We start from the raw sequence: 72,089 nt of genomic DNA on the forward strand, positions 1-72,089 counted from the left end.
TAAAGAAAACAAAGAGAACTAAGGACAGGGGCGTGACAGTACCCCCCCCCCCCCCCCCCCCCCCCCCCCCCAAAGGTGCGGACTCCCGGCCGCACACCAAACCATAGGAGAGGGTCTGGGTGGGCGTCTGTTCCACTGTGGCGGCTCTGGTGCGGGACGTGGACGCCACTCTACCATAGTCTTAGTCCGCTTTCTTAGCGTCATTTGAGTGGCGACCCTCGCCGCCGACCTTGGCCTAGTAACCCTAACAAAGGGCCCACCTGGACTGAGGGCTGCCTCATTACTGAGGAAGCTCAGGACCGAGGGGTAGCTCAGGTAATGTCTACACCTCAGGCTGAACTACCCCTCGGTACTGAGCTACTTTTTAAAACTTTTTATTTTGGGAATATTTTCTCAACCCTTATTTTTCTTATCTACGTTGTTGGTTAAGGGCTTGTCAGTAAGCATTTCACGTTACGATCTACACCTGTTGTATTCAGCGCATGTGACAAATAATATTTGATTGTAACTAAATATGAAGTATGTCAGTTTCAATGTTACGGTCTAATGATTCAATTATATTTCTGAAACTCAGGCTGTGTGTGTTTATCTGCGTCATTCCTTGATCATTCCTTGTGGTCCTGTAGCTCAGTTGGTGGAGTATAGTGCTTGTTAAACCAGGGTAGTGGGTTTGATTCCTGGGACCACCCATATGTAAAGTGTTTGCACACATGACTGCAAATCCCTTTGGATAAAAGTGTCTGCTAAATGGCAGATACATATATCCACTCAGAACAGCCTCAATTCGTCGGGGCATGGACTCTACAAGGTGTTGAAAGCATTCCACAGGGATGCTGGCCCATGTTGACTCCAATGCTTCCCACAAATGTGTCAAATTGGCTGGGTGTCCTTTGGGTGCAGTGGGGTCTCATTAGAGGAGGAAGAGGAGGACCATCGTCCTCAGTTATTTTCAGAAAAATAAAAATGGTAAAATATTTAAAAGTGGTCCTTTTTAGATAAAACTATACTAAATATAATCACGTCACCAAATAATTTATTAAAAACATACTATTTTGCATCCTCCATCCTCCTCTGGGTACATTGACTTCAATACAAAACCTTGGAGGCTCATGGTTCTCAAGCTCTTCCATAGACTTACACAGTAATTATGACAACTTCCGGAGGACGTCCTCCAACCTATCAGAGCTCTTGCAGCATGAACTGACATGATGTCCAACCAATGAAAGGATCAGATAATGTATCTAGAACTGAAAGCATAAGCTACAGCTAGCTAGCACTGCAGTGCATAACATGTGGTGAGTAGTTGACTAAAAGAGAGAAAAATACAATAGTTGAACAGTTTTGAACAAATTATTTTATTCCAAAATGAAGGAGAAGCGAGAGAGAGATATTTCGTCATTTATTTTCCACTTTCAGTTTCACTTACTTAGCTAGCAAATGCAGCTATCTAGTTTAGTCTACTCAAACACTTGGCTCAAACAGAGGGATGCTATGTTAGCTAGCTGGCTATGACTATCCAACACAACACTGGAACTTTTCCAAGTCAAGGCAAGCTTTTGGTTTTACTAATTTATTGCCACTGGGACCCGCCAAGGTAAGTGCTAAACTGCTTACTGACTGTACACTGTAATGTTACTGCATGATTGTAGCAGGTTTACTAACGAGTTAGTTCTATTAGCTCTGTTGACTATGATGTTACTTTAGCTAATATGGTGACAACAATGTAAGCTGTGTGTTTCAGTTATGAAATGGTTTGGCTTGGAAAGGTTTTTTGCCTGGTCACATACAGCTGATGTGTTGTGCATTGAAGTACAGAAACAAAGGGAGAAGGTGATAAGAGGAGAGCACATAGATGCAAGAAGGAATACAACGTGTCTGTAATGAAAGTGAACTGTGTTTTTGCATGATCAGGGGTGTATTCATTCCGCCGATTCTGTTGACAAACGTTTAAATGGAACAAAACGGGGATAAACATACCTGAATAAACATACCTGAATTTGTCCAGTGATATCTCTATTTCAGCTAGATGCAGGCGAGAGTGTGCAAGGCAGTATTGAATGTGTCACTGTCTGTTAACCTGTCCCCCCCTTCATCTACACGGATTGAAGTGGATTTAACTAGTGACATCAGTAAGGGATCATAGCTTTAGCCTGGATTCACCTGGTCTGTCTAAGTCATGGAAGGAGCAGCTGTTCTTAATGTTTTGTCTACCCAGTGTAAAGCACTACAGATAATCAAGTGCTATTTGCATGTGATGCATTTGTTCTGTTGTTTACAGGAGGATTTGTATCTTATAGAGCGTGGCTTTAAGGGAATAGTATGGTCACATGTAGATAAAAAAGAATGTGAAAAATGAACAGAGAAAATGTATATCAACACACTACCTATTCATAGAAGTATTTATTAATCATCTACATATTAATATTGAGCTTCTACGTCAGTGTACAGGAACGTATTATTTGGAAGAGAAAATGTATCAGCTTATTGTTAAATAATTATGACGTTCTTTCCAATACAAAAAGTGTTGTAACTATTGTTTCCAAACTGCGTTACCCACTCCAGACAGCAGATGGCGATGAGCGTCTTTCAGGTGATGATTCTTCCGTGACGTATAATGGACTGGCCGGGACCCTTCTTCAGGAACAACAAGGCGCCAACTCTTCCAACCACGTCGGTAGCTTGCTAGCAACATAAAAGTGAAAGATTGACGCTTTAGACCATGTTAATGTACATTATCTAATCTCAGTGTTTTAAACACAGTTCTGTTGACGTATTAACTGGTTAACTGTAACCTAATTTGCAAACTTGTTAAAGATTGATGCTGAGCCTAGCACTAGGCTAGTCGCTAATGCTAACTAGCTAGCTAACATCCCTGACCATGAGCTCATTAAAGTACTCATCCCCTGCTAAAGAAGAGGAGGTCTGCTGTTTGGAGAAAGAAGTTCTGGCGCTGAACATTGAAGAAGAGGATGAGGTTACAGTGAAAGAAGAGAAAGAAGCTTTTAGAATGAAAAAGGAGGAAGATGAGGCTGTTATAGTGAAGGAAGAAGATGCTGTTATAGTGGAAGAACATTTCAGAATGAAAAAGGAGGAAGAGGAGACTGTTATAGTGAAGGAAGAAGATGCTGTTATAGTGGAAGAACATTTCAGAATGAAAAAGGAGGAAGAGGAGACTGTTATAGTGAAGGAAGAAGATGCTGTTATAGTGAAGGAAGAAGATTTCAGAATGAAAAAGGAGGAAGAGGAGGCTGTTATAGTGATAGAAGAGAAAGAACCGTTTAGAGAGGAACAGGATGATATCTCAATAAAGGTGAAGGAGGAAGACGTTTTTGGAGTGAAAGAGGAAGAGACAGAATATCAGATTAACACCAGTGAGTACTGTCTTCAACAGGGACACAAACTATGCCGTTGTTGAGCTAATGTGTGGTTTTAAAGGGGCATTCTACTGAAGTTCTACACTTGAATATGTTCTTAGGTACTGTAGGAATTGTTAAAGGGTCAATCTGCCATTGGTTCATATATTTTAGGGACTTTTCAATTAGATGTATTGAATTCTCCATGTTGTCTATATTAAAGTTCCCCTCATCTAGTATAACAGGCTTTTAAAATTCAATATTGAAGCATATGTTCTACTTAAAATATCAAAGGGAGTTTACTACTCATTTGATGTTCTTGTTCACACAGGAGAGAGACATGACTATGGTGGATCCTCTGGGGAGCCTCAACAACATCCTGATGCTGACGAGGCAGAGAAGAGTCTCTCCAGATCAGAACACCAGATGGTACAGCTTGGTCTGGACGAGCAAACAGCTTTCTCTCGCTTGTGGGCTGGGTTTCTGTAAAGCACTTTATGACAACAGTGACATCAGCATCCATAATGATGTGCGTCTGTGTCCCCTCTTTATGGTTAGCAGGACAACACTTGCCCTTCCTCCCTCCCGGAGTCCCTGTATCGTGCCTCTCCCGGTAGCACCTTACTGCTGGGTATGAAGAGGTTGTCTGTGCTGCTGGTGGACTGCAGGAAAACAACAGGGCTGAGTGGAACTGTGAGAGGAGGAGAAGAGATGAAAGGATCAGATTTGACACATCAAAGTAAGTAGTTTAGTTTGAACAAATACAATCGATCTGCCCACTGGTATCTGTTACCAGGACAACCAGCAGAGTTCTGTTAGTTGACAGGAAGATAGACTGGTGTATATGGATGTTATGAATATCATAACACTGAAAAAGGATTCTGCCAATGAAAGAGAGAAACCAATAGACCATATAAAACCTTGATTAAAGTCAGCTTTAGAGAGAAAGTTTCAAGATGATCCAATGTAAGGTGCTTGTTTTACAAAAGCTTTTCCTTAAAACATTATGGATGTTACATTGCCTGTCCCAGTCAACGCCCCTATCTTTACTAGACTGTTGAAAAGGCAAACTAAACTCAAGACTTTGGTCATTAATTAACTAGTACTGAAGAAAAACTGTGATCAGGCTGCCTACTCAAGCAAAAGCTTCAAACTGTAACCAGTGCCGGCAACCTGGTTCAGGTTATCAATCAACCTACCAGGGTAGTTACAAACAGTAGAGGAATGAAATCATCAACATGTTTTGATCATATCTTTACCAATGCTGCAGAAATGGGTTTTAAAGCAGTATCCAGATCCACCAGATGTAGTGATCACAATATAGGAGCCATGTCTAGGAAAACCACCGTTCCAAAGGCTGGGACTAATATTGTGTATAAGAGGTCATACATTTTTTTGTAGTGATTCCTATGTTGTTGATGTAAATAATATTTGTTGGTCCGTGGTGTGTAATGATGAGCAACCAGACACTGCCCTTGACACATTTGAAACTGCTTATCCCAGTTACTAATAAGCATGCACCCATTAAGAAAATGACTGTAAAAACTGTTAAATCCACGTGAATTGATGAGGAATTTAAAAAATGGTATGATGAAGAGGGAGGCAAAAGAGATGGCATATAGGTCTGGCTGAATAACTGATTGGCAAACCTATTGCAAATTGAGACATCATTTGACTAAACTGAGTAAAAAGAAGATAGTACACAATGAAACAAAGATAAAATACATGAAGAATGATTGTAAAAAATCTTTGGAGAATCTTCAATGAAATTTTGTGCAAATAAAATCAACAATGACAAGTCACTGGTGTCTGACAACGTGGATGGAAAATTGAGGATAATAGCGGCCGATATTGCCATTCTTATTTGCCTTGTCTTTAATTTAAGCCTACTAGAAAGTGTGTGCCCTCAGGCTTGGAGGGAAGCTAAAGTCATTCCACTACCCAAGAATAGTAAAGCTGCCTTTACTGGCTTAAATAGCTGACCAATCAGACTGTTACCAACCCTTACAATTTTGGGGAAAAAAATATTTGACCAGATACACTGCTATTTTACAGTAAACAAATATAGACTTTTAGCTTATAGGGAAGTTCATTCAACAAGCACAGCACTTGCAAATGACTGATTGGCTGAGCGAAATTGATGATAAAAATGGCTTTACAACCCCTGCTATATTTTGGATAAAGAGTTTTTCTTTTAAAATGTAACCTTTATTTAACTAGACAAGTCAGTTAAGAACAAATTAATTTTTTTCAATGACGGCCTAGGACTGCCTTGTTCAGGGGCAGAACGACAGAGTTTTACCTTGTCAACTCGGGGATTCAATCCAGCAATCTCTCGGTTACTGGCCTACCGCTCTAACTAGTCCTCCCGTTTCCGGGAGAATTGTCATCAACTACACTAATTAGCATAACGCAACAGACAAACATTCTTACTAGAAAATATTCATATTCATGAAATCACAAGTGAAATATAGTGAAACACAGCTTAGCCTTTTGTTAATCACCCTGTCATCTCAGATTTTGAAATTATGCTTTACAGCCAAAGCAAGACAAGCATTTGTGTAAGTTTATCGATAGCCTAGCATAGCATTATGTCCAGCTAGCAGCAGGGAGCTTGGTCACGAAAATCAGAAAAGCAATCCAATTAAATCGTTTACCTTTGAGCTTCGGATGTTTTCACTCGCGAGACTCCCAGTTAGACAGCAAATGTTAATTTTGTTCCATAAAGATTATTTTTTATAGCCAAAATACCTCTGTTTATTCTTCACGTTTTGTTGAGAAATCCACCGGAAGTTGTGATCACGACAACGCCGAAAAAAAACTCCAAATTAGATCCATAATATCGACAGAAACATGGCAAATGTTTTTTATAATCAATCCTCAAGGTGTTTTTCAAATATCTATTCGATAATATATCAATGGCCGCCTTTGTCTATTACGCACAAATCACTCTGAGAGCCACCACCTGACCACTGACGCAATGTTGTCGTTCACGCTCATTTTTCAAAATAAAAGCCTGAAACTATGTCTAGTGACTGAAGACACATTAGGGAAGCCATATAAAAGGAATCTGGTTGATATCCCTTTCAATGGTAAATAGGGATGCATAGGAATGCAGAGGCTTCAAAATAAGAGTCACTTCCTGATTGGATTTTTCTCAGGCTTTTCGCCTGCAATATCAGTTCTGTTATATTCACAGACAATCTTGAGTGTTTTCTATCCTAAGCTGTCAATTATATGCATATTCTTGTACCTGGTCCTGAGAAATAGCCTGTTTACTTTGGGAACGTTATTTTTCCATAAATTAAAATAGTGCCCCCTAGTTTCAAGAGTTAATGTGCCATAACAGGTTTTAATGTGTTTGAGCCAATCAGTTGTGACAAGGTATGGGGGTATACAGAAGATAAGCCCTATTGGGTAAAAGGTGAAGTCCATATTATGTCAAGAACAGCTCAAATAAGCAAAGAGAAGCAACAGTCCATCATTACTTAAGGACCACCACACGAATGGAAGACCCAGAGTTACTTCTGATGCATAAGTTCATTAGAGTTACCAGCCGTAGAAATTGCAGCCCAAATAAATGCTTCACAAAGTTCAAGTAACAGACGCATCTCAACATCATCGGTTCAGAGGAGACTGCGTGAATCAGGCCTTCATGGTCGAATTTCTGCAAGGAAACCACTACTAAAGGACACCAATAAGAAGAAGAGACTTGCTTGGGCCAAGAAACATGAGCAATGGACATTAGACCGGTGGATATCTGTCCTTGGGTCTGATGAGTCTTAATTTGAGTATTTGGTTCCGAGCGTCATGTCTTTGTGAGACGAGGTGTAGATGAACAGATTATCTCCGCATGTGTGGTTCCCACCGTGAAGCATGGAGGAGGAGATGTGATGGTGTGCGGGTGCTTTGCTATTGACAATGTCAGTGATTTATTTATTCAAGTCACACTTAACCAGCATGGACTACCACAGCATTCTGCAGCGATATGCCATCCCATCTGGTTTGGGATTAGTCCCACTGTCATTTGTTTTTCAACAGGACAATGACCCAACACACCTCCAGGTTGTGTAAGAGCTATTTGATTAAGTAGGAGAGTGATGGAGTGCTGCATCAGATGACCTGGCCTACACAATCCCCCGACCTCAACAAATCAAGATGGTTTGGGATGAGTTGGATCGCAGAGGTGAAGGAAAGCGGCCTACAAGTTCTCAACATATGTGGGATGCCTACAAGACTGTTGGAAAAGGATTCCAGGTGAAGCTGGTTGAGAGAAAGCAAGGGTGGCAACTTTTGAAGAATAAAATATATATTTTGATTTAACACTTGTGGTTACTACATGATTCCATGTGTTTTGAATCATTTTGATGTCTTTATTATTCTACAATGTAGAAAATAGTAAAAATAAAGAAAAACCCTTGAATGAGTAGGTAAGTCCAACCTTCGACTGGTACTGTACATTACATTTCCTAACAGCTCCAGTGGACATTCCTGCAATCAGCATGCCAATTGCCGCTCCCTCAGAGACCTGTGGCATTGTTGTGTGAACAAACTGCACATTTTCGAGTAGCCTTTTATTATCCCAGCACAAGGTGCACCTGTGTAATAAGCAAGCTGTTCAATCAGCTTCTTGATATGCCACACCTGTCAGGTGGATGGATTATCTTGGCAAAGAATAAATGTTGACTAACAGTGATGCTCATGAAACATCCAACACTTTACATGTTGCGTTTATATTTTGTTTATTGTAGTTACTATCAGTTTTAGGAACATTTACCCAAATACTTCACCTTATTTTTACTTTACCCAAAATATGACATCAGCGATAATCAAAATGTTGAAAATCTGTGAATGTCTAACTAAGAAATTGGTCCATTTAAACAGCATGTGTCGAACCCTTTCAACAACGGGGAGATGTTACTGATGTGCTTTGTATCTTCGACGTAAAAACAAGTTTTGGACCTCCACACAAATTACTTCTTTAGTTATTTTATGTTTAAGAAGTGTGTAGGTCACATTCTGTATCATACAGCTATGAATGTTATATATTTAGAACCACCTGTTCAATTGGAATCCAGTGACGTCCTGTGTCTTCGGTGTCCTAGAACTGTCCAGGTTTTTGTGTTCTGACTTTTAAAACAGGATGAATAAAATAAGTAATTTAAAACATATCAGTAATTACCAGGAAGCTCTACATTTGTTTTAAAATCACACTAAGATTTTTTAAAACTGGCCTCGGGTTATTGAGAGATCTGATTTAGGATTTACCCTCGTAGCAAGGTTGTTTTATCATGTGGTTTCATTCGGGTCTCTATTTAAAAATAACACTGTCTTTGGCAGGAGAAAGGCCAGACTCGGAGGAACCAGAGCCAGGGACGTCCAAACTAGCAAGACGACACCACTGCTCCCACTGTGGAAAGAGTTGTAACCGGTTATGGGACCTGAAACAACATGAGAAAATGCACACAGGGGAGAAGCCTTACCACTGCTCCCAGTGTGGAAAGAGTTTTCACCAGAAAGCACACCTGAAAGCCCATGAGAGAATACACACAGGAGAGAAGCCTTACCACTGCTCCCAATGTGGAAAGTGTTTCAACCAGTCGGGGGAGCTGAAACAACATGAGAGAATACACACAGGAGAGAAGCCTTACCACTGCTCCCAATGTGGAAAGTGTTTCAACCAGAGAGTAAACCTGAAACAACATGAGAGAATACACACAGGAGAGAAGCCTTACCACTGCTCCAGTGTGGAAAGAGTTTCAATCGGAAAGCAAACCTGAAAGCTCATGAGAGAATACACACAGGAGAGAAGCCTTACCACTGCTCCCAATGTGGAAAGTGTTTCAACCAGTCGGGGGAGCTGAAACTACATGAGAGAATACACACAGGAGAGAAGCCTTACCACTGCTCCCATTGTGGAAAGTGTTTCGTCCATTTGGAGGTGCTGAAACAGCATGAGAGAATACACACAGGGGAGAAGCCTTACCACTGCTACCAGTGTGGAAAGGGTTTCAACCAGAGAGGAAACCTGAAACTGCATGAGAGAATACACACAGGAGAGAAGCCTTACCACTGCTCCCAATGTGTAAAGCGTTTCGTCCGTTCGGTGGAGCTGAAACAACACGAGAGAATACACACAGGAGAGAAGCCTTACCACTGCTCCCAGTGTGGAAAGAGTTTCAGCCGGAAAGCATTCCTGAACCAACACGAGAGAATACACACAGGGGAGAAGCCTTACCACTGCTCCCAGTGTGGAAAGCGTTTCAACCATTCAGGAAAGCTGAAACGGCATGAGAGAATACACACAGGAGAGAAGCCTTACCACTGCTCCCAGTGTGGAAAGTGTTTCAACAATTCAGGGACGCTGAAACGACATGAGAGAATACACACAGGGCAGAAGCCTTACCACTCCTCCCAGGGTGCAAAGCTTTTGCCCATTTAGGAAGCCTGAAAGAACACATTAGACTGCACACAGAGGAGAAGGCTTAGAAAAGCTCAGACTGTGGGAAAACATAGTACTCATAACAGTCATTTAAACGTCATTAGAGAATCCACACCGGAGAGAGAAATTACTTCTCTTAGCGTGTATATTGATATTTCACATCACATTGGCTTAAAATTCATCAGAGAACATACACAGTGCTCCCATTGTCTTATATTGTTGACCGACAATGTGTTTACCTGTCTTTACCATATGAAATTAAATGGTACAGGGTATACTCAAACATATATTTGACCTACAAAACTAAGGAGATGATTGTGGACTTCAGGAAACAGCAGGGGGAACACCCCCCTATCCACATCGATGGAACAGTAGTGGAGAGGGTAGTAAGTTTTATGTTCCTCGGCATACACATCACAGACAAACTGAATTGGTCCACCCACACAGACAGCATCATGAAGAAGGCGCAACAGCGCCTCTTCAACCTCAGGAGGCTGAAGAAATTCGGCCTGTCACCAAAAGCACTCACAAACTTCTACAGATGCACAATCGAGAGCATCCTGTTGGGCTGTATCACCGCCTGGTACGGCAACTGCTCCGCCCACAACCGTAAGGCTCTCCAGAGGGTAGTGAGGTCTGCACAACGCATCACCGGGGGCAAACTACCTGCCCTCCAAGACACCTACACCACCCGATGTCACAGGAAGGCCATAAAGATCATCAAGGACAACAACCACCCGAGCCACTGCCTGTTCACCCCGCTATCATCCAGAAGGCGAGGTCAGTACAGGTGCATCAAAGCTGGGACCGAGAGACTGAAAAACAGCTTCTATCTCAAGGCCATCAGACTGTTAAACAGCCACCACTAACATTGAGTGGCTGCTGCCAACACACTGACTCAACTCCAGCCACTTTAATAATGGGAATTGATGGGAAATTATGTAAAATATATCACTAGCCACTTTAAACAAGGCTATCTAATATAAGGTTTACATACCCTACATTATTCATCTCATATATATACGTATATACTGTACTCTATATCATCTACTGCATCTTTATGTAATACATGTATCACTAGCCACTAACTATGCCACTTTGTTTACATACTCATCTCATATGTATATACTGCACTCAATACCATCTACTGTATCTTGCCTATGCCGCTCTGTACCATCACTCATTCATATATCTTTATGTACATATCCCCTTACACTTGTGTCTATAAGGTAGTAGTTTTGGAATTGTTAGCTAGATTACTTGTTGGTTATTACTGCATTGTCGGAACTAGAAGCACAAGCATTTCGCTACACTCGCACTAACATCTGCTAACCATGTGTATGTGACAAATAAAATGTCATTTGATTTGACCTCAGAAATAAAGAATCTTGGTTTGACTTGGACTCCAGCACATCCTTATTTTATAATATCCACCACAACTCTCCCACAGATTGCTGTTTATCATTGTCTCAATGAAGAGTTCCTCTTTCGACTTTCCTGGGGGCATTTACAACGCTCCCACTGGTTGAATAAACGTTGTTACCCGATTGATGAGATTATCATGGGTGAGAGCAATTATTTTATTTGTCAAATGGCAACCAAGCATCGGTCATCATGTCACCAGATTAAGACCCTCAAAATGTATTGGAAAGGAGCATCAAGCTCATCACATGTAGTTTCACCACCCTGTGAAGTTCATAACTTATTTCATCTGTAGCCTAATAAACGACATGGTTTTCCAAGTCATAGAGGGAGGACCACACAACATATCATCACGTGACTCCAAGTTAACTCAGATATGAGGGTTATTTGTTGAAGGAATTAAATTGCTCTCTGTTTTAATACCCAATTAAAATTAAACACTCTGTCAATTCATAAGGAATTGTAATTCCCTTATTCTATAATGATAGACAGAGCCCAGTCTTAAATCAGACAGCAGAGTTTATTCAAGAGAGTACTGAGTACACATTTTACCACAGGTTATAAACGGAAAATGACGTCAGCGTTTTCTAAATGTTCCGTCTCTTCTTGACACTGGTAGAAAGGCTCTATAGTTCTCAAGCTTTCCCTCCTCGCCTTGAGCCAAGGCCTTGAGCCAAGGTCAGCTAGTGTAGATAAGCATTCTAGTCAGTTTGGAGATATAGTTCATTCATTTGTACCAAGGAACAGACCGTCATTGTTCTAAACTCTTGACCACATTCACACACACATTATTTTCAGTACTGGGATCAAGAAAGAAAACTCATACATATACAGAATAGTATTCTGATTAGTACATATACAGTAACATAATAGTATTCGGGTTAGTACATATACAGTAACACGCTAGTATTCTGATTAGTCAGTCCTGATTGAAATGTATACATAATTAGTCATCATTGATATATAAATATTTGTACATAAAGGAGTTTCCATCGCCATTTCTCACTAAAACGTTTATACTGGCACAAAAAGACCCAACCATGTCAGACAAACTAACATATCGTCTGTCAGCATTTATAAAAATATTCAGGCATATCCTGTTTTCGTCAGCCCGGTCATTACTTTTGAAATGGTTGGATCAATATCCACCTTCATGATGTGGATGAAGCCTGATTTGGAATGTCTGAGTAGTTCTATATGATGTCATAATACACCCCTCGATAATCAAGTGATATTTGGAATGTCTGAGTAGTTCTATCTGATGTCATAATTCACCCCTCGATAATCAAGTGATATTTGGAATGTCTGAGTAGTTCTATCTGATGTCATAATTCACCCCTCTGATAGTGATACATTTGCTCCATTGTTTCCATGTCAGTTGGTTTCCCACTCTGATGATGTATATCTGACAGAGGGGCTTTAAATGAATAGTATGGTGACATCTTAGTGGGGCTTGAAGTAAATAGGATTATTAATCATAAACTCCTATAGCAGCAATACAATGCAGCTTTGACATCAAGAAGAGAATGGGCTGATGGGTGGTGGTGCTACTCTATAGGTAAGGCTGTTCAATATGAATGTTCAATACACACAATAGGTTGGTTATGGAGGGTGATGTATCACAGTCAAAGTCCTGCAAAAAGAGCTAAGAGACTCATATTTGTGTAAACTATACATAGTTGTGTTCTGTGGTTGTCACTGAGTTGGCTGATATCCCATTTTATGGGGTCACTCCACAGTTAAGGCTGTACAGTGCCTATACAAAGTCTACACTTTGCTCCTTTCATATTTATTTTGATCCTGATAAACTCTCCAGTCCCTGCCAGTGACAAGCATACCCATAACATGATGCTGCCACCACAATACTTAATGTGTGGTCTATCTCCAGGTCATCAGACTGTTAAATAGTCACCTCTAGCCGGCCTCCGCCCAGTATCATCCTATATAACTACTGCTGTACACACCTTTTATATTAGTTTCCGGTTCTACCATTTCTATATTTCTAAATCCTTAAAATAAATTGTAGGGAAAATCAGTAGGTCACACAAATGACTATTTCTAAACAAAGATAATAGACAAGTAGAATGGGAGAGGTTTCTTATACTATCTTCACTTACTCTGTGCAGAGACTCCAGGGGTGGTGATGAAGGCTGTGGGAATGAAGATCAGACAGTGAAGAGACTTCAGGGGTGGTGATGAGGGCGGTAGGAATGAAGATCAGTCAGCAATACTGGTCCTGTGGTCAGGTGGGGGAGTGGTCGAGGCAGCCAATGATTGTGAGGAAGCAATGTGGGGAACAGGCTCCTTTCTACTACCATTCTGGGGTCTGGATACATGCCAACAAAGACTGCAACTGCTTCAAACAATGAGAGTGGCTACCATTGACCATCACACTTTCTTTCATAACCAGGAAGCCCATGTTGAGCCAGCAGTGTTCCCACTATGGAAGAGGGAGCAGGATGCCTTCATCCAGTCTCTCAGAAAACCATGTTGAGCCATCAGTGTTCTCACTATGGAAGAGGGAGCAGGAAGACGTCATCCAGGGACAAGGACAAAGGTGCAGCACTGGTGTTAGTAGCTGATGACAGAAGTGACAGCCTGGACACACAGCAAAGTTTGACGCGATCAGTGTTGTTGAGCAGAGAATCAACCAGATTGATTCACAGTCAGTGTTGTTGAGCAGAGAATCAACCAGAGAATCAACCAGATTGATTCACAGTCAGTGTTGTTGAGCAGAGAATCAACCAGATTGATTCACAGTCCATGTTGTTGAGCAGAGAATCAACCAGAGAATCAACCAGATTGATTCACAGTCAGTGTTGTTGAGCAAAGAATCAACCAGATTGATTCACAGTCAGTGTTGTTGAGCAGAGAGAGAGATTAAAGTAGAGGCACGCGGCAAAGTGATTGATTGATGACCTGTGCATGTCCGAATATGTGCCCCCGCCCCGTCCCCCCTGTTCCAGTGGTCACGTGTTAGGGGGTGTGTGTTATTTCATAGCTATATGTCATCCTTTGAAGTAGTCCTGGTGATTGATGTCTAGGGGCCTGGTTGAACTGGGGGGTTGTGTTTGAAGTTGTGGACAGGGTATGACCCCCCCACCCCCCAGTTTTATCGCCCTTATGTTTGTTATCTGATGAAGCAGGAATGTCCTGGGCTGTGGCATATGCCTTATAAATGTCCAGAACAAGCATTTTTTAAAATAAAGACCTGAATATTAAACATCTAAAATATGTCTACAAGGGCAATTATCGGAGTGCTTTGCAGCTCATGTCATGAATCCAACGACAAAAGCCTGGATGATGTTTTGCGTGAGGCTCCCGAATGTTTTAAAGGATTTTTGTGTACAAGCGAGGGTCATATGTCTTACATATTCAGCCCGGAGGAATCTACGGTTAAGATATTCACAGACAGCGTGTCCCAACCCTTTTATCGGCAGAACCCGAGAGTTTTTCTCCAGCGCTAAGGATGAGAGAATGGCTTAAAATAAGACTAGCGCTGTGTCAAATGGAACGCTCCCTGAGTGCTTCAAGGTTGCCCGGATATGCGTTGGAAGAACAGGTCTGTGGCCGAAGTGATCTAATGGCCCTTCAATGGCGTATACCCCGGACTCCAGAGTGACGATTTTAGCATGTGAACAATTTGATAGTGCAAATGCTTCGAAAACGGTCAGTTCATATGTATCTTCCAAAGCATGCAAGGATGTACATTTTTTTCAAATAATGTTCAGTTTTAAATGGCGCGATTACCATATTTTCAGAACACTGATGAATAAGCTGGACAGTCTTTTCGAAAATCGGGAACAATTACGGCGATGGCCGCGGTTATCGTTGAGACATACCCAGGAACAACAAGTCGAAGGCGGATCTTTCCCTGGATGGAAAGTGGACAGAGCTTTGACGGAGCGCGGAAAAGACTTTGCGATGGGGAATTGGAAACGGATAATGTTCAGGGCTAACAGGACACCTATATCTGGAAGAAATAGTAAAAAAAATGTTGAATTATAACGTGTGTTAAAATGTAGGTGTTAATTTTGAAAATGTATAGCCCCCATTTAACTAAGGGGAAGCGCTCTTTTCTCTCACGCTAGGGTCTGGCGCAGACAACTGTAAGATCTGAAAAACTTTCATAGGCTGTCATTGTAAATAAGAATTTGTTCTTTAACTGACTTGCCTAGATGAAAAAAGTGAGAATGCTATTCATTGACTACAGCTCCGCTTTCAACACCATAGTGCCTTCAAAGCTCATCTTTAAGCTTAGGAACCTGGGACTAAACATCTCCCTCTGCAACTGGATCCTGGACTTCTTGATCCCCAGGTGGTAAGAGTAAGTAACAACACATCTGCCACGCTGATCCTCATCACGGGGAGCCCCTCAGGGGTGCATGCTCAGCCCCTTCCTGTACTCCCTGTTCACTCATGACTGCATGGCCAGACACGACTCCAACGCCATCATTGAACAGTGTCATCAGGCCTGATCACTGACAACAACAACAAAGCCTACAGGGAGGAGGTCAGAGACCTGGTCGTGTGGTGCCAGGACAGCAACCATTCCCTCAATGTGATCAAGATAAAGGAGATGATTGTGGACTACAGGAAAAGGAGGACCAAGCACGCCCCATTCTCATTGACAGAGCTGTAGTGGAGCAGGTTGAGAGTTTCAAGTTCCTTGGTGTCCGCATCACCAACAAACTATCATGGTCCAAGCACACCAAGACAGTCGTGAAGAGGGCATGACAAAACCTATTCCCCCTCAGGATACTGAAAAGATTTGTCATGGGTCCTCAGATCCTCAAAACGTTCTACAGCTGCACCATCGAGAGCATCCTGACTGATTGCATCACTGCCTGGTTTGGCAACTGCTCGGCCTCTGACCGCAAGGCACTACAGAGGGCAGTGCGTACGGCCCAGTACATCACTAGGGCCAAGCTTCCTGCCACTCAGGACTTCTATACCAGGCGGTGTCAGAGGGACTTTTTTTGTACTTTACAAGTATTTTTCTTAACTGCATTGTTGGTGAAGGGCTTGTAAGTAAGCATTTCACCAAGGTCTACACCGGTTGTATTCGGCACATGAATAATAATATTTAATTTGATTTTCATACTTTTCTAATAAAACACTTTTCAACCCATATGATCTATTACATAATAAAAGTTTTAAAAAAAACGTATACAAATATCATGTCATAGTGAATTCATGACATGTGAACGAACAAGCCTTTTCATACTTTATAATATGGCTATACAGTGGGGAGAACAAGTATTTGATAGCCTGCCAAATCGCCAGTGTTTCCTACTTACAAAGCATGTAGAAATCTGTCATTTTTTATCATAGATACACTTTTTTTAAATTTATTTATTTCACCTTTATTTAACCAGGTAGGCAAGTTGAGAACACCTTTATTTAACCAGGTAGGTAAGTTGAGAACAAGTTCTCATTTACAATTGTGACCTGGCCAAGATAAAGCAAAGCAGTTCGACACATACAACGACACAGAGTTACACATGGAGTAAAACAAACATACAGTCAATAATACAGTATAAACAAGTCTATATACGATGTGAGCAAATGAGGTGAGATAAGGGAGGTGAAGGCAAAAAAAAAGGCCATGGTGGCGAAGTAAATACAATATAGCAAGTAAAACACTGGAATGGTAGATTTGCAGTGGAAGAATGTGCAAAGTAGAAATAAAAATAATGGGGTGCAAAGGAGCAAAATAAATAAAATAAATACAGTAGGGAAAGAGGTTGTTGTTTGGGCTTAAATTATAGGTGGGCTATGTACAGGTGCAGTAATCTGTGAGCTGCTCTGACAGTTGGTGCTTAAAGCTAGTGAGGGAGATAAGTGTTTCCAGTTTCAGAGATTTTTGTAGTTCGTTCCAGTCATTGGTAGCAGAGAACTGGAAGGAGAGGCAGCCAAAGAAAGAATTGGTTTTGGGGGTGACCAGAGAGATATACCTGCTGGAGGGCATGCTACAGTTGGGTGATGCTATGGTGACCAGCGAGCTGAGATAAGGGGGGACTTTACCTAGCAGGGTCTTGTAGATGACATGGAGCCAGTGGGTTTGGCGACGAGTATGAAGCGAGGGCCAGCCAACGAGAGCGTACAGGTCGCAATGGTGGGTAGTATATGGGGCTTTGGTGACAAAACGGATTGCACTGTGATAGACTGCATCCAATTAGTTGAGTAGGGTATTGGAGGCTATTTTGTAAATGACATCACCGAAGTCGAGGATTGGTAGGATGGTCAGTTTTACAAGGGTATGTTTGGCAGCATGAGTGAAGGATGCTTTGTTGCGAAATAGGAAGCCAATTCTAGATTTAACTCTGGATTGGAGATGTTTGATGTGGGTCTGGAAGGAGAGTTTACAGTCTAACCAGACACCTAGGTATTTGTAATTGTCCACGTATTCTAAGTCAGAGCCGTCCAGAGTAGTGATGTTGGACAGGCGGGCAGGTGCAGGCAGCGATCGGTTGAAGAGCATGCATTTAGTTTTACTTGTATTTAAGAGCAATTGGAGGCCACGGAAGGAGAGTTGTATGGCATTGAAGCTTGCCTGGAGGGTTGTTAACACAGTGTCCTAAGAAGGGCCAGAAGTATACAGAATGATGTTGTCTGCGTAGAGGTGGATCAGAGACTCACCAGCAGCAAGAGCGACATCATTGATGTATACAGAGAAGAGAGTCGGTCCAACAATTGAACCCTGTGGCACCCCCATAGAGACTGCCAGAGGTCCGGACAGCAGACCCTCAGATTTTACACATTGAACTCTATCAGAGAATTAGTTGGTGAACCAGGCGAGGCAATCATTTGAGAAACCAAGGCTGTTGAGTCTGCCGATGAGGATGTGGTGATTGACAGAGTTGAAAGCCTTGGCCAGATCAATGAATACGGCTGCACAGTAATGTTTCTTATCGATGGCGGTTAAGATATCGTTTAGGATCTTGAGCGTGGCTGAGGTGCACCCATGACCAGCTCTGAAACCAGATTGCATAGCAGAGAAGGTATGGTGAGATTCGAAATGGTCGGTAATCTGTTGGTTGACTTTGCTTTCAAAGACCTTAGAAAGGCAAGGTAGGATAGATATAGGTCTGTAGCAGTTTGGGTCAAGAGTGTCCCCCCCTTTGAAGAGGGGGATGACCGCAGCTACTTTCCAATCTTTGGGAATGTCAGACGACACGAAAGAGAGGTTGAACAGGCTAGTAATAGGGGTGGCAACAATTTCGGCAGATAATTTTAGAAAGAAAGGGTCCAGATTGTCTAGCCCGGGTTGATTTGTAGGGGTCCAGATTTTGCCGCTCTGTCAGAACATCAGCTGACTGGATTTGGGAGAAAGAGAAATGGGGAAGGCTTGGGCGAGTTGCTGTGGGGGGTGCAGTGCTGTTGACCGGGGTAGGAGTAGCCAGGTGGAAAGCATGGCCAGCCATAGAAAAATGCTTATTGAAATTCTCAATTATGGTGGATTTATCAGTGGTGACAGTGTTTCCTATCTTCAGTGCAGTGGGCAGCAGGGAGGAGGTGTTCTTATTCTCCATGGACTTTACAGTGTTCCAGAACTTTTTTGAGTTAGTGTTGCAGGAAGCAAATTTCTGCTTGAAAAAGCTAACCTTGGCTTTTCTAACTGCCTGTGTATAATGGTTTCTAGCTTCCCTGAACAGCTGCATATCACGGGGGCTGTTCGATGCTAATGCAGAACGCCATAGGATGTTTTTGTGTTGGTTAAGGGCAGTCAGGTCTGGGGAGAACCAAGGGCTATATCTGTTCCTGGTTCTAAATTTCTTGAATGGGGCATGCTTATTTAAGATGGTTAGGAAGGCATTTAAAAAAAAATACCCAGGCATCCTCTACTGACGGGATGAGATCAATATCCTTCCAGGATACCCCGGCCAGGTCGATTAGAAAGGCCTGCTCGCTGAAGTGTTTCAGGGAGCGTTGGACAGTGATGAGTGGAGGTCGTTTGACCGCTGACCCATTACGGATGCAGGCAATGAGGCAGTGATCGCTGAGATCTTGGTTGATAACAGCAGAGGTGTATTTAGAGGGCAAGTTGGTTAGGATGATATCTATGAGGGTGCCCGTGTTTCCGGCTTTGGGGAGGTACCTGGTAGGTTCATTGATAATTTGTGTGAGATTGAGGGCATCAAGTTTCGATTGTAGGGTGGCTGGGGTGTTAAGCATGTTCCAGTTTAGGTCGCCTAGCAGCACGAGCTCTGAAGATAGATGGGGGGCAATCAGTTCACATATGGTGTCCAGAGCACAGCTGGGGGCAGAGGGTGGTCTATAGCAGGCTTCAACCATGAGAGACGGAATCTAAAACAAAAATCCAGAAAATCACATTGAATGATTTTTAAGTAATTAATTAGCATTTTATTGAGACCCAGAGTTACTTCTGCTGCAGAGGATAAGTTCATTAGAGTTACCAGCCTCAGAAATTGCTGCCCAAATAAATGCTTCACAGAGTTGAATGAACAGACACATCTCAATATCAACTGTTCAGAGGAGACTGTGTGAATCAGGCCTTCATGGTCGAATTGCTGCAAAGAAACCACTACTCAAGGACAGCAAAAAGAAGAAGAGACTAGCTTGGGCCAAGAAACACGAGCAAACCTTCACATTGACCCTGTACTGGTACCCCCTATATATAGCCTTCACATTGACCCTGTACTGGTACCTCCTATATATAGCCTCCACATTGACTCTGTACTGGTACCTCCTGTATATAGCCTTCACATTGACCCTGTACTGGTACCTCCTATATATAGCCTCCACATTGACTCTGTACTGGTACCTCCTGTATATAGCCTTCACATTGACCCTGTACTGGTACCTCCTGTATATAGCCTCCACATTGACTCTGTACTGGTACCCCCTGTATATAGCCTTCACATTAACTCTGTACTGGTACATCCTGTATATAGCCCCCACATTGACTCTGTACTAGTACCCCCTGTGTATAGCCTCCACATTGACTCTGTACTGGTACCCCCTGTATATAGCCTCCACATTGACTCTGTACTGGTACCCCCTGTATATAACCTCCACATTGACTCTGGACCGGTACCCCCTGTATACAGCCTCCACATTGACTCTGTACTGGTACCCCCTGTATATAGCCTCCACATTGACTCTGTACTGGTACCCCCTGTATATAGCCTCCACATTGACTCTGTACTGGTACCTCCTGTATGTGGCCTCCACATTGACTCTGTACTGGTACCTCCTGAATATAGCCTCCACATTGACTCTGTACCGGTACCCCCTGTATATAGCCTTCACATTATCTCTGTACTGGTACCTCCTGTATATAGCCTCCACATTGACTCTGTACTGGTACCCCCTGTATATAGCCTCCACATTGACTCTGTACCGGTACCCCCTGTATATAGCCTCCACATTGACTCTGTACTGGTACCTCCTGTATATAGCCTCCACATTGAATCTGTACCGGTACCCCCTGTATATAGCCTCCACATTGACTCTGTACTGGTACCTCCTGTATGTGGTCTCCACATTGACTCTGTACTGGTACCTCCTGTATGTGGCCTCCACATTGACTCTATACTGGTACCCCCTGTACATAGCCTCCACATTGACTCTGTACCGGTACCCCCTGTATATAGCCTCCACATTGACTCTGTACTGGTACCCCCTGTATATAGCCTCCACATTGACTCTGTACTGGTACCCCCTGTATATAGCCTCCACATTGACTCTGTACCGGTACCCCCTGTATATAGCCTCCACATTGACTCTGTACTGGTACCCCCTGTATATAGCCTCCACATTGACTCTGTACTGGTACCCCCTGTATATAGCCTCCACATTGACTCTGTACTGGTACCCCCTGTATATAGCCTCCACATTGACTCTGTACTGGTACCTCCTGTATGTGGCCTCCACATTGACTCTGTACTGGTACCCCCTGTATATAGCCTCCACATTGACTCTGTACTGGTACCCCCCTGCATATAGCCTCCACATTGACTCTGTACTGGTACCTTCTGTATGTGGCCTCCACATTGACTCTGTACTGGTACCTCCTGTATATAGCCTCCACATTGACTCTGTACCGGTACCCCCTGTATATAGCCTCCACATTGACACTGTACCGGTACCCCCTGTATACAGCCTCCACATTGTCTCTGTACTGGTACCCCCTGTATACAACCTCCACATTGACTCTGTACTGGTACCCCCTGTATACAACCTCCACATTGTCTCTGTACTGGTACCCCCTGTATACAACCTCCACATTGACTCTGTACTGGTACCCCCTGTATATAGCCTCCACATTGACTCTGTACCGGTACCCCCTGTATATAGTCTCCACATTGACTCTGTACTGGTACCCCCTGTATATAGCCTCCACATTGACTCTGTACCGGTACCCCCTGTATATAGTCTCCACATTGACTCTGTGCTGGTACCCCCTGTATATTGCCTCCTCATTGACTCTGTAGCCACGGTATATTTTTTTATTGTGTAACTTATTTTCTTACCTCTAATTTTTTTAACTACATTGTTGGTTAAGGGCTTGTCAGTAAGAATTTCACGGTAATGTCTACTACACCTGTTGTAGCTCTTTCCAATACAAAAAGTGTAGTAACTATTGTTTCCAAACTGCGTTACCCACTCCAGCCAGCAGATGGCGATGAGCGTCTTTCAGGTGATGCTTCTTGCGTGACGTATAATGGACTCTTTCAACCACCTCGATAGCTTGCTAGACAACATAAAACTGAAAGATTGACGTTTTAGGCCATGTTAATGTGCATTAGCTAATCGCAGTGTTTAAAACACATTTCAGTTGACGTTAACTTGAACCTAATGTGTTTGTTCAATTTGCAAATTTGTTAAAGATTGATACTGAGCCTAGCACTAGGCTATTCGCTAATGCTAACTAGCTAGCTAACATCCCTGACCATGAGCTCATTTAACTACTCATCCCCTGCTGAAGAAGAGGATGTCTGCTGTCCGGAGAAAGAAGCTCTGGCGCTGAACATTGTCGCGAAAGACGAAGAGGAGGATAGTACAGTGAAAGGAGAGAAAGATGCTCTGCCGCTGAACATTGTCGTGAAAGACGAAGAGGAGGATATTACAGTGAAAGGAGAGAAAGAACCTTTCAGAATGAAAAAGGAGGAAGAGGAGGCTGTTATAGGGAAAGAAGAGAAAGCATCCTCTTCCTCTCTAAAAGGTTCTATCTCAGTAAAGGTGAAGGAGGAAGACGTTTTGGGAGTGAAAGAGGAGGAGACAGAATATCTCATTAACACCAGTGAGTATTGTCTTAAAAACAGGGGCACAAACTATGCAGTTGTTGAACTAATGTGTGGTTTTAAGGGGCATTCTACTTAAGTTCTTCACTTCAATGTGATGTTCAGTACTATATAAATTGTTAAAGGGTCAATCTGCCATTGCTACAGATATTTTTGGGACTTTTAAATGAGATTTAATTATATATAACAGGCTTTTAAAATGTAATAATGGAGCATAATGTATACTTAAAATATCAAAGGGACACAAAAGGCACCCAATTAATTTAGAGATATTAATGCCTCTGATAAGACCCTATGACTGTAATAGACAGTAATAATTGATGATGGTAATAAGTTCACCATCTGTTTGATGTTCTCGTTCAAACAGGAGAGAGACATGACTATCGTGGATCCTCTGGGGAGCCTCAACAACATCCTGATGCTGACGAGACAGAGAAGAGTCTCTCCAGATCAGAACACCAGATGGTACAGCTTGGTCTGGTCTAGCATACAGCTTGCTCTATCTGGGTCTGGGTTTCTGTAAGGCACTTTATGACAACAGTGACATCAGCATCCATAATGATATGTGTCTGTGTCCCCTCTTTATGGTTACCAGGACAATGCTAGCCCTTCCGCCCTCCCGGAGTCCCTCTATCGTGCCTCTCCCGGTAGCACCTTACTACTGGGTATGAAGAGGTTGTCTGTGCTGCTGGTGGACTGCAGGAAAACAACAGGGCTGAGTGGAACTGTGAGAGGAGGAGAAGAGAAGAAAGGATCAGATTTGACTCATCAAAGTAAGTGCTGTAGTTCAGTTTGAACAAATAAATAGATCTGTCCACTGGTATCTGTTACCAGGACAACCAGCAGAGTTGTGTTAGTTGACAGGAAGATAGACTGGTGTATATGGATGTTATGAAGGAGTTCCCACATGCTGGGCACGTGTTGGCTACTTTTCCGTCACTCTGCGGTCCAACTCATCCCAAACCATCTCAATTTGAGTTGAGGTCGGGTGATTGTGGAGGCCAGGTCATCTGATGCAGCACTCCATCACTCTCCTTCTTGGTCAAATAGCACTTACACAGCCTGGTTGTGGTTGGGTCATTGTCCTGTTGAAAAACAAATGATAGTCCCACTAAGCACAAACCAGATGGGATTGTGTATCGCTGCAGAATGCTGTGGTAGCGATGCTGGTTAAGTGTGACTTGAATTCTAAATAAATCACAAACAGTGTCACCAGCAAAGCACCATCACTCATGAATGCTCATCAATGCTTCACGGTGGGAAACACACATGTGGAGATCATCCGTTCACCTACTCTGCGTCTCACAGACATGTCGGTTGGAACCGGAAATCTCAAATTTGGACTCATCAGACCAAAGGACAGATTTCCACCGGTCCATTGCTCATGCTTCTTGATTCACACAGTCTCCTCTGAACAGTTGATGTTGAGTTGTGTCTCTTAATTGAACTCTGTAAATCAGTTTCATCGTAGCAGAGGTAACTCTGGGTCTTCCTTTCCTGTGGAGGTCCTCATGAGAGCCAGTTTCATCATAGCAGAGGTAACTCTGGGTCTTCCTTTCCTGTGGAGGTCCTCATGAGGGCCAGTTTCATCATAGCAGAGGTAACTCTGGGTCTTCCTTTCCTGTGAAGGTCCTCATGAGAGCCAGTTTCATCATAGCAGAGGTAACTCTGGGTCTTCCTTCCCTGTGGAGGTCCTCATGAGAGCCAGTTTCATCATAGCAGAGGTAACTCTGGGTCTTCCTTTCCTGTGGAGGCCCTCATGAGAGCCAGTTCCATCATAGCAGAGGTAACTCTGGGTCTTCCTTTCCTGTGGAGGTCCTCATGAGAGCCAGTTTCATCATAGCAGAGGTAACTCTGGGTCTTCCTTTCCTGTGGAGGTCCTCATGAGAGCCAGTTTCATCATAGCAGAGGTAACTCTGGGTCTTCCTTTCCTGTGGAGGTCCTCATGAGAGCCAGTTTCATCATAGCAGAGGTAACTCTGGGTCTTCCTTTCCTGTGGAGGTCCTCATGAGAGCCAGTTTCATCATAGCAGAGGTAACTCTGGGTCTTCCTTTCCTGTGGAGGTCCTCATGAGAGCCAGTTTCCTCATAGCAGAGGTAACTCTGGGTCTTCCTTTCCTGTGGAGGTCCTCATGAGAGCCAGTTTCATCATAGCAGAGGTAACTCTGGGTCTTCCTTTCCTGTGGAGGTCCTCATGAGAGCCAGTTTCATCATAGCAGAGGTAACTCTGGGTCTTCCTTTCCTGTGGAGGTCCTCATGAGAGCCAGTTCCATCATAGCAGAGGTAACTCTGGGTCTTCCTTTCCTGTGGAGGTCCTCATGAGAGCCAGTTTCATCATAGCAGAGGTAACTCTGGGTCTTCCTTTCCTGTGGAGGTCCTCATGAGAGCCAGTTTCATCGTAGCAGAGGTAACTCTGGGTCTTCCTTTCCTGTGGAGGTCCTCATGAGAGCCAGTTTCATCATAGCAGAGGTAACTCTGGGTCTTCCTTTCCTGTGAAGGTCCTCATGAGAGCCAGTTTCATCATAGCAGAGGTAACTCTGGGTCTTCCTTTCCTGTGGAGGTCCTCATGAGAGCCAGTTTCATCGTAGCAGAGGTAACTCTGGGTCTTCCTTTCCTGTGGAGGTCCTCATGAGAGCCAGTTTCATCATAGCAGAGGTAACTCTGGGTCTTCCTTTCCTGTGGAGGTCCTCATGAGAGCCAGTTTCATCATAGCAGAGGTAACTCTGGGTCTTCCTTTCCTGTGGAGGTCCTCATGAGAGCCAGTTCCATCATAGCAGAGGTAACTCTGGGTCTTCCTTTCCTGTGGAGGTCCTCATGAGAGCCAGTTTCATCATAGCAGAGGTAACTCTGGGTCTTCCTTTCCTGTGGAGGTCCTCATGAGAGCCAGTTTCATCGTAGCTTTTGATGTTTTTTGCGACTGTGCTTAAAGAAACTTTCAATGTTCTTGAAATATTTGGTATTGACTGACCATGTCTTCAAGTAATGATGGGCTGTTGTTTCTCTTTGCTTATTTGAGCCATTTGGACTTGGTCTTTTACCAAATAGGGCTGTCTTCTGTATACCCCTTTAACTTGTCACAAGACAACTGATTGGCTCAAACTCACTAAGAAGGAAAAACACAAATGAATATTTAAACAAGGCACACCTGTTAATTGAAATGCTTTCCAGATGACTACCTCATGAAGCTGGTTGAGAGAATGCCAAGAGTGTGCAAAGCTGTCATCAAGACAAAGGGTGGCTACTTTGAAGAATCTCAAATATAAAATTTATTTTGATTTGTTTAACACATGATTCCATATGTGTTATTTCATAGTTGTGATGTCTTCACTATTATTCTATAATGTAGAAAATAGTTTTGAAAAATAAAGAAAACCCCTTGAATGAGTAGGTGTGTCCACCTTTGACTGGTTCTCTATATACAGTGGGGAGAACAAGTATTTGACACACTGCCGATTTTGCAGGTTTTCCTACTTACAAAGCATGTAGAGGTCTGTAATTTTTTATCATAGGTACACTTCAACTGTGAGAGACGGAATCTAAAACAAAAATCAAGGAAATCACATTGGATTATTTGTAAGTAATTAATTTGCATTTTATTGCATGGCATAAGTATTTGATACATCAGAAAAGCAGAATTTAATATTTGGTACAGAAACCTTTGTTTGCAATTACAGAGATCATATGTTTCCTGTAGTTCTTGACCAGGTTTGCACACACTGCAGCAGGGATTTTGGCCCACTCCATACAGACCTTCTCCAGATCCTTCAGGTTTCGGGGCTCTCGCTGGGCAATACAGACTTTCAGCTCGCTCCAACGATTTTCTATTGGGTTCAGGTCTGGAGACTGGCTAGGCCACTCCTGGACCTTGAGTTGCTTCTTACGGAGCCACTCCTTAGTTGCCCTGGCTGTGTGTTTCGGGTCGTTGTAATGCTGGAAGACCCAGCCACGACCCATCTTCAATACTCTTACTGAGGGAAGGAGGTTGTTGGCCAAGATCTCGCGATACATGGCCCCATCCATCCATCCCCAAAGAATGATGTTTCCACCTCCATGCTTCACAGTTGTGATGGTGTTCTTGGGGTTGTACTCATCCTTCTTTTCCTCCAAACACGGCGAGTGGAGTTTAGACCAAAAAGCTCTATTTTTGTCTCATCATACCACAGGACCTTCTCCCATTCCTCCTCTGGATCATCCAGATGGTCATTGGCAAACTTGAGACGGGCCTGGACATGCGCTGGCTTGAGCAGGGAGTACCTTGCGTGCGCTGCAGGATTTTAATCCATGACGGCATAGTGTGTTACTAATTATTTTCTAATAATTGCTCCAACAGTTGTTGCCTTCTCACCAAGCTGCTTGCCTATTGTCCTGTAGCCCATCCCAGCCTTTTGCAGGTCTACAATTTTATCCATGATGTCCTTACACCCTCTCTGGTCTTGGCCATTGTGGAGAGGTTGGAGTCTGTGTGATTGAGTGTGTGGACAGGTGTCTTTTATACAGGTAACGAGTTCAAACAGCTGCAGTTAATACAGGTAATGAGTGGAGAACAGGAGGGATTCTTAAAGAAAAACTAACAGGTCTGTGAGAGCTGGAATTCTTACTGGTTGGTAGGTGATCAAGTACTTATGTCATGCAATAAAATGCAAATTAATTACTTAAAAATCATACAATGTGATTTTCTGGATTTTTTTTATTTTTAGATTCCGTCTCTCACAGTTGAAGTGTACCTATGATAAAAATGACTGACCTCTACGTGCTTTGTAAGTAGGAAAACCTGCAAAATCGGCAGTGTATCAAATACTTGTTCTCCCCACTGTATGTATATACTGAACAGATATGAAAACAACAATTTCAATGATTTACAGTTCAAATTAGGAAAGTAGTCAACGTAAATACATTTATTAGGTCCTAATCTATGGACTTCACATGACTGGGCAGGGGCGCAGCCATTGGTGGGTCTGTTGGGGCGTAAGCCCACCCACTTGGGAGCCATGCCCAGCGAATCAGAATTAGTTTTCTCCACAAAAGGGCTTTGTTACAGAGATAAACACTCCTCCGTTTCATCAGTTGTCCGGGTGGCTGATCTCAGACAATGTGGAGGGCCTTGATCTGCGGTTGTGTGGCCTGTTGGACGGACTTCCAAATTCTCTAAAAAGACATTGGAGGCGGCTGATGGTAGAGAATGCAACATTAAATTCTCTGGTAGCAGCTCCACTGGATATTCCTGCAGTCCCCAATCCATTTGCACACTCCCTCAAAACTTGAGACATCTGTGGCATTGTGTTGTGTGACAACTGTACATTTTAGAGTGGCTTTTTATTGTGCCCAGTACAAGGTACACCTGTGTAATGCTGTTTAATCAGCTTTTTGATATGCTACACCTGTCACGTGGATGGATTGTCTTGGCAAAGCAATGTAAACAAATTTACACAAAATTGGAGAGTGGAGGTTTCATTCTGGTCTCTTTTTATATAAACACTGTCTTTGGCAGGAGGAAAACCAAACTTGGAGGAACCAAAGACCTCCACAACATCAAGACAACACCTCTGCTCCCAGATCAAGTTAGGAAGCCTGAAAAGACCTGAGAGGACACACACAGGAGAGAAGCCATACCATTGCGGCCAGTGTGGAAAGAGTTTTAGCCTGTTAGGAAGCCTGAAAGCTCATGAGCGAATACACTCAGGAGAGAAGCTATACCATTGTGGCCAGTGTGGAAATAGTTTTAGCCAGTTAGGAAACATGAAAAGACATGGGAGGATACACACAGGGGAGAAGCCATACCACTGCTCCCATTGCGGAAAGAGTTTTAACCATTTACTTAACATGAAAAGACATGAGAGGATACACACAGGAGTGAAGCCTCACCATTGCTCCCAGTGTGGAAAGAGTTTTACGCAGTTAGGTATCCTCAAAGATCATTTGCGAATACACACAGGGGAGAAGCCTTACTACTGCTCCCATTGTGGAAAGAGTTTTAACCATTTACTTAACATGAAAAGACATGAGAGGATACACACAGGAGTGAAGCCTCACCATTGCTCCCAGTGTGGAAAGAGTTTTATGCGGTTTGGTATCCTCAAAGATCATTTGCGAATACACACAGGGGAGAAGCCTTTCCTTTGCGCTCAGTGTGGAAAGAGTTTTAGCCAGTCAGGAAACCTGAAAGTGCATGAGCGAATTCACACAGGGAAGAAATCTTACCACTGATCCCAGCGTGCAATGCGTTTTTACCCAATTAGGACACCTGAAAGAAGACATGAGACCGCACATGGGGGAGAAGCCTTACAAATGTTCAGACTGGGGGGAAGGCATTTTACTCATCAGTAGCGTAAAAAAAATGTGAGAATCCACACAGGAGAGAATGTTTACTTGTTTATATATAAATATTTCTGGATTTTTGACTTCTCATTTTGTCTGTCATAGTTGTAGTGTACCTATGATGAAAATTACAGGCCTCTCTCATCTTTTTAAGTGAATTTGCACAATTGGTGGCTGACTAAATACTTTTTTTGCCCCACTAAGTGTATGTAAACTTCCAACTTCAACTGTATGTTATTTTAAATGCTAATCCTTTGCACACGAATGCTCACTCATTCAGGAATAATTGCAGTCAATATATATTTACGCCGTTGTGATCTGTTGGAATCCAGTCCGTCTGCTGGAGAGTTCATCTGAGTCTCTCTCCTTCTGTTTCCCTGAAGTTCAAAGTCTTTCTTGGTTAGAATGGATACCTCAGATTACCATTCAGAAATGTTCTCATAGAATAGATGTTTCGGCGGTTGTCGTCATTCGCATCCCAGGTTTACATCATTTCTAGCTGCCCCCACAGACCTACCAATGCTCTTACTCTGTTGGAATTGATAGTCTCAGAGTTGAACCATTTCCAGCCGTGTAGCCAATGCTCCACGTGGGATGGTTTTCTAGTCTTGGAACTCAAATGTGCCACCTCAGCTTACACCAAGGTATGCGTTGTCTAAACCATTCGCAATCACAGCTCACGCTGTGATTGGTTTGCTCAGTCTGAAGAGGATTTTTTTTAGGAGGGGCTTTTATTCGTAACAATAGGATAGGCGGTTCCATGACACCAGATCATGTCTGTGCCCTCGGGGACGGACCAATGACTTAGTTAAACTTTTAAAGGAATACAAATCTCTCACATTAAAGGTTTAACATCACATTTCATATATAGTTGCATCTTTACTCATTCATTTCATACAATAATTAGATGCAAACCCCATAATTGAGAAATGTACACATTCAGAGACATAGTTATGTGTGTTTCCTGTCCTCTCTGAGGTCACCAAATGAAACACACTCAACATAACTGTCCCTTAAGTGTCCACAGACCCTTCCCACACTCTCAAAGGTGGACATATAGTTTAATTTGGCCATTTTGGGGATTTAGGAGTGCGGCCATGTGAATTCCTTTGTTCACTCTGTGGTCTCTCTCTGTATGAAAAGGGGGATAGAGTCTCTGCCAGGAATTTACGACCTGAGATAACAGAACCTGGGCCACAATCTATACCCAGAAAAGGCCACATCATGACAATATGTTTAGGTATTCACGACCTGAGATAACAGAACCTGTACCTACAAAGGGCCACGTCATGACAATATTTATATATAACAATATATATAAATATTTGAATATAGAGTAGATCAGATTCCATGTGTTTAAAAGGTCCTTTTTTAAACTCTGACTGTGTGTTTATCTGGGTGTGTCATTCCTCCAGCACTACAGATAATCAAGTGATATTTGGATGTGATGCATTTGTTCCATTGTTGACATTTGCATTGTAGCCCACTGATGATTTAATGAAATGAAAATGTTCAGACTCTGTAATGGAAAATGTTAATTGTTTGTGTGTCCACATAACTGAGTATGTGACTAACCTTGTGAAACTGTCCAATTATAATCTCCTGTTCTTGGGAGGATCATTCTGTGTTGCAAACCAGCTGCACCTGTGTCCTTGTATGAATAAAGTCCCTCCCAGGAACAGGAAACTATAAAGATATGTGCTCATCACCCAATGCTTCAGGAATTCAGACTGTCTACACTGCGCTGTGTAACTCTGTTATTCTCTCTGAGCTCAGAAATAAAGAATCTTGGTTTGACTTGGACTCCAGCAGATCCTTATTTTATAATATCCACCACAACTCTCCCACAGATTGCTGTTTATCATTGTCTCAATGAAGAGTTCCTCTTTCGACTTTCCTTGGGGCATTTACAAACCTCCCACTGGTTCAATAAACGTTGTTACCTGAATGATGAGATTATTATGGGTGAGAGCAATTATTTGAATTGTCAAATTGCAACCAAGCATCGGTCATCATGTCACCAGATTAAGACCCTCAAAATGTATTGGAATTTAGCATCAAGCTCATCACATGTATTTTCACTACCCTGTGAAGTTCATAACTTATTTCATCTGTAGCCTAATAAACTACATGGTTTTCCAAGTTTTAGAGGGAGGACCACACAACATATCATCACGTGACTCCAAGTTAACTAAGACATGATGGTTATTATATAAATATTTGTACATAAAGGAGTTTCCACCTCCATTTCTCACTAAAACGTTTTTACTGACACAACCCACCATGTCAAACGAACTAACATATCGTCTGTCACCATTTATAAAACTATTCAGGCATAACCTGTTTCCATCAGCCCAGTCATTACTTTTGAAATGGTTGGATCAATATCCACCTTCATGATGTGGATGAAGCCTGATTTGGAATGTCGGAGTAGTTCTATATGATGTCATAATACACCCCTCTGATAATCAAGTGATATTTGGAACGTCTGAGTAGTTCTATATGATGTCATAATTCACCGCTCTGATAATCAAGTGACATTTGGAATGTCTGAGTAGTTCTATCTGATGTCATAATACACCCCTCTGATAGTGATACATTTGTTACTTACAGGGCACCACTGCCCCTGACCAGCTGAATGCAGGTGGGCTCTCCTGTCAACATGGGGCTCCTGCTGCAGGTAGCCTAGCGGTTAACAGTGTTGGGCCAGTAACTGATAGATCCCTTGTTTGAATCCCAGAGAGGACTAGGTGGAAAATCTGTCAATGTGCCCTTGAGGGCTGCAACAGGAGCCTCATGTTGACAGGAGAGCCCACCTGCACTCAGCTGGCCAGGTGTCTTAACAGGAACAAGCTTTGGCACACCTGTATTTTTTCTCCCATTCTTCTCTGCAGATCCTCTCAACCTCTGTCAGGTTGGATGGGGAGCGTCGCTGCACAGCTATTTTCAGGTCTCTCCAGAGATGTTTGATCGGGTTCAAGTCCAGGCTCTGGCTGGGCCACACAAGGACATTCAGAGACTTGTCCCGAAGCCACTTCTGCGTTGTCCTTTGTCTGTGTTCTTAGGGTTGTTGTCCTGTTGGAAGGTGAACCTTTGCCCCAGTCTGAGGTCCTGAGTGCTCTGGAGCAGGTTTTCATCAATTATCTCTCTGTACTTTATTTTTATTTAATTTATTTATTATTGAACCTTTATTTAACTTGGCAAGTCAGTTAAGAACAAATTCTTATTTACAACGGCGGCCTACCAAAAGGCAAAAGGCCTCCTACGGTGGCTGGGATTCAAAACAAGGATACACCCCTAGCCAAGGCCCTTCTTCAGTGGCTTCTTCCTTGCTGAGCGGCCTTTCAGGTTATGTTGATATAGGACTCATTTTACTATGGATATAGATATTTTTGTACCTGTTTCCTCCAGCATCTTCACAAGGTCTTTTGCTGTTGTTCTGGGACTGGTTTGCACTTTTCGCACCAACGTATGTTGATCTCTAGGAGACAGAACAAGTCTCCTTCCTGAGCGGTATGACGGCTGTGTGGTCCCATGGTGTTTATACTTGCATATACTATAGTTTGTCAACAAGACGTTTGTGGAGTGGTTTAAAACCGAGTTTTAATGACTCCAACCTAAGCGTATGTAAACATCCGGTACTGGTACCTCCTGTATATAGCCTCCACATTGACTCTGTACTGGTACCCCCTGTATATAGTCTCCACATTGACTCTGTACTGGTACCCCCTGTATATAGTCTCCACATTGACTCGGTACTGGTACCTCCTGTATATAGCCTCCACATTGACTCTGTAGTGGTACCCCCTGTATATAGTCTCCACATTGACTCGGTACTGGTACCTCCTGTATATAGCCGCCACATTGACTCTGTACTGGTACCCCCTGTATATAGTCTCCACATTGACTCGGTACTGGTACCCCCTGTACTAGTCTCCACATTGACTCTGTACTGGTACCCCCTGTATATTGACTCTGTACTGGTACCTCCTGTATATAGCCTCCACATTGACACTGTACTGGTACCTCCTCTATATATATCCTCTGATTGAGAACCAATCTAGGCAACCATAGACTTACCTAGACACCTAACATGAACACAACCCCATAAATCTAATAAACCCCTAAACAAGACGAAACACATAAATCACCCATGTCACACCCTGGCCTAACCAAAATAATAAAGAAAACAAAGATAACTAAGGCCAGGGCGTGACAGTACCCCCCCCCCCCCCCCCAAAGGTGCGGACTCCCGGCTGCACACCTAAACCCATAGGAGAGGGTCTGGGTGGGCGTCTGTCCACTGTGGCGGGACGTGGACGCCACTCTGCCATAGTCTTAGTCCGCTTTCCTAGCGTCATTTGAGTGGCGACCCTCGCCGCCGACCTTGGCCTAGTAACCCTAACAAAGGGCCCACCTGGACTGAGGGCTGCCTCATTACTGAGGAAGCTCAGGACCGAGGGGTAGCTCAGGTAATGTCTACACCTCAGGCCTGAGCTACCCCTCGGTACTGAGCTACTTTTTAAAACTTTTTATTTGGGGAATATTTTCTCAACCCTTATTTTTCTTATCTACGTTGTTGGTTAAGGGCTTGTCAGTAAGCATTTCACGTTACGATCTACACCTGTTGTATTCAGCGCATGTGACAAATAATATTTGATTGTAACTAAATATGCAGTTTCAATGTTACGGTCTTTGATACAATTATATTTTTGAAACTCAGGCTGTGTGTGTTTATCTGCGTCATTCCTTGATCATTCCTTGTGGTCCTGTAGCTCAGTTGGTGGAGTATAGTGCTATTCAAACCAGGGTAGTGGATTTGATTCCTGGGACCACCCATATGTAAAGTGTTTGCACACATGACTGCAAATCCCTTTAGATAAAAGTGTCTGCTACATTGCAGATGTATCCACTGATTATACCAAACATCTGGAACACCTTCCTAATATGGAGTTGGACCCTCCCCTTTTCCCCTCTAAACCGCCTCAATTCGTCGGGGCATGGACTCTACAAGGTGTCGAAAGCATTCCACAGGGATGCTGGCCCATGTTGACTCCAATGCTTCCCACAATTGTGTCAAGTTGGCTGGGTGTCCTTTGGGTGCAGTGGGGTCTCCTCAGAGGAGGAAGGGGAGAACCATCGTCCTCAGTTATTTTCAGAAAAATTCAAATGGTAAAATATTTAAAAGTGGTCCTTTTTAGATAAAACTATACTAAATATAATCACGTCACCAAATAATTTATTAAAACATACTGTTTTGCATCCTCCTCTGGGTACATTGACTTCAATACAAAACCTAGGAGGCTCATGGTTCTCAAGCCCTTCCATAGACTTACACAGTAATTATGACAACTTCCGGAGGACGTCCTCCAACCTATCAGAGCTCTTGCAGCATGAACTGACATGATGTCCAACCAATGAAAGGATCAAAGAATGTATCTAGTACTGAAAGCATAAGCTACAGCTAGCTAGCACTGCAGTGCATAACATGTGGTGAGTAGTTGACTAAAAGAGAGAAAAATACAATAGTTGAACAGTTTTGAACAAATTATTTTATTCCAAAATGAAGGAGAAGCGAGAGAGAGATATTTTGTCATTTATTTTCCACTTTCAGTTTCACTTACTTAGCAAATGCAGCTATCTAGTTTAGTCTACTCAAACACTTGGCTCAAACAGAGCGATGCTATGTTAGCTAGCTGGCTATGACTATCCAACACAACACTGGAACTTTTCCAAGTCAAGGCAAGCTTTTGGTTTTACTAATTTATTGCCACTGGGACCCGCCAAGGTAAGTGCTAAACTGCTTACTGACTGTACACTGTAATGTTACTGCATGATTGTAGCAGGTTTACTAACGAGTTAGTTCTATTAGCTCTGTTGACTATGATGTTACTTTAGCTAATATGGTGACAACAATGTAAGCTGTGTGTTTCAGTTATGAAATGGTTTGGCTTGGAAAGGTTTTTTTGCCTGGTCACATACAGCTGATGTGTTGTGCATTGAAGTACAGAAACAAAGGGAGAAGGTGATAAGAGGAGAGCACATAGATGCAAGAAGGAATACAACGTGTCTGTAATGAAAGTGAACTGTGTTTTTGCATGATCAGGGGTGTATTCATTCCGCCGATTCTGTTGACAAACGTTTAAATGGAACAAAACGGGGATAAACATACCTGAATAAACATACCTGAATTTGTCCAGTGATATCTCTATTTCAGCTAGATGCAGGCGAGAGTGTGCAAGGCAGTATTGAATGTGTCACTGTCTGTTAACCTGTCTCCCCCCTTCATCTACACGGATTGAAGTGGATTTAACTAGTGACATCAGTAAGGGATCATAGCTTTAGCCTGGATTCACCTAGTCTTTCTAAGTCATGGAAGGAGCAGCTGTTCTTAATGTTTTGTCTACCCAGTGTATAGCACTACAGATAATCAAGTGCTATTTGCATGTGATGCATTTGTTCTGTTGTTTACAGGATGATTTGTATCTTATAGAGCGTGGCTTTAAGGGAATACTATGGTCACATGTAGATAAAAAAGAATGTGAAAAATGAACAGAGAAAATGTATATCAACACACTACCTATTCATAGAAGTATTTATTCATCATCTACATATTAATATTGAGCTTCTACGTCAGTGTACAGGAACGTATTATTTGGAAGAGAAAATGTATCAGCTTATTGTTAAATAATTATGACGTTCTTTCCAATACAAAAAGTGTTGTAACTATTGTTTCCAAACTGCGTTACCCACTCCAGTCAGCAGATGGCGATGAGCGTCTTTCAGGTGATGATTCTTCCGTGACGTATAATTGACTGGCCGGGACCCTTCTTCAGGAACAACAAGGCGCCAACTCTTCCAACCACGTCGGTAGCTTGCTAGCCAACATAAAAGTGAAAGATTGACGCTTTAGACCATGTTAATGTACATTATCTAATCTCAGTGTTTTAAACACAGTTCTGTTGACGTATTAACTGGTTAACTGTAACCTAATTTGCAAACTTGTTAAAGATTGATGCTGAGCCTAGCACTAGGCTAGTCGCTAATGCTAACTAGCTAGCTAACATCCCTGACCATGAGCTCATTAAAGTACTCATCCCCTGCTAAAGAAGAGGAGGTCTGCTGTTTGGAGAAAGAAGTTCTGGCGCTGAACATTGAAGAAGAGGATGAGGTTACAGTGAAAGAAGAGAAAGAAGCTTTTAGAATGAAAAAGGAGGAAGATGAGGCTGTTATAGTGGAAGAACATTTCAGAATGAAAAAGGAGGAAGAGGAGACTGTTATAGTGAAGGAAGAAGATGCTGTTATAGTGAAAGAACATTTCAGAATGAAAAAGGAGGAAGAGGAGACTGTTATAGTGAAGGAAGAAGATGCTGTTATAGTGAAAGAACATTTCAGAATGAAAAAGGAGGAAGAGGAGGCTGTTATAGTGATAGAAGAGAAAGAACCGTTTAGAGAGGAACAGGATGCTGTCTCAATAAAGGTGAAGGAGGAAGACGTTTTTGGAGTGAAAGAGGAAGAGACAGAATATCAGATTAACACCAGTGAGTACTGTCTTCAACAGGGACACAAACTATGCCGTTGTTGAACTAATGTGTGGTTTTAAAGTGGCATTCTACTGAAGTTCTACACTTGAATATGTTGTTCAGTGCTGTAGGAATTGTTAAAGGGTCAATCTGCCATTGGTTCATATATTTTAGGGACTTTTCAATTAGATGTATTGAATTCTCCATGTGGTCTGTATTAAAGTGCACCTCGTCTAGCATAACAGGCTTTTAAAATTCAACATTGAAGCATAATCTCTACTTAAAATATCAAAGGGACATATTCATGCCTCTTGTAAGACCCTATGATTTTATTAGACGGTTATAAGTTCACTATCTGTTTGATGTTCTCATTAACACAGGAGAGAGACATGACTATGGTGGATCCTCTGGGGAGCCTCAACAACATCCTGATGCTGATGAGGCAGAGAAGAGTCGCTCCAGATCAGAACACCAGATGGTACAGCTTGGTCTGGATGAGCAAACAGCTTTCTCTCGCTTGTGGGCTGGGTTTCTGTAAAGCACTTTATGACAACAGTGACATCAGCATCCATAATGATGTGCGTCTGTGTCCCCTCTTTATGGTTAGCAGGACAACACTTGCCCTTCCTCCCTCCCGGAGTCCCTGTATCGTGCCTCTCCCGGTAGCATCTTACTGCTGGGTATGAAGAGGTTGTCTGTGCTGCTGGTGGACTGCAGGAAAACAACAGGGCTGAGTGGAACTGTGGGAGGAGGAGAAGAGAGGAACGGATCAGATTTGACTCAAAGTAAGTGCTGTAGTTCAGTTTGAACAAATAAATAGATCTGTCCACTGGTATCTGTTACCAGGACAACCAGCAGAGTTCTGTTAGTTGACAGGAAGATAGACTGGTGGATATGGATGTAATGAATATCATAACACTGAAAAAGGATTCTGCCAATGAAAAGAGAGAAACCAATTGACCATATAAAACCTTGATGAAAGTTAGCTTTAGAGAGGAACCAATAGACCATATTGATGAAAGTTAGCTTTAGAGAGAACGTTTCAAGATGATCCAATGTAAGGTGCTTGTTTTACAAAAACTTTTCCTTAAAACATTATGGATGTTACATTGCCTGTCCCAGTCAACGCGGCTATCTTTACAAGACTGTAGAACAGGCAAACTAAACTCAAGACTTTGGTCATTAATTAACTAGTACTGAAGAAAAGCTGTGATCAGGCTGCCCACTCAAACGAAAGCTTCAAACTGTAACCAGTGCCGGCAACCTTGTTCAGGTTATCAATCAACCTACCAGGGTAGTGACAAACAGTAGAGGAATGAAATCCGCAGTGTCCAGATCCATCAGATGTAGTGATCACAATATAGGAGCCATGTCTAGGAAAACCACCGTTCCAAAGGCTGGGACTAATATTGTGTATAAGAGGTCATACATTTTTGCTATGTTGTTGATGTAAATAATATTTGTTGGTCCGTGGTGTGTAATGATGAGCAACCAGACACTGCCCTTGACACGTTTGAAACTGCTTATCCCAGTTACTAATAAGCATGCACCCATTAAGAAAATGACTGTAAAAACGGTTGAATCCACATGAATTGATGAGGAATTTAAAAAATGGTATGATGAAGAGGGAGGCAAAAGAGATGGCATATAGGTCTGGCTGAATAACTGATTGGCAAACCTATTGCAAATTGAGACATCATTTGACTAAACTGAATAAAAAGAAGAAAGTACACAATGAAACAAAGATAAAATACATGAAGAATGATAGTAAAAATCTTTGGAGCATCTTCAATGAAATTTTGCGCAAATAAAATCAACAATGACAAGTCACTGGTGTCTGACAATGTGGATGGAAAATTGAGGATAATAGCGGCCGATATTGCCATTCCTATTTGCCTTGTCTTTAATTTAAGTCTACTAGAAAGTGTGTACCCTCAGGCCTGGAGGGAAGCTAAAGTCATTCCACTACCCAAGAATAGTAAAGCTCCCTTTACTGGCGTAAATAGCCGACCAATCAGCCTGTTACCAACCCTAAAAAATGGTGTTTGACCAGATACAATGCTATTTTACATTAAACAAATATAGACTTTTAGCTTATAGGGAAGTTCATTCAACAAGCACAGCACTTACAAATGACTGTTTGGCTGAGCGAAATTGATGATAAAAATGGCTTTACACCCCCTGCTATATTGTGGATAAAGAGTTTTTCTTTGAAAATGTAACCTTTATTTAACTAGGCAAGTCAGTTAAGAACAAATTATTTGTTTCAATGATGGCCTAGGACTGCCTTGTTCAGGGGCAGAACGACAGAGTTTTACCTTGGGGATTCGATCCAGCAATCTTTCGGTTACTGGCCTACCGCTCTAACCACTAGGCTACCTGCCGCCCCAGAGCTACCTGTCTAACGGAACACAAAGAGTGTTCTTTAATGGAAGCCTGTACAACAAAATCAAGGTAGAATCAGGAATTCCCCAGGGCAGCTGTTTGGCACTCACTTTTTTCAATCTTTACCAACAACATGCCAGTGACATTTGAGTAAAGCCCGTGTGTCTATGTATGCGGATGACTCAACACTATACACGTCAGCTACTACAGCGACTGAAATGACTGCAACACTTAACATAGAGCTGCAGTTAGTTTCAGAATGGGTGGCAAGGAATACATATTTCTGATTACCTTAAGTTACATGGCCTACTACGCTAATTCTGTAGCGGTATTGTTAGAGGGGGGTAAATATGAAGATTTTGTTGGGGCGCCAGGCAGGTATTAACCCTAGTTATTAAAGTTAGTTATTACCTATTATAACATTATTATTATTATTATTATTAAATATTATTAAAACTGAAAGGATGAGAGTAGAATAGATAGAGTAGCGCTTCCAGACACATTCTAAACATGATGGAGACGTAAAGGAGGACTGTAACAGCTAATGATGAAACATTATGGAGTCTTAAAGGAGGACTGTAGCATCTAATGATGAAACATTATGGAGTCTTAATTGAAAGGATGAGAGTAGAATAGATAGAGTAGCGCTTCCAGACACATTCTAAACATGATGGAGACGTAAAGGAGGACTGTAACAGCTAATGATGAAACATTATGGAGTCTTAAAGGAGGACTGTAGCATCTAATGATGAAACATTATGGAGTCTTAAAGGAGGACTGTAGCATCTAATGATGAAACATTATGGAGTCTTAAAGGAGGACTGTAGCATCTAATGATGAAACATTATGGAGTCTTAAAGGAGGACTGTAGCATCTAATGATGAAACATTATAGAGTCTTAAAGGAGGACTGTAGCATCTAATGATGAAACATTATGGAGTCTTAAAGGAGGACTGTAGCATCTAATGATGAAACATTATGGGGTCTTAAAGGAGGACTGTAGCATCTAATGATGAAACATTATGGGGTCTTAAAGGAGGACTGTAGCATCTAATGATGAAACATTATGGAGTCTTAAAGGTGCCCCCTAGTTTCAAGAGTTAATGTGCCATAACCGGTTTTAATGTGTTTGAGCCAATCAGTTGTGTTGTGACAAGGTAGGGGGGTATACAGAAGATAGCCCTATTGGGTTAAAGACGAAGTCCATATTATGTCAAGAACAGCTCAAATATGCAAAGAGAAGCAACTGTCCATCATTACTTTAACCTTTCTGATCTCCCCATCCCGGATCCGGGATCGTGAATACAGACTCAAGCTCATTACCATAACGCAACGTTAACTATTCATGAAAATCGCAAATGAAATGAAATAAATATGCTAGCTCTCAAGCTTAGCCTTTTGTAAACAACACTGTAATCTCAGATTTTCAAAATATGCTTCTCAACCATAGGAAAACAATCATTTGTGTAAAAGTAGCTAGCTAGCGTAGCATTTAGCGTTAGCTAAATCCAGCACGCAACATTTCAACAAAAACATAAAAGCCTTCAAATAAAATCATTTACCTTTGAAGAACTTCTGATGTTTTCAATGAGGATACTCTCAGTTAGATAGCAGATGCTCAGTTTTTCCAAAAAGATTCTTTGTGTATTAGAAATAGCTCCGTTTTATACATCACATTTGGCTACCAAAAAAAAACGAAAATTCAGTCCTCAAAACGCGAACTTTTTTCTAAATTAACTCCATAATATCGACTGAAAACATGGCAAACGTTGTTTAGAATCAATCCTCAAGGTGTTTTTCACATATCTCTTCATTGATATATCGTTCTTGGACGCATGGTTTCTCCCCTGAATCAAATGGAAAAGTACAAGCAGCTGGCAATTGCGCACCGAATTCCACGCAGGACACCAGGCGGACACTTGGAAAATGTAGTCTCTTATGGTCAATCTTCCAATGATATGCCTACAAATACGTCACAATGCTGCTAAGATCTTGGGGGAACGACAGAAAGTGTAGGCTCATTCCTTGCGCAATCACAGCCATATAAGGAGACAATGGAAAACAGAGCTTCAGAAATTCTGCTAATTTCCTGGTTGACGCATCATCTTGGTTTCGCCTGTAGAATGAGTTCTGGGGCACTTACAGACAATATCTTTGCAGATTCTGAAACTTCAGAGTGTTTTCTTTCCAAAACTGTCAAGAATATGCATAGTCGAGCATCTTTTCGTGACAAAATATCGCGCTTAAAACGGGAACGTTTTTTATCCAAAAATGAAATAGCGCCCCTAGAGATCCAAGAGGTTAACATGTGTGCCTTTTTAGAAGTTAAGTTGTGGAATTTCATTCCTTATAACCTGTTTGGGATAGGGGGCAGTATTTTCACGTCCGGATGAAAAGCGTTCCCAAAGTAAACTACCAGCTACCTGCCCAGAAGCTAGGATATGCATAGAATTGGTAGGTTTGGATAGAAAACACTCTAAAGTTTCTAAAACTGTTCAAATAATGTCTGTGCGTATAACATAACTTATTTGGCAGGTGAAACCCAGAGGACAAACCATCCAGGAGGAATTTGTTGTTGTTGAGGTGACTCTGTTTTCAAATGGTTTTCTGTGGCACTTGGTTGCAGTTCCTATTGCTTCCACTAGATGTCAACAGTCTTTAGAAATTGGTTGATGTTTTTCGTTAGAGAAATTAAGAAGTTCGATTATTCAGAACGAGGGTCCAGCCTAGTGCTCTCTAATGTTTTGATGCGCGCTCCAGGTCACGCGCTTCATGTTGTTTTTATCCGGTATTGAACACAGTTTATCCCATCTTAAATTTTCTCTATTATTTACGTTTTAAAATACCTAAAGTTGGATTAGGAAAGTTGTTTCAAATGTTTGGACAGCATTTTCAGGTATCGTATTAGATGTTTTGTAGTCATGCTGGGCGAGTTGGAACCAGTGTTTTTTTTTAAATCAAACGCGCCAAATAAATGGACATTTTGGAGATATAATGACGGAATTAATCGAACAAAAGGACCATTTGTGATGTTTATGGGACATATTGGAGTGCCAACAGAAGAAGCTCTTCAAAGGTAAGGCACGAATTATATCATTATTTCTGAGGTTTGTGTCGCGCCTGGCGGGTTGAAATATGATTGTCGTGGGTTGAAATATGATTGTCGTGTGTTTGTTTGATGGGGTGCTGTCCTCAGATAATCGCATGGTTCGCTTTTGCCGTAAAGCCTTTTTGAAATCTGACACGGTGGCTAGATTAACAAGAAGTTAAGCTTTGCACTTGTGAATGTATGAAAGTTAAATATTTCTAATAAATAAAAAAATACTTTGCACTCGGCAATTTCACCGGATGTTGTCAACGTTCCGCTAGCGGAATCCCTAGCCATAACAGGTGTCAACGGACAAAAAATCTTAATATAAAATATTCATATTCATGAAATCACAAGTGAAATATAGTGAAACACAGCTTAGTCTTTTGTTAATCACCCTGTCATCTCAGATTTTGAAATTATGCTTTACAGCCAAAGCAAGACAAGCATTTGTGTAAGTTTATCGATAGCCTAGCATAGCATTATGTCCAGCTAGCAGCAGGGAGCTTGGTCACGAAAATCAGAAAAGCAATCAAATTAAATCGTTTACCTTTGATGAGCTTCGGATGTTTTGACCCACGAGACTCCCAGTTAGACAGCGAATGTTAATTTTGTTCCATAAAGATGATTTTTTATAGCCAAAATACCTCCGTTTTGTTGAGAAATCCACCGGAAGTTGCGGTCACGACAACGCCGAAAAAAACTCAAAATTTGATCCATAATATCGACAGAAACATGGCAAACCTTTCTTATAATCAATCCTCGAGGTGTTTTTCAAATATCTATTCGATAATATATCAATCGGGACAATTGGCTTTTCACTAGGAGCGAGAGGCACAATGGCCGCCTTTGTCTATTACGGACAAATCACTCTGAGAGCCACCACCTGACCACTGACGCAATGTTGTCGTTCAAGGTAATTTTTCTAAATAAAAGCCTGAAACTATGTCTAGTGACTGTAGACACATTAGGGAAGCCAAAGAAAAAGGAAGCTGGTTGATATCCCTCTCAATGGTAAATAGGGATGCATAGGAACGCAAAGGTTTCAAAATAAGAGTCACTTCCTGATTGGATTTTTCTCAGGCTTTCGCCTGCAATATCAGTTCTGTTATATTCACAGACAATATTGAGTGTTTTCTATCCTAAGCTGTCAATTATATGCATATTCTAGCACCTGGTCCTGAGAAATAGCCTGTTTACTTTGGGAACGTTATTTTTCCATAAATTAAAATAGTGCCCCCTAGTTTCAAGAGTTAATGTGCCATAACAGGTTTTAATGTGTTTGAGCCAATCACTTGTGTTGTGACAAGGTATGGGGGTATACAGAAGATAGCCCTATTGGGTAAAAGGTGAAGTCCATATTATGTCAAGAACAGCTCAAATAAGCAAAGAGAAGCAACAGACCATCATTACTTTAAGGACCACCACAAGAATGGAAGACCCAGAGTTACTTCTGATGCATAAGTTCATTAGAGTTACCAGACTTAGAAATTGCAGCCTAAATAAATGCTTCACAAAGTTCAAGCAAGAGACACATCTCAACATCATCGGTTCAGAGGAGACTGCGTGAATCAGGCCTTCATGGTCGAATTTCTGCAAGGAAACCACTACTAAAGGACACCAATAAGAAGAAGAGACTTGCTTGGGCCAAGAAACATGAGCAATGGACATTAGACCGGTGGATATCTGTCCTTGGGTGATGGTGTGCGGGTGCTTTGCTATTGACAATGTCAGTGATTTATTTATTCAAGTCACACTTAACCAGCATGACTACCACAGCATTCTGCAGCTATATGCCATCCCATCTGGTTTGGGCTTAGTCCCACTGTCATTTGTTTTTCAACAGGACAATGACCCAACACACTTCCAGGCCGTATAAGAGCTATTTGACCAAGAAGGAGAGTGATGGAGTGCTGCATCAGATGACCTGGCCTACACAATCCCATGACCTCAACCAAATCGAGATAGTTTGGGATGAGTTGGATCGCAGAGTAAAGGAAAAGCAGCCTACAAGTTCTCAGCATATGTGGGAACTCCTACAAGACTGTTGGAAAAGGATTCCAGGTGAAGCTGGTTGAGAGAAAGCAAGGGTGGCAACTTTTGAATAATAAAATATATATTTTGATTCAACACTTGTGGTTACTACATGATTCCATGTGTTTTTAATAACTTTGATGTCTTCTCTATTATTCTACTATGTAGAAAATAGTCAAAATAAAGAAAAACCCTTGAATGAGTAGGTGAGTCCAAACTTTTGACTGGTACTGTACATTAAATTCCCTGACAACAGCTCCAGTGGACATTCCTGCAGTCAGCATGCCAATTGCCCGCTCCCTCAGAGATCTGTGGCATTGTTGTGTGACCAAACTGCACATTTTCGAGTAGCCTTTTATTATCCCCAGCACAAGGTGGACCTGTGTAATAATCAAGCTATTCCATCAGCTTCTTGATATGCCACACCTGTCAGGTGGATGGATTGGCAAAGAATAAATGTTGACTAACAGGGATGTAAAAAATTCTGCAATCTTTTTTTTCAGCTCATGAAACATCCAACACTTTACATGTTGCGTTTATATTTTTTGTTTATTGTAGTTACTATCAGTTTTAGGAACATTTACCCAAATATTTCACCTTATTTTTTACTTTACCCAAAATATGACATCAGCGATAATCAAAATGTTGAAAAATTGTCAAACGAAGTAACAAATCGTCTGTCAGCATTTATAAAAGTGTACAGGCATATCCTGTTTCCATCAGCCCGGTCATTACTTTGGAAATGGTTGGATCAATATCCACCTTCATGATATGGATGAAGCCTGATTTGGAATGTCTGAGTAGTTCTATATGATGTCATAATTCACCCCTCTGATAATCAAGTGATATTTGGAATGTCTGAGTAGTTCTATATGATGTCATAATACACCCTGATAGTGATACATTTGCTCCATTGTTTCCATGTCAGTTGGTTTCCCACTCTGATGGTTTATATCTGACAGAGGGGCTTTAAATGAATAGTATGGTGACATCTTAGTGTGTCTTGAAGTAAATAGGATTATTAATCATAAACTCCTATAGCAACAATACACTGCAGCTTTGACATCAAGAAGAGAATGGTCTGATGGGTGGTGGTGCTACTCTATAGGTAAGGCTGTTCAATATGAATGTTCAAATAGTCACTTCTAGCCGGCCTCCGCCCAGTATCCTGTCCTGAACTTAGTCACTGTTACTAGCCGTCTACCACCCAGTACTCCACCCTGTATTCTAGTCAAGGCTCATCCTATATAACTACTGCTGTACACACCTTTTATATTCATATACGGTCCATAATGTCTAGACACACCATCATATACATTTTAAACAAATTGTATATATTTATATTCCAGACTCTGACATTCCTCGTTCTACCATTTCTATATTTCTAAATCCTTAAAATGAATTGTAGGGAAAATCAGTAGGTCACACAAATGACTATTTCTAAACAAAGATAATAGACAAGTAGAATGGGAGAGGTTTCTTATACTATCTTTACTTACTCAGTGAAGAGACTCCAGGGATGGTGATGAAGGCTGTAGGAATGAAGATCAGACAGTGAAGAGACTCCAGGGGCGGTGATGAAGGCTGTAGGAATGAAGATCAGACAGTGAAGGGACTCCAGGGATGGTGATGAAGGCTGTAGGAATGAAGATCAGACAGTGAAGAGACTCCAGGGATGGTGATGAAGGCTGTAGGAATGAAGATCAGACAGTGAAGAGACTCCAGGGATGGTGATGAAGGCTGTAGGAATGAAGATCAGACAGTGAAGAGACTCCAGGGGCGGTGATGAAGGCTGTAGGAATGAAGATCAGTCAGCAATACTGGTCCTGTGGTCAGGTGGGGGAGTGGTCGATCCAGACAATGATTGTGAGGAAGCATGCGGGGAACAGGCTCCTTTCTACTACCATTCTGGGGTCTGGATACATGCCAACAAAGACTACAACTGCTTCAAACAATGGGAGAGGCTACCATTGACCATCACACTTTCTTTCATAACCAGGAAGCCCATGTTGAGCCAGCAGTGTTACCACTATGGAAGAGGGAGCAGGCAGCCGTCATCCAGTCTCTCAGAAAACCATGTTGAGCCATCAGTGTTGTCACTATGGAAGAGGGAGCAGGAAGCCGTCATCCAGTCTCTCAGAAAACCATGTTGAGCCATCAGTGTTCTCACTATGGAAGAGGGAGCAGGCAGCCGTCATCCAGTCTCTCAGAAAACCATGTTGAGCCATCAGTGTTCTCACTATGGAAGAGGGAGCAGGAAGCCGTCATCCAGGGACAAGGACAAAGGTGCAGCACTGGTGTTAGTAGCTGATGACAGAAGTGACAGCCTGGACACACAGCAAAGTTTGACGCCATCAGTGTTGTTGAGCAGAGAATCAACCAGAGAATCAACCAGATTGATTCACAGTCAGTGTTGTTGAGCAGAGAATCAACCAGAGAATCAACCAGATTGATTCACAGTCAGTGTTGTTGAGCAGAGAGTGCTTTGTTGAAGCACTATTGGCAGTGATTATAGCCTCAAGCCGCCTTGGGTATAACACTACAATCTTGGCACCCCTGTATTTGTGGTGTTTTCTCCCATTCTTCTCTGCAGATCCTCTCAAGATCTGTCAGGTTGGATGGAGAGCGTCAATGCGCAGCTATTTTCAGGATTTCTTCAGAGTTGTTTGATCAGATTCAAATCCGGGCTCTGGCTGGGCCACTCAAGGACATTCAGAGACTTGTCCCAAAGCCACTTCTATGTTGTCTTTGCTGTGTGCTCAGGGTCGTTGTCCTGTGGAAAGGTGAACCTTTGCCCCAGTCTGAGGTCCTGAGTGCTCTTGAGCAGGTTTTCATCAATTATCTCTCTGTACTTTGCTCCGTACATCTTTCCCTCGATCCTGACTAGTCTCCCAGTCCCTGCCACTGAAAAATATCCCCAATAACACCATGATATTGCCACCACCACGATTCACCGTAGGGATGGTGCCAGGTTTCCTCCAGACCTGACGCTTGGCATTCAGGCCAAAGAGTTCAATCTTGGTTTCATCAGATCAGAGAATCTTGTTTCTCATGGTCTGAGAGTCCTTTAGGTGCCTTTTGGCAAACTCCAAACAGACTTTCTGTCTGGCCACTCTACCAAAAAGGCCAAATTGGTGGAGTGCTGCAGAGATGGTTGTCCTTCTGGAAGGTTCTCCCATCTCCACAGAGGAACTCTTGAGCTCTGTCAGAGTGACCATCGGGTTCTCAGTAACGTCCCTGACCAAGGCCCTTCTCCCCTAATTGTTCAGTTTGGCTGGGCGGCCAGCACTAGGAAGTCTTGGTGGTTCCAAACTTCCAAACTTTCCATTTAAGAATGATGGCGGCCACTGTGTTCTTTAGGACCTTCAATGCTGCAGAAATGCGTTGGTCCACTTCCCCAGATCCGTGACACAATCCTGTCTCAGAAGGATTATATCACAACAAATAAAGGCTACTTAAAGTTCATGAGACACGCATCTCCTCGTAGAATTGTCTCATGTTTACAAAATAGAATTGTGCTTTTGGTCATTAAGCCTCATTAAATCAAACTGTATGAAGCTGTATGTATTTTATTTCAACACCTGCTCCTGATATGTACCTCTGTACTGGTACCTCCTGTATATAGCCTCCACATTGACTTTGTACTGGTACCTCCTGTATACAGCCTCCACATTGTCTCTGTACTGGTACCCCCTGTACATAGCCTCCACATTGACTCTGTACTGGTACCCCCTGTATATAGCCACATTGACTCTGTACTGGTACCCCCTGTATATAGCCTCCACATTGACTCTGTACTGGTACCCCCTGTACATAGCCTCCACATTGACTCTGTACTGGTACCTCCTGTATATAGCCTCCACATTGACTCTGTACTGGTACCTCCTGTATATAGCCTCCACATTGACTCTGTACTGGTACCTCCTGTATATAGCCTCCACATTGACTCTGTACTGGTACCCCCTGTATATAGCCTCCACATTGACTCTGTACTGGTACCTCCTGTATATAGCCTCCACATTGACTCTGTACTGGTACCCCCTGTATATAGCCTCCACATTGACTCTGTACTGGTACCCCCTGTATATAGCCTCCACATTGACTCTGTACTGGTACCCCCTGTATATAGCCTCCACATTAACTCTGTACTGGTACCCCCTGTATATAACCTCCACATTGACTCTGTACTGGTACCCCCTGTATATAGCCTCCACATTGACTCTGTACTGGTACCCCCTGTATATAGCCTCCACATTGACTCTGTACTGGTACCCCCTGTATATAGCCTCCACATTGACTCTGTACTGGTACCCCCTGTATACAGCCTCCACATATTTTCTTAACACTTATTTTTCTTATCTACGTTGTTGGTTTTAAGGGCTTGTCAGTAAGCATTTCACGTTAAGATCTATACCTGTTGTATCTCCTCAGAGGAGGAAGGGGAGGACCATATATTAAAATATTTAAAAGTGGTCCTTTTTAGATAAAACTATACTAAATATAATCACGTCACCAAATAATTTATTAAAACATACTATTTTGCATCCTCCTCTAGGTACATTGACTTCAATACAAAACCTTGGAGGATTATGGTTGTCAAGGCTTCCATAGACTTACACTGTTATTATGACAACTTCCGGAGGACGTCCTCCAACACATCAGAGCTCTTGCAGCATGAACTGACATGATGTCCAACCAATGAAAGGATCAGAGAATGTATCTAGTACTGAAAGCATAAGCTACAGCTAGCTAGCACTGCAGTGCATAACATGTGGTGAGTAGTTGACTAAAAGAGAGAAAAATACAATAGTTGAACAGTTTTGAACAAATTATTTTATTCCAAAATGAAGGAGAAGCGAGAGAGAGATATTTCGTCATTTATTTTCCACTTTCAGTTTCACTTACTTAGCTAGCAAATGCAGCTATCTAGTTTAGTCTACTCAAACACTTGGCTCAAACAGAGGGATGCTATGTTAGCTAGCTGGCTATGACTATCCAACACAACACTGGAACTCTTCCAAGTCAAGGCAAGCTTTTGGTTTTACTAATTTATTGCCACTGGGACCCGCCAAGGTAAGTGCTAAACTGCTTACTGACTGTACACTGTAACGTTACTGCATGATTGTAGCAGGTTTACTCACGAGTTAGTTCTATTAGCTCTGTTGACTATGATGTTATTTTAGCTAATATGTTGACAACAATGTAAGCTGTGTGTAGCAGTTATGAAATGGTTTGGCTTGGAAAGGTTTTTTCTCCTGGTGACATACAGCTGATGTGTTGTGCATTGAAGTACAGAAACGAAGGGAGAAGGTGATAAGAGGAGAGCACATAGATGCAAGAAGGAATACAACGTGTCTGTAATGAAAGTGAACTGTGTTTATGCATGATCAGGGGTGTATTCATTCCGCCGATTCTGTTGACAAACGTTTAAATGGAACAAAACGGGGATAAACATACCTGAATTTGTCCAGTGATATCTCTATTTCAGCTAGATGCAGGCGAGAGTGTGCAAGGCAGTATTGAATGTGTCACTGTCTGTCTATGTGTCACTGTCTGTCATCGCAAAATGTTCTCTCGACCTGTGTGAACCTACATTCTAAACTTTCATTCATAGGCTAGGTTGCTACCTCATGATGGGTATAGGGACAATTAGAGTATCATGTAGTAGCCTAAACCTATTGCTGTTACATTGAACAGGGTGAGTGAAATATGAATGACAGTCGTCCAATATGCTGTAATAGAATTAAGGCCATGCTCATGAAAACACAAATCGTCCTGCCTCATCTTAAACGGCACTGACCACCACTGTTTGGGTGGTGGACCATTCTTGGTACACATGGGAAACTGTTGAGCTGAAAAACTCCAGCCAGCAGATGGCGACGAGCGTCTTTCAGGTGATGCTTCTTTCGTGACGTATAATGGACTGGACGGACGCTTCTTCAGGAACAACAATGCGCCAACTCTTTCAACCACGTCGGTAGCTTGCTAGCCAACATAAAACTGAAAGATTGACGTTTTAGACCATGCTAATGTACATTATCTAATCTCAGTGTTTTAAACGATTTTCGGTTAACGTATCAACTGGTTCAATTTGCAAACGTGTTAAAGATTGATACTGAGCCTAGCACTAGGCTAGACGCTAATGCTAGCTAGCTAGCTAACATCCCTGACCATGAGCTCACTAAACTACTCCTCCCTTACTAATGAAGAGGGGGTCTGCTGTATGGAGAAAGAATCTTTCAGAATGAAAAAGGAGGAAGAGGAGGCTGTTATAGTGAAAGAAGAGAAAGAACCGTTTAGAGAGGAAGATGATGCTATCTCAATAAAGGTGAAGGAGGAAGACTTTTTGGGAGTGAAAGAGGAAGAGACAGAATATCAGATTAACACCAGTGAGTACTGTCTTCAACAGGGTCACAAACTATGCCGTTGTTGAACTAATGTGTGGTTTTAAAGTGGCATTCTACTGAAGTTCTACACTTGAATATGTTGTTCAGTACTATATAAATTGTTAAAGGGTCAATCTGCCATTGGTTCATATATTTTAGGGACTTTTCAATTAGATGTATTGAATTCTCCATGTGGCCTATATTAAAGTTCCCCTCATCTAATATAACAGGCTTTTAAAATTCTATATTGGTGCATATTTTCTACTTAAAATAACAAAGGCCACCCATTTTGTGGAACGACCCTTTTACATTTGCATCACAAACAATATTTTAGGAAATCATGATGAAAGTGGCCATTTTAGACATATGCATGCCTCTTGTAAGACTCTATGATTGCTCTATGATTGCAATAGATGGTCATAAGTTTACCATCTGTTTGATGTTCTCATTCACACAGGAGAGACACATGACTATCGTGGATCCTCTGGGAAGCCTCAACAACATCCTGATGCTGACGAGGAAGAGAAGAGTCTCTCCAGATCAGAACACCAGATGGTACAGCTTGGTCTGGTCTAGCATACAGCTTGGTCTGGTCTAGCATACAGCTTTCTCTATTGGGGTCTGGGCTGGGTTTCTGTAGAGCACTTCATGACAAGTGACATCAGCATCCATAATGATGTGCGTCTGTGTCCCCTCTTTATGGTTACCAGGACAACGCTAGCCCTTCCACCCTCTCGGAGTCCCCGTGTCATGCCTCTCCTGTTAGCACCTTGCTGCTGGTGGACTGCAGGAAAACAATGGGGCTGAGTGGAACTGTGGGAGGAGGAGAAGAGAGGAAAGGATCAGATTTGACTCAAAGTAAGTGCTGTAGTTTAGTTTGAACAAATAAATAGATATATTCATTGGTATCTGTTACCACGACAACCAGCAGAGTTCTGTTCGTTGTCAGGAAGATAGACTGATGGATATGGATGTTATGAATATCATAACACTGAAAAAGGATTCTGCCAATGAAAAGAGAGAAATCAGTAGACCATATAAAACCTTGATTAAAGTCAGCTTTGGAGAGAAAGTTTCAAGATGATCCAATGTAAGGTGCTTGTTTTACAAAAACTTTTTCTCAAAACATTATGGATGTTACATTGCCTGTCCCAGTCAACCCCCCCTATCTTTACTAGACTGTAGAACAGGCAAACTAAACTCAAGACACTGTTAATTAATAAACTAATACTGGAGGAAAGCTGTGATCAGGCTGCCTACTCAAGAGAAAGCTTCGAACTGTAACCAGTGCCTGCAACCTGGTTCAGGTTATCAATCAACCTACCAGGGTAGTTACAAACAGTACAGAAATTGAATCAACATATTTTGATCATATCTTTACTATTGCTGCAGAAATGTGTTTGAAAGCAGTATCCAAATTCATCGGCTGTTGTGATCACAATATAGTAGTCATATCTAGGACAACCAAAGTTCCAAAAGGCTGGGCCTAATGTTCTATATAAGAGGTCATACAATTGTTTGTGGTGATTCCTGTGTTGTTGATGTTATTAGGTTGTTTATTTTCACAGTAATTAACTCACGGACACTAGAGAAGCTTTAACCAAGTTTAATTATTCCCAAAGGTTCTGTACATCTGTAATTCAGACAACCCAACATTTGTTCCATCCAGATATATATCCCACTTAAGACACTCCTCCTTCTCTCCAATCCTTACATCTTATGGTTCCACAGGAAGAGAGTCTAGAGGGTAACAGGATACCAGACCTTTATCTCCCTGATGAGAATCTGTCCTGACCTCAACCTCTCCTTCATCTAATCCACAGATGTTTGTCTGCCTCCCCTGTTTCACACTTTGCTCTCCTCTTGTCCACCCAACACATTCCAAAGCCACCTGTCTTTCTTCAGAGAACCATTAACTTCTGACATAACAGCCAGTCTCTTTCACTTCCTATCACTTCTTTAATGACTCCATGTTCAAAGTTTGGCCGATTCCAACAATGAAAACAATATTTGTTGGTCCGTGGTGTGTAATGACGAGCAACCAGACGCTGCCCTTGACACGTTTATGAAATTGCTTATCCCAGTTACTAATAAGCAAGCACCCATTAAGAAAATGACTAAAAACTGTTAAATCCACGTGGATTGATGAGGAATTTAAAAATGTTATGATGAAGAGGGAGGCAAAAGAGATGGCATATAGGTCTGGCTGAATAACTGATTGGCAAACCTATTGCAAATTGAGAAATCATGTGACTAAACTGAATAAAAAGAAGAAACTACACTATGAAACAAAGATAAATGACATGAAGAATGATTGTAAAAAGCTTTGGAACACCTTCAATTGAATTTTGGGTCAAAAAATCAACAATGGCATGGTGTCTGATAACGTGGATGGAAAATGATTGAGGATAATAGCGGCCGATATTGCCAGTTCTATTCGCATTATCTTCAATTTAAGCCCACTAGAAAGTGTGTTCCCTAGTGAGACAGCATAGGATAACACAGCATTATCGGCATAATTCATCGTTCAGCTTTGTCTCCTAAAACATGTTATTTTCTCAAACTCAGAACCATAAACCAATCCTCCAGGCATATATCAAATCCATCCTATCTTGACAAGATCACAGAGACACACTGACTGGCACACAGACATTGTGGAGCCAAGAGATACACTCTTGACCTCTCCCCTCTCTCCGGCCCAAACAACTTAGTCTTGACATAGAACAGATACTGCAACCCCGCCACAGTATTATACAAAAATAACATTCTGATGAGAAGTAACTTACAAACATATGATGAATATAAAACATCTTACCTATGTTACCAACCAATTCTGATTATTCCCCAACACCTGTCTAACAGAACACAGTGTTCTTTAATGGAAGCCTGTACAACAAAATCAAGGTAGAATCAGGAAATCCCCAGGGCAGCTGTTTGGCACCTTCTTTTTTCAATCTTTACCAACAACATGCCAGTGACATTTAAGTAAAGCCAGTGTGTCTATGTATGCGGATGACTCAACACTGTACACGTCATCTACTACAGCGACTGAAATGACTGCAACATTTAACATAGAGCTGCAGTTAGTTTGAGAATGGGTGGCAAGGAATGTTAGTCCTAAATATTTCTGATCACCTTAAGTTACATGGCCTACTACGCTAATTCTGTAGCGGTGGGGGGTAAATATGAAGATTTTGTTGGTGCTCCAGGCAGGTATTAACCCTAGTTATTAAAGTTAGTTATTACCTATTATAACATTGTTATTATTATTATTAAATATTATTAAATCCGAAAGGATGAGAGTAGAATAGATAGAGTGATGCTTCCAGACACATTCTAAACATGGTGGAGACTTAGAGGACTGTAGCATCTAATGATGAAGCATTATGGAGTCTTAAAGGAGGACTGTAGCATCTAATGATGAACCATTATGGAGTCTTAACCTGTTTGGGATAGGGGGCAGTATTTTCACGTCTGGATGAAAAGCGTTCCCAAAGTAAACTACCTGCTACCTGCCCAGAAGCTAGGATATGCATATAATTGGTAGGTTTGGATAGAAAACACTCTAAAGTTTCTAAAACTGTTAAAATAATGTCTGTGAGTATAACATAACTTATTTGGCAGGTGAAACCCCGAGGACAAACCATCCAGGAGGAATTTTTTGTTGTTGAGGTGACTCTGTTTTCAAATGGTTTTGTGTGGCACTTGGTTGCAGTTCCTATTGCTTCCACTAGATGTCAACAGTCTTTAGAAATTGGTTGATGTTTTTCTTTAGAGAAATGAAGAAGTTCGGCTATTCAGAACGAGGGTCCAGCCTAGTGCTCTCTAATGTTTTGATGCGCACTCCAGGTCACGCGCTTCACGTTGTTTTTATCCGGTATTGAACACAGTTTATCCCATCTTAAATTTTCTCGATTATTTACGTTTTAAAATACCTAAAGTTGGATTAGGAAAGTTGTTTGAAATGTTTGGACAGCATTTACAGGTATCGTATTAGATATTTTGTAGTCATGCTGGGAGAGTTGGAACCAGTGTTTTTTTTAAATCAAACGCGCCAAATAAATGGACATTTTGGAGATATAACAACGAAATTAATCGAACAAAAGGACCATTTGTGATGTTTATGGGACATATTGGAGTGCCAAAAGAAGAAGCTCTTCAAAGGTAAGGCACGAATTATATCATTATTTCTGAGGTTTGTGTCGCGCCTGGTGGGTTGAAATATGATTGTCATGGGTTGAAATATGATTGTCATGTGTTTGTTTGATGGGGTGCTGTCCTCAGATAATCGCATAGTTCGCTTTTGCCGTAAAGCCTTTTTGAAATCTGACACGGTGGCTAGATTAACAAGGAGATTAACAAGGAGACTGCGTGAATCAGGCCTTCATGTTCGAATTGCTGCAAGGAAACCACTACTAAAGGAGAAGAAGAAGAAGAGACTTGCTTGGGCCAAGAAACACGAACAATGGACATTAGACCGGTGGATATCTGTCCTTGGGTCTGATGAGTCCAAATTTGAGATTTTTGGATCCGAGCGTCATGTCTTTGTGAGACGAGGAGTAGATGAACAGAAGTCACTCTTAACCAGCATGGCTTCCACAGCATTCTACAGCTATATGCCATCCCATCTGGTTTGGGCTTAGTCCCACTGTCATTTGTTTTTCAACAGGACAATGACCCAACACACCTCCTGGCTGTGTAAGAGCTATTTGATCAAGTAGGAGAGTGATGGAGTGCTGCATCAGATGACCTGGCCTACACAATCTCCCGACACAATCCCCCACATTTCCAGAGATGGAAGTAATTTTTACTGTACTTTTTGGTACCTTTGAATCTAATGTATTGTATCAAGATGGTTTGGGATGAGTTGGATCGCAGAGGTTGTGTGAACAAACTGCACATTTTCGAGTAGCCTTTAATTATCTCCAGCACAAGGTGCACCTGTGTAATAACCAAGCTGTTCAATCAGCTTCTTGATATGCCACACCTGTCAGGTGGATGGATTATCTTGGCAAAGAATAAATGTTGACTAACAGTGATGCTCATGAAACATCCAACACTTTACATGTTGCATTTATATTTTGTTTTTTTGTTGTTACTATCAGTTTTAGGAACATTTACCCAAAATATGACATCAGCGATAATCAAAATGTTGAACATCTGTGAATGTCTAAGTAAGAAATTGGTCCATTTAAACAGCAATGTGTCGAACCCTTTCAACAACGGGGAGATGTTACTGATGTGCTTTGTATCTGCGACGTAAAAACAAGTTTTGGACTTCCACACAAAATTACTTCTTTAGTTATTTTATGTTTAAGGAAGTGTGTAGGTCACATTCTGTATCATACAGGTTTGGGTTTGGATAGAAAACACTAAAGTTTCTAAAACAAGTTTCTCTTGTCCACCCAACACATTCCAAAGCCACCTGTCTTTCTTCAGAGAACCATTAACTTCTGACATAACAGCCAGTCTCTTTCACTTCCTATCACTTCTTTAATGACTCCATGTTCAAAGTTTGGCCGATTCCAACAATGAAAACAATATTTGTTGGTCCGTGGTGTGTAATGACGAGCAACCAGACGCTGCCCTTGACACGTTTATGAAATTGCTTATCCCAGTTACTAATAAGCAAGCACCCATTAAGAAAATGACTAAAAACTGTTAAATCCACGTGGATTGATGAGGAATTTAAAAATGTTATGATGAAGAGGGAGGCAAAAGAGATGGCATATAGGTCTGGCTGAATAACTGATTGGCAAACCTATTGCAAATTGAGAAATCATGTGACTAAACTGAATAAAAAGAAGAAACTACACTATGAAACAAAGATAAATGACATGAAGAATGATTGTAAAAAGCTTTGGAACACCTTCAATTGAATTTTGGGTCAAAAAATCAACAATGGCATGGTGTCTGATAACGTGGATGGAAAATGATTGAGGATAATAGCGGCCGATATTGCCAGTTCTATTCGCATTATCTTCAATTTAAGCCCACTAGAAAGTGTGTTCCCTAGTGAGACAGCATAGGATAACACAGCATTATCGGCATAATTCATCGTTCAGCTTTGTCTCCTAAAACATGTTATTTTCTCAAACTCAGAACCATAAACCAATCCTCCAGGCATATATCAAATCCATCCTATCTTGACAAGATCACAGAGACACACTGACTGGCACACAGACATTGTGGAGCCAAGAGATACACTCTTGACCTCTCCCCTCTCTCCGGCCCAAACAACTTAGTCTTGACATAGAACAGATACTGCAACCCCGCCACAGTATTATACAAAAATAACATTCTGATGAGAAGTAACTTACAAACATATGATGAATATAAAACATCTTACCTATGTTACCAACCAATTCTGATTATTCCCCAACACCTGTCTAACAGAACACAGTGTTCTTTAATGGAAGCCTGTACAACAAAATCAAGGTAGAATCAGGAAATCCCCAGGGCAGCTGTTTGGCACCTTCTTTTTTCAATCTTTACCAACAACATGCCAGTGACATTTAAGTAAAGCCAGTGTGTCTATGTATGCGGATGACTCAACACTGTACACGTCATCTACTACAGCGACTGAAATGACTGCAACATTTAACATAGAGCTGCAGTTAGTTTGAGAATGGGTGGCAAGGAATGTTAGTCCTAAATATTTCTGATCACCTTAAGTTACATGGCCTACTACGCTAATTCTGTAGCGGTGGGGGGTAAATATGAAGATTTTGTTGGTGCTCCAGGCAGGTATTAACCCTAGTTATTAAAGTTAGTTATTACCTATTATAACATTGTTATTATTATTATTAAATATTATTAAATCCGAAAGGATGAGAGTAGAATAGATAGAGTGATGCTTCCAGACACATTCTAAACATGGTGGAGACTTAGAGGACTGTAGCATCTAATGATGAAGCATTATGGAGTCTTAAAGGAGGACTGTAGCATCTAATGATGAACCATTATGGAGTCTTAACCTGTTTGGGATAGGGGGCAGTATTTTCACGTCTGGATGAAAAGCGTTCCCAAAGTAAACTACCTGCTACCTGCCCAGAAGCTAGGATATGCATATAATTGGTAGGTTTGGATAGAAAACACTCTAAAGTTTCTAAAACTGTTAAAATAATGTCTGTGAGTATAACATAACTTATTTGGCAGGTGAAACCCCGAGGACAAACCATCCAGGAGGAATTTTTTGTTGTTGAGGTGACTCTGTTTTCAAATGGTTTTGTGTGGCACTTGGTTGCAGTTCCTATTGCTTCCACTAGATGTCAACAGTCTTTAGAAATTGGTTGATGTTTTTCTTTAGAGAAATGAAGAAGTTCGGCTATTCAGAACGAGGGTCCAGCCTAGTGCTCTCTAATGTTTTGATGCGCACTCCAGGTCACGCGCTTCACGTTGTTTTTATCCGGTATTGAACACAGTTTATCCCATCTTAAATTTTCTCGATTATTTACGTTTTAAAATACCTAAAGTTGGATTAGGAAAGTTGTTTGAAATGTTTGGACAGCATTTACAGGTATCGTATTAGATATTTTGTAGTCATGCTGGGAGAGTTGGAACCAGTGTTTTTTTTAAATCAAACGCGCCAAATAAATGGACATTTTGGAGATATAACAACGAAATTAATCGAACAAAAGGACCATTTGTGATGTTTATGGGACATATTGGAGTGCCAAAAGAAGAAGCTCTTCAAAGGTAAGGCACGAATTATATCATTATTTCTGAGGTTTGTGTCGCGCCTGGTGGGTTGAAATATGATTGTCATGGGTTGAAATATGATTGTCATGTGTTTGTTTGATGGGGTGCTGTCCTCAGATAATCGCATAGTTCGCTTTTGCCGTAAAGCCTTTTTGAAATCTGACACGGTGGCTAGATTAACAAGGAGATTAACAAGGAGACTGCGTGAATCAGGCCTTCATGTTCGAATTGCTGCAAGGAAACCACTACTAAAGGAGAAGAAGAAGAAGAGACTTGCTTGGGCCAAGAAACACGAACAATGGACATTAGACCGGTGGATATCTGTCCTTGGGTCTGATGAGTCCAAATTTGAGATTTTTGGATCCGAGCGTCATGTCTTTGTGAGACGAGGAGTAGATGAACAGAAGTCACTCTTAACCAGCATGGCTTCCACAGCATTCTACAGCTATATGCCATCCCATCTGGTTTGGGCTTAGTCCCACTGTCATTTGTTTTTCAACAGGACAATGACCCAACACACCTCCTGGCTGTGTAAGAGCTATTTGATCAAGTAGGAGAGTGATGGAGTGCTGCATCAGATGACCTGGCCTACACAATCTCCCGACACAATCCCCCACATTTCCAGAGATGGAAGTAATTTTTACTGTACTTTTTGGTACCTTTGAATCTAATGTATTGTATCAAGATGGTTTGGGATGAGTTGGATCGCAGAGGTTGTGTGAACAAACTGCACATTTTCGAGTAGCCTTTAATTATCTCCAGCACAAGGTGCACCTGTGTAATAACCAAGCTGTTCAATCAGCTTCTTGATATGCCACACCTGTCAGGTGGATGGATTATCTTGGCAAAGAATAAATGTTGACTAACAGTGATGCTCATGAAACATCCAACACTTTACATGTTGCATTTATATTTTGTTTTTTTGTTGTTACTATCAGTTTTAGGAACATTTACCCAAAATATGACATCAGCGATAATCAAAATGTTGAACATCTGTGAATGTCTAAGTAAGAAATTGGTCCATTTAAACAGCAATGTGTCGAACCCTTTCAACAACGGGGAGATGTTACTGATGTGCTTTGTATCTGCGACGTAAAAACAAGTTTTGGACTTCCACACAAAATTACTTCTTTAGTTATTTTATGTTTAAGGAAGTGTGTAGGTCACATTCTGTATCATACAGGTTTGGGTTTGGATAGAAAACACTAAAGTTTCTAAAACTGTTAAAATAATGTCTGTGTGTATATCATAACTTATTTGGCAGGTGAAACCCCGAGGACAAACCATCCAGGAGGAATTTTTTGTTGTTGAGGTGACTCTGTTTTCAAATGGTTTTGTGTGGCACTTGGTTGCAGTTCCTATTGCTTCCACTAGATGTCAACAGTCTTTAGAAATTGGTTGATGTTTTTCTTTAGAGAAATGAAGAAGTTCGGCTATTCAGAACGAGGGTCCAGCCTAGTGCTCTCTAATGTTTTGATGCGCGCTCCAGGTCACGCGCTTCACGTTGTTTTTATCCGGTATTGAACACAGTTTATCCCATCTTAAATTTTCTCGATTATTTACTTTTTAAAATACCTAAAGTTTGGTTTAGGAAAGTTGTTTCAAATGTTTGGACAGCATTTACAGGTATCGTATTAGATATTTTGTAGTCATGCTGGGTGAGTTGGAACCAGTGTTTTTTTTAAATCAAACGCGCCAAATAAATGGACATTTTGGAGATATAACAACGAAATTAATTGAACAAAAGGACCATTTGTGATGTTTATGGGACATATTGGAGTGCCAAAAGAAGAAGCTCTTCAAAGGTAAGGCACGAATTATATCATTATTTCTGAGGTTTGTGTCGTGCCTGGCGGGTTGAAATATGATTGTCATGTGTTTGTTTGATGGGGTGCTTTCCTCAGATAATCGCATGGTTTGCTTTTGCCGTAAAGCCTTTTTGAAATCTGACACGGTGACTAGATTAACAAGAAGTTAAGCTTTGCACTTGTGAATGTATGAAAGTTAAATATTTCTAATAAATAAAAAAATACTTTGCACTCTGCAATTTCACCGGATGTTGTCAACGTTCCGCTAGCAGGTTTTAATGTGTTTGAACCTTTTGGAACTACTCCTCCCGGATCCGGGAGAATTGTCATCAACTACACTAATTAGCATAACGCAACGGACAAAAAATCTTACTAGATAATATTCATGAAATCACAAGTGAAATATAGTGAAACACAGCTTAGCCTTTTGTTAATCACCCTGTCATCTCAGATTTTGAAATTATGCTTTACAGCCAAAGCAAGACAAGCATTTGTGTAAGTTTATCGATAGCCATATCAACCGGGACAATTGGCTTTTCACTAAGAGCGAGAGGCACAATGGCCGCCTTTGTCTATTACGCACAAATCAATCTGAGAGCCACCACCTGACCACTGACGCAATGTTGTCGTTCACGCTCATTTTTCAAAACAAAAGCCTGAAACCATGTCTAGTGACTGTAGACACATTAGGGAAGCCATAGAAAAAGGAATCTGGTTGATATCCCTTTCAATGGTCAATAGGGATGCATAGGAACGCAGAGGCTTCAAAATAAGAGTCACTTCCTGATTGGATTTTTCTCAGGCATTCGCCTGCAATATCAGTTCTTTTATATTCACAGACAATATTTTTACAGTTTTGGAAACTATAGTGTTTTCTATCCTAAGCTGTCAATTATATGCATATTCTAGCACCTGGTCCTGAGAAATAGCCCGTTTACTTTGGGAATGTTATTTTTCCAAAAATGAAAATAGTGCCCCCTAGTTTCAAGAGTTAATGTGCCATAACAGGTTTTTAATGTGTTTGAGCCAATCAGTTGTGTTGTGACAAGGTAGGGGGGTATACAGAAGATAGCCCTATTGGGTAAAAGGTGAAGTCCATATTATGTCAAGAACAGCTCAAATAAGCAAAGAGAAGCAACAGTCCATCATTACTTTAAGGACCACCACAAGAATGGAAGATCCAGAGTTACTTCTGATGCATAAGTTCATTAGAGTTACCAGACTTAGAAATTGCAGCCCAAATAAATACTTCACAAAGTTCAAGCAACAGACACATCTCAACATCATCGGTTCAGAGGAGACTGCGTTAATCAGGCTTTTATGGTCGAATTGCTGCAAGGAAACCACTACTAAAGGACACCAATAGGAAGAAGAGACTTGCTTGGGCCAAGAAACACGAGCAATGGACATGAGACCGGTGGATATCTGTCTGATGAGTCCAAATTTGAGTATTTGGTTCCGAGCGTCATGTCTTTGTGAGACGAGGAGTAGATGAACAGATTATCTCCGTATGTGTGGTTCCCACCGTGAAGCATGGAGGAGGAGATGTGATGGTGTGCGGGTGCTTTGCTATTGACAATGTCAGTGATTTATTTATTCAAGTCACACTTAACCAGCATGACTACCACAGCATTCTGCAGCGATATGCCATCCCATCTGGTTTGGGCTTAGTCCCACTGTCATTTGTTTTTCAACAGGACAATGACCCAACACACCTCCAGGCTGTGTAAGAGCTATTTGACCAAGATGGAGTGCTGCATCAGATGACCTGGCCTCGACCTCACCCAAAAGGAAAAGCAGCCTACAAGTTCTCAGCATATATGGGAACTCCTACAGGACTGTTGGAAAAGGATTCCAGGTGAAGCTGGTTGAGAGAAAGCAAGGGTGGCAACTTTTGAAGAATAAAATATATATTTTATTTTAACACTTGTGGTTACTACATGATTCCATGTGTTTTTTAATCATTTTGATGTCTTCTCCATTATTTTGCTATGTAGAAAATAGTAAAAATCAAGAAAAACCCTTGAATGAGTAGGTGAGTCCAACCTTTTGACTGGTACTGTACATTAAATTCCCTGACAACAGCTCCAGTGGACATTCCTGCAGTCAGCATGCCAATTGCCCGCTCCCTCAGAGATCTGTGGCATTGTTGTGTGACCAAACTGCACATTTTCGAGTAGCCTTTTATTACCCCCAGGACAAGGTACATCTGTGTAATAACCAAGCTGTTCAATCAGCTTCTTGATATGCCACACCTGTCAGGTGGATGGATTATTTTGGCAAAGAATAAATGTTGACTAACAGGGATGTAAAAAATTCTGCAATCTTTTTTTTTCAGCTCATGAAACATCCAACACTTTACATGTTGCGTTTATATTTTTGTTTATTGTAGTTACTATCAGTTTTAGGAACATTTTACCCAAATATTTCACCTTATTTTTGACTTTTTCACAAAATATGACATCAGCGATAATCAAAATGTTGAAAATCTGTGAATGTCTAAATAAGAAATTGGTCCAATTAAACAGCAATGTGTCGAACCCTTTCAACAACGGGGAGATGTTACTGATGTGCTTTGTATCTTCGACGTAAAAACAAGTTTTGGACTTCCACACAAAATTACTTCTTTAGTTATTTTATGTTTAAGGAAGTGTGTAGGTCACATTCTGTATCATACAGCTATGAATGTTATATATTTAGAACCACCTGTTCAATTTGAATCCAGCGACGTCTGTGTCTTCAGTGTCCTAGAACTGTCTAGGTTTTTGTGTTCTGACTTGTAAAACAGGATGAATAAAATAAGTAATGTAAACATAGCAGTAATTACCAGGAAGCTCTACATTTGTTTTAAAATCACACTAAGATTGTTAAAACTGGCCTCGGGTTATTGAGAGATCTGATTTAGGATTTACCCTCGTAGCAAGGTTGTTTTATCACGTGGTTTCATTCGGGTCTCTATTTAAAAATAACACTGTCTTTGGCAGGAGAAAGGCCAGACTCGGAGGAACCAGAGCCAGGGACGTCCAAACTAGCAAGACGACACCACTGCTCCCACTGTGGAAAGAGTTGTAACCGGTTATGGGACCTGAAACAACATGAGAGAATACACACAGGAGAGAAGCCTTACCACTGCTCCCAATGTGGAAAGTGTTTCAACCAGAGAGTATACCTGAAACAACATGAGAGAATACACACAGGGGAGAAGCCTTACCACTGCTCCCAGTGTGGAGAGCGTTTCAACTGGAAATCAAACCTGAAAGCCCATGAGAGAATACACACAGGAGAGAAGCCTTACCACTGCTCCCAATGTGGAAAGTGCTTCAACCAGTCGGGGGACCTGAAACAACATGAGAGAATACACACAGGAGAGAAGCCTTACCACTGCTCCCAGTGTGGAAAGAGTTTTCGCCGGAAAGCACACCTGAAACGACATGAAAGAATACACACAGGAGAGAAGCCTTACCACTGCTCCCAGTGTGGAAAGAGTTTACGCCGGAAAGCACACCTGAAACAACATGAAAGAATACACACAGGGGAGAAGCCTTACCACTGCTCCCAGTGTGGAGAGCGTTTCAACTGGAAATCAAACCTGAAAGCCCATGAGAGAATACACACAGGAGAGAAGCCTTACCACTGCTCCCAATGTGGAAAGTGTTTCAACCAGAGAGTAAACCTGAAACAACATGAAAGAATGCACACAGGAGAGAAGCCTTACCACTGCTCCCAGTTTGGAAAGAGTTTCAACCATCCAGGGAAGCTGAAAGCTCATGAAAGAATACACACAGGAGAGAAGCCTTACCACTGCTCCCAGTGTGGAAATTGTTTCAACTGGAAATCAAACCTGAAAGCCCACGAGAGAATACACACAGGAGAGAAGCCTTACCACTGCTCCCAATGTGGAAAGTGTTTCACCCGGTCGGAGATGCTGAAAGCTCATGAAAGGATACACACAGGAGAGAAGCCTTACCACTGCTCCCAGTGTGGAAAGCGTTTCAACTGGAAATCAAACCTGAAAGCCCACGAGAGAATACACACAGGAGAGAAGCCTTACCACTGCTCCCAATGTGGAAAGTGTTTCACCCGGTCGGGGATGCTGAAAGCTCATGAGAGAATACACACAGGAGAGAAGCCTTACCACTGCTCCCAATGTGGAAAGTGTTTCAACCAGAGAGGAAACCTGAAACAACATGAAAGAATACACACAGGAGAGAAGCCTTACCACTGCTCCCAGTGTGGAAAGTGCTTCAACCAGTCGTGGGACCTGAAACAACATGAGAGAATACACACAGGAGAGAAGCCTTACCACTGCTCCCAATGTGGAAAGTGTTTCAACCGGTCAGGGGAGCTGAAACGACATGAGAGAATACACACAGGGCAGAAGCCTTACCACTCCTCCCAGGGTGCAAAGCTTTTGCCCATTTAGGAAGCCTGAAAGAACACATTAGACTGCACACAGAGGAGAAGGCTTATAAAGGCTCAAACTGTGGGAAAACATATTACTCATAACAGTCATTTAAATGTCATTAGAGAATCCACACAGGAGAGAGAAATTACTTCTCTTAGCGTGTATGTTGATATTTCACATCACATTGACTTCAAATTCATCAGAGAACATACACAGTGCTCCCGTTGTCTTATATTGTTGACTGACAATATGTTTACCTGTCTTTACCAGATGAAATTAAATGGTACAGGGTATACTCAAACATATATTTGTTTGTTTCTATTAGAAGACATGAAGTGAATATGGAGTCTGTCAGTTTGAATATAAAGAAGATCAGGTTCCTTCTTTTAAACTGTCCTTTTTTTAAACTCTTTGTGTTTATCTGGGTGTGTCATTCCTCCAGCACTACAGATAATCAAGTGATATTTGGATGTGATGCATTAGTTCCATTGTTGACATTTGTATTGTAGCCCACTGATGATTTAATGAAATGAAAATGTTCACAACCTTGTGAAACTGTCCTATTATAAGCTCCTGTTCTTGGGAGTATCATCCTGTGTTGCAAACCAATTTGCACCTGTGTCCTTGTATGAATAAAGTCCCTCCCAGGAACAGGAAACTATAAAGATATGTGCTCATCACCCAATGCTTCAGGAATTCAGACTGTCTACACTGCGCTGTGTAACTCTGTTATTCTCTCTGAGCTCAGAAATAAAGAATCTTGGTTTGACTTGGACTCCAGCAGATCCTTATTTTATAATATCCACCACAACTCTCCCACAGATTGCTGTGTATTATTGTCTCAATGAAGAGTTCCTCGTTCCACTTTCCTGGGGGCATTTACAACGCTCCCACTGGTTGAATAAACATTACCCGATAGATGAGATTATTATTTTATTTGTTAAATGGCAACCAAGCATCGATCATCATGTCACCAGAATAAGAACCTCAAAATGTATTGGAATGGAGCATCAAGCTCATCACATGCACTTTCACAACCCTGTGAAGTTCATAACTTATTTAATCTGTAGCCTAATAAACTACGTGGTTTCTCAAGTCATAGTGGGAGGACCACACAACATATCATGTGACTCCAAGTTAACTAAGATGTGATTGTTATCATTAAGGAGTTTCCACAGCCATTTCTCACTTAGACATTTTTACTGACACAAATATACAAACAAATTGTCAAACGAAGTAACAAATCGTCTGTCACCATTTATAAAAGTGTACAGGCATATCCTGTTTCCATCAGCCCGGTCATTACTTTTGAGATGGTTGGATCAATATCCACCTTCATGATGTGGATGAAGCCTGATTTGGAATGTCTGAGTAGTTCTATATGATGTCATAATTCACCCCTCTGATAATCAAGTGATATTTGGAATGTCTGAGTAGTTCTATATGATGTCATAATACACCCCTCTGATAGTGATACATTTGCTCCATTGTTTCCATGTCAGTTGGTTTCCCACTCTGATGGTTTATATCTGACAGAGGGGCTTTAAATGAATAGTATGGTGTGTCTTGAAATAGGATTATTAATCATAAACTCCTATAGCAACAATACACTGCAGCTTTGACATCAACATGAGAATGGTCTGATGGGTGGTGGTGCTACTCTATAGGTAAGGCTGTCCAATATCAATGTTCAAATAGTCACTTCTAGCCGGCCTCCGCCCAGTATCCTGCCCTGAACTTAGTCACTGTTACTAGCCGTCTACCACCCAGTACTCCACCCTGTATTCTAGTCAAGGCTTATCCTATATAACTACTGCTGTACAAACCTTTTATATTCATATACGGTCCATAATGTCTAGACACACCATCATATACATTTTAAACAAACGGTATATATTTATATTCCAGACTCTGACATTCCTCCTTCTACCATTTCAATATTTCTAAATCCTTAAAATGAATTGTAGGGAAAATCAGTAGGTCACACAAATGACTATTTCTAAACAAAGATAATAGACAAGTAGAATGGGAGAGGTTTCTTATACTATCTTTACTTACTCAGTGAAGAGACTCCAGGGATGGTGATGAAGGCTGTAGGAATGAAGATCAGACAGTGAAGAGACTCCAGGGATGGAGATGAAGGCTGTAGGAATGAAGATCAGACAGTGAAGAGACTCCAGGGATGGAGATGAAGGCTGTGGGAATGAAGATCAGACAGTGAAGAGACTCCAGTGACGGTGATGAAGAATCAACCAGAGAATCAACCAGATTGATTCACAGTCAGTGTTGTTGAGCAGAGAATCAACCAGATTGATTCACAGTCAGTGTTGTTGAGCAGAGAATCAACCAGATTGATTCACAATCAGTGTTGTTGAGCAGAGAATCAACCAGGTTGTCCATGTCCAAGTTATTCAGGTGCATAATAAAATGTTTTTCTTCTATTCTGTTATTCAACTAAAAATTTTTCTCTGAATGAGAACAAGCACATCTGTGAGCGTTATGCATTATTACATCGATTGACTGAATGATGAAGCTGACAGCTTTGTAGTAAAACCAGGTTTGGAGTCAATTCCAATTCAATTCCAGTAAATTCAGGAAGTAAATCAAATTCCAATTCCACCTCTTCATAATTGAAAACCATAGAAGGGAATTGTCATTTTCAGTTTACTTCCTGAATCCTTCTCACATCCAGCCTGTTCCTGATATTCTGGTCTACATACAACGCATTCAGACATCTTGACTTGTTCCACATTTTGTTATGTTCGTCTTAATCTAAAATGGATTCAATTGGGATGTTTTCCTCATCAATCTACACACAACACCCCATAATGACAAAGCAAAGACAGGGTTTTAGAAATGTTTGCAAATGTATTTTATAATTAAAAACTGAAATATAACATTTACATAAGTATTCAGACCCTTAACTCAGTACTTTGTTGAAGCACCTTTGGCAGCGATTACAGCCTCAAGTATTCTTGGGTATGACGCTACAAGCTTGGCACACCTGTATTTTTCTCCCATTCTTCTCTGCAGATCCTCTCAACCTCTGTCAGGTTGGATGGGGAGCGTCGCTGCACAGCTATTTTCAGGTCTCTCCAGAGATGTTCGATCGGGTTCAAGTCCAGGCTCTGGCTTTGCCACACAAGGACATTCAGAGACGTGTCCCGAAGCCACTTCTGTGTTGTCTTGTCAGTGTGCTTAGGGTCGTTGTTCTGTTGGAAGGTGAACCTTTGCCCCAGTCTGAGGTCCTGAGTGCTCTGGAGCAGGTTTTCATCAATTATCTCTCTGTACTTTATTTGTATTTGATTTATTTATTATTGAACCTTTATTTAACTTGGCAAGTCAGTTAAGAACAAATTCTTATTTACAACGGCGGCCAACCAAAAGGCAAAAGGCCTCCTACCGTGGCTGGGATTCAAAACAAGGATACATCCCTAGCCAAGGTCCTTCTTCAGTGGCTTCTTCCTTGCTGAGCGGCCTTTCAGGTTACGTTGATATAGGACTCATTTTACTATGGATATAGATATTTTTGTACCTGTTTCCTCCAGCATCTTCACAAGGTCTTTTGCTGTTGTTCTGGGACTGGTTTGCACTTTTCGCACCAACGTATGTTGATCTCCAGGAGACAGAACAAGTCTCATTCCTGAGCGGTATGACGGCTGTGTGGTCCCATGGTGTTTATACTTGCATATACTATAGTTTGTCAACAAGACATTTGTGGAGTGGTTGAAAACCGAGTTTTAATGACTCCAACCTAAGCGTATGTAAACATCCTTTGTATAGCCTCCACTCTGTACTGGTACCCCCTGTATATAGCCTCCACATTGACTCGGTACTGGTACCTCCTGTATATAGCCTCCACATTGACTCTGTACTGGTACCCCCTGTATATAGTCTCCACATTGACTCGGTACTGGTACCTCCTGTATATAGCCTCCACATTGACTCTGTACTGGTACCCCCTGTATATAGTCTCCACATTGATTCGGTACTGGTACCCCCTGTACTAGCCTCCACATTGACTCTGTACTGGTACCTCCTGTATATAGCCTCCACATTGACACTGTGCTGGTACCTCCTCTATATATATCCTCTGATTGAGAACCAATCTAGGCAACCATAGACTTACCTAGACACCTAACATGAACACAACCCCATAAATCTAATAAACCCCTAGACAAGACGAAACACATACATCACCCATGTCACACCCTGGCCTAACCAAAATAATAAAGAAAACAAAGATAACTAAGGCAAGGGCGTGACAGTACCCCCACCCCCCCCCCCCCCCCCCCCCCCCCCCAAAGGTGCGGACTCCCGGCCGCACACCTAAACCCATAGGAGAGGGTCTGGGTGGGCGTCTGTCCACTGTGGCGGGACGTGGACGCCACTCTACCATAGTCTTAGTCCGCTTTCCTAGCGTCATTTGAGTGGCGACCCTCGCCGCCGACCTTGGCCTAGTAACCCTAACAAAGGGCCCACCTGGACTGAGGGCTGCCTCATTACTGAGGAAGCTCAGGACCGAGGGGTAGCTCAGGTAATGTCTATACCTCAGGCCTGAACTACCCCTCGGTACTGAGCTACTTTTTAAAACTTTTTATTTTGGGAATATTTTCTCAACCCTTATTTTTCTTATCTACGTTGTTGGTTAAGGGCTTGTCAGTAAGCATTTCACGTTAAGATCTACACCTGTTGTATTCAGCGCATGTGACAAATAATATTTGATTGTAACTAAATATGCAGTTTCAATGTTACGGTCTAATGATACAATTATATTTCTGAAACTCAGGCTGTGTGTGTTTATCTGCGTCATTCCTTGATCATTCCTTGTGGTCCTGTAGCTCAGTTGGTGGAGTATAGTGCTTGTTAAACCAGGGTAGTGGGTTTGATTCCTGGGACCATCCATATGTTAATTGTTTGCAAACATGACTGCAAATCCCTTTAGATAAAAGTGTCTGCTAAATGGCAGATATATCCACTGATTATACCAAACATTTCGAACACCTTCCTAATATGAAGTTGGACCCTCCTCTTTCTCCCTCAGATTAGCCTCAATTCGTCGGGGCATGGACTCTACAAGGTGTCGAAAGCTTTCCACAGGGATGCTGGCCCATGTTGACTCCAATGCTTCCCACACAAGTTGGCTGGATGTCCTTTGGGTGCAGGGGAGGCTCCTCAGAGGAGGAAGGGGACGCTCCTGAGAGGAGGAAGGGGAGCTTCCTCAGAGGAGAAAGGGGAGGCTCCTCAGAGGAGGAAGTGGAGGCTCCTGAGAGGAGGAAGGGGAGGACCCTCCTCAGTGATTTTCATAAAAATAAAAATGATAAAACATGTAAAAAAGTTTAATCCTTTTTAGATATCTTTCCAATACACAAGTGTAGTGTAGTGTATTGTTTCCAAACTGCGTTACCCACTCCAGACAGCAGACGGCGATGAGCGTCTTTCAGGTGATGATTCTTCCGTGACGTATATTGGACTGGACGGACGCTTCTTCAGGAACAACAACGCGGCTACTCTTTCAACCACCTCGGTAGCTTGCTAGCCAACATAAAAGTGAAAGATTGACGATTTAGACCATCTTAATGTACATTATCTAATCTCGGTGTTTTAAACACAGTTCTGTTGACGTATTAACTGGTTAACTGTAACCTAATTTGCAAACTTGTTAAAGATTGATGCTGAGCCTAGCACTAGGCTATTCGCTAATGCTAACGAGCTAGCGAACATCCCTGACCATGAGTTCATTAAAGTACTCATCCCCTGCTATAGAAGAGGAGGTCTGCTGTTTGCAGAAAGAAGCTCTGGCAATGAACATTGAAGAAGAGGTTACAGTGAAAGAAGAGAAAGAACCTTTTAGAATGAAAAAGGAGGAAGAGGAGACTGTTATAGTGAAAGAAGAAGATGCTGTTATAGTGAAAGAACCTTTAGAATGAAAAAGGAGGAAGAGGAGACTGTTATAGTGAAGGAAGAAGATGCTGTTATAGTGAAAGAACATTTCAGAATGAAAAAGGAGGAAGAGGAGGCTGTTATAGTGATAGAAGAGAATGAACCTTTTAGAGAGGAAGAGGATGCTGTCTCAATAACGGTGAAGGAGGAAGACGTTTTGGGAGTGAAAGAGGAGGAGACAGAATATCCGATTACCATCAGTGAGTACTGTCTTAAAAACAGGAGCACAAACTATGCAGTTGTTGAACTAATGTGTGGTTTTTAAGGGGCATTCTACTGAAGTTCTACACTTGAATATGTTGTTCAGTACTATATCAATTGTTAAAGGGTCAATCTGCCATTGGTTCATATATTTTAGGGACTTTTCAATTAGATGTATTGCATTCTCCATGTTGTCTATATTAAAGTTCCCCTCATCTAGTATAACAGGCTTTTAAAATTCAATATTGAAGCATATGTTCTACTTAAAATATCAAAGGGAGTTTACTACTCATTTTGATGTTCTCGTTCACACAGGAGAGAGACATGACTATGGTGGATCCTCTGGGGAGCCTCAACAACATCCTGATGCTGACGAGGCAGAGAAGAGTCTCTCCAGATCAGAACACCAGATGGTACAGCTTGGTCTGGTCTAGCATACAGCTTGGTCTGGTCTAGCATACAGCTTGCTCTATCTGGGTCTGGGCTGGGTTTCTGTAAAGCACATAATGACATGTGTCTGTGTCCCCTCTTTATGGTTACTAGGACAACGCTAGCCCTTCCTCCCTCCCGGAGTCCCCGCGTCGTGCCTCTCCCGGTAGCACCTTACTGCTGGGTATGAAGAGGTTGTCTGTGCTGCTGGTGGACTGCAGGAAAAAAATGGGGCTGAGTGGAACTGTGAGAGGAGGAGAAGAGAAGAAAGGATCAGATTTGACTCATCAAAGTAAGTGCTGTAGTTTAGTTTGAACAAATACAATAGATCTGCCCACTGGTATCTGTTACCAGGATAACCAGCAGAGTTCTGTTAGTTGACAGGAAGATAGACTGGTGTATATGGATGTTATGAATATCATAACACTGAAAAAGGATTCTGCCAATGAAAAGAGAGGAACCAATAGACCATATAAAACCTTGATGAAAGTTAGCTTTGGAGAGAAAGTTTCAAGATGATCCAATGTAAGGTGCTTGTTTTACAAAAACTTTTCCTTAAAACATTATGGATGTTACATTGCCTGTCGCAGTCAACGCCCCTATCTTTAAAAGACTGTAGAACAGGCAAACTAAACTCAAGACTTTGGTCATTAATTAACTAGTACTGAAGAAAAGCTGTGATCAGGCTGCCCACTCAAGCAAAAGCTTCAAACTGTAACCAGTGCCGGCAACCTTGTTCAGGTTATCAATCAACCTACCAGGGTAGTTACAAACAGTAGAGGAATGAAATCATCAACATGGTTTGATCATATCTTTACTAATGCTGCAGAAATGTGTTTTAAAGCAGTGTCCAGATCCATCAGATGTAGTGATCACAATATAGTAGCCATGTCTAGGAAAACCACCGTTCCAAAGGCTGGGACTAATATTGTGTACCGTAATTTCCGGACTATAAGCCGCTACTTTATTCCCAACCTTTGAACCTCGCGGTTTATACAATGACGCGGCTAATTTATGGATTTTTCCCGCTTTCACAAGATTCATGCCGCCAAAAAACTGAGCACCGTCACATAATGTGACGTAAATCGAGCGCGCTCAAACTTCCCATCATTCTGATTACGGTAGTAATTTTTGTCACCCTCATCATGGCAAAGACACGGAGAAATGCATATGATGCAGCTTTCAAGTTAAAGGCGATCGATCTGGCTGTTGGAAAAGGAAATGGAGCTGCTGCACGGGAGCTTGGCCTTAATGAGTCGATGATAAGACGTTGGAAACAGCAGCGTGAGGAACTGACTCAGTGCAAAAAGACAACAAAAGCTTTCAGAGGGAAGAAAAGCAGATGGCCCAAAGTATTTGCAGCCACTCGACATCAGTGTAAATCG

The 72,089-nt window shown here is 41.7% G+C and overlaps 3 protein-coding genes and 1 pseudogene across 6 annotated transcripts; all 4 read left to right on the top strand.

Moving 5' to 3' along the window:
* The first annotated feature begins 2,692 nt into the window (after positions 1-2,692).
* LOC118958718 (zinc finger protein OZF-like) lies at positions 2,693-30,598 on the top strand. Of its 4 annotated transcripts, none has more exons than XM_036974371.1 (6): positions 2,693-3,124; positions 3,248-3,371; positions 3,685-3,782; positions 3,912-3,933; positions 23,102-23,260; positions 27,975-30,598. In XM_036974371.1, the coding sequence occupies exons 1-6, from the start codon at positions 2,879-2,881 to the stop codon at positions 28,688-28,690; spliced, it is 1,365 nt and encodes a 454-aa protein (XP_036830266.1). In that variant the 5' UTR covers positions 2,693-2,878; the 3' UTR covers positions 28,691-30,598. The 4 variants fall into 4 exon arrangements, with proteins under 4 accessions (XP_036830266.1, XP_036830264.1, XP_036830265.1 ...); XM_036974369.1 differs by having other exon boundaries at positions 2,693-3,122; positions 3,219-3,371; XM_036974370.1 differs by lacking the exon at positions 3,912-3,933 and having other exon boundaries at positions 2,693-3,122; positions 3,219-3,371; positions 23,083-23,260.
* Positions 8,757-10,063, top strand: LOC118958719 (annotated as a pseudogene).
* Positions 30,599-35,603: 5,005 nt separating the features above from the next.
* Positions 35,604-36,877, top strand: LOC118958720 (vicilin-like seed storage protein At2g18540). The gene is made up of 2 exons (XM_036974373.1): positions 35,604-36,342; positions 36,705-36,877. Exons 1-2 carry the CDS (start codon positions 35,877-35,879, stop codon positions 36,860-36,862), a joined length of 624 nt encoding a protein of 207 aa, XP_036830268.1. The 5' UTR covers positions 35,604-35,876; the 3' UTR covers positions 36,863-36,877.
* Positions 36,878-62,407: 25,530 nt separating this feature from the next.
* On the top strand, positions 62,408-64,900 carry LOC118958717 (zinc finger protein 135-like). Its single transcript, XM_036974368.1, has 2 exons — positions 62,408-62,413; positions 62,791-64,900. Exons 1-2 carry the CDS (start codon positions 62,408-62,410, stop codon positions 64,147-64,149), a joined length of 1,365 nt encoding a protein of 454 aa, XP_036830263.1. The 3' UTR covers positions 64,150-64,900.
* The last annotated feature ends 7,189 nt before the right edge of the window (positions 64,901-72,089 follow it).

The sequence above is a fragment of the Oncorhynchus mykiss genome, unplaced genomic scaffold (genome assembly GCF_013265735.2).
Source record: "Oncorhynchus mykiss isolate Arlee unplaced genomic scaffold, USDA_OmykA_1.1 un_scaffold_499, whole genome shotgun sequence".
Classification (NCBI taxonomy): domain Eukaryota; kingdom Metazoa; phylum Chordata; class Actinopteri; order Salmoniformes; family Salmonidae; genus Oncorhynchus; species Oncorhynchus mykiss.

What these genes read in the sequence shown, in the direction of transcription:
- LOC118958718 (XM_036974369.1), top strand. Translation starts at nt 2,879, where the DNA reads ATGAGCTCATTAAAGTACTCATCCCCTGCTAAAGAAGAGGAGGTCTGC. An exon ending in AGAATATCAGATTAACACCA is followed by an intron (nt 3,372 to 3,684) that starts GTGAGTACTGTC and finishes TTGTTCACACAG; the next exon opens with GAGAGAGACATGACTATGGT. An exon ending in ATCAGATTTGACTCATCAAA is followed by an intron (nt 23,261 to 27,974) that starts GTAAGTGCTGTA and finishes TGTCTTTGGCAG; the next exon opens with GAGGAAAACCAAACTTGGAG.
- LOC118958720 (XM_036974373.1), top strand. Translation starts at nt 35,877, where the DNA reads ATGAGCTCATTAAAGTACTCATCCCCTGCTAAAGAAGAGGAGGTCTGC. An exon ending in AGAATATCAGATTAACACCA is followed by an intron (nt 36,343 to 36,704) that starts GTGAGTACTGTC and finishes TCATTAACACAG; the next exon opens with GAGAGAGACATGACTATGGT.